Here is a 72089-nt window from a genome sequence, read left to right as displayed (position 1 = left end):
TTCTTTCACTCAATACTTCTTTTTCTTTTTGTTCTTCTTTTTATCCTCAAAAACTTCTAGGATTTGGCCGATAAGATCGTTATTCCTACCGATCAACCTCACCTCCAATGTCTTGGCCCGCTAGGAAACCCAGATCCCACCGATCTGATAAACGCAGAGACAAACAGAGTTCCTTTTAGAGCCGAAAACTTCTCCCTAGATCTATGGAAAGATGCCTTCCGTTCCTAGCCCAGTTCTACCAAGGGATGGAAGGATTGGTTCTTGAGAGTCAGCCACTCAAATGAGGTTCAATGGGGCGAGCGAAAATTAGACCAGTGCATTAGGCTGTCCCTTACCGATATGGAGAGGAATGAGTCACTGCTAATCGCTGCCTCGTACTTTTGGTCAGACACGCTCAATGCTTTTGTGTTCGGCCATGGGCCTGCTTCTCCTACACTTGCCGATGTACTTATGCTTACCGGCTTAGATATATCCACTGCCGATAACAGCCACCTGTTTGACACCAGACCCAGTGCTAAGGTAGAAACTCGTGCTATCGGCGGTTGGTTCGGGTATATTCAGAAGTACCGAAGAACAGGACCTGTTAATGCAAAGGTGAAAGGACCAAGGATGCGCCTAGAGGGGGGTGAATAGGCGTTTCTGAAAATTTACAACTTAAAATGCGGAAATGATTAGAACTGGAGTTTTTCACGCAAAAGAAAAACTCCACACAAAGATAATCAGAGAAACAGTTGTAAACACTATTAAATAAGTCTAACACCTGCACCACAGAGATTAGATCACAGAAAGAAATATTATTGACAACTCGCAAATACCGGACGCGTCCGATATCAACTCGGACACGTCCGAGATACACGAGCACACAACACCTAGCTGTTTCTGTTCTCCAGCTTCTCCAAAACCTACACACAGCTTATATGATGATGTATAGAAATACAACACCCTACAAGAAGGTATCCAACACAGATAATACAATTTATATAAGAAGTGTTGTGCTGTCCAACTCGGACACGTCCGGCTTGATCTCAGACGCGTCCGGAATTCATGAGCAGAGGATATTCAATCCTTGTGCTGTGAAACTTCTTCCTCTCCCTGCAAGAGTCTCAATCACAGTATGTATGACACTAGAACCCTGCAGAGAAGCTCACACAAGAGATAAGACACAAATTTCAAATGTAATGCGAAGGGAGACACAAAATTTGTTTTACCGAAGTTCGGTCTCCGTAGAGACCTAATCTCCGTTGAGGGGGCTACGGGTAAGGCACTCGATGACCTAGAGGATACCACTAAGGTCACTCTAGCTCAAAGGTCCTCCCTAGAGAATACCGCGAAGGTAACTCTAGCCGGAGTCTCTTCCAACTCCAACTCCTCCTTCCACTAGATGATTTCTTCCCTTGCGGAGGTGAAATCCGACCTGCACAAACAATCCGAGGCAACCACAAACACTTGGGTGCTCTCCGGCGACGCCTAACCATCTAGGACCGAAGAGTCCAAGAGTAACAAATGCAAATCACGAGATAGACAATATGCTCAAGTGCTCAAGTGGTGGCTTGCTCTCAAAACCGAAGATCTTTCAACCCACAAGATGGATTTGTCAATCTAGACCAAACACTCACAAAGAGAGGGTTGTGGAGAGTTAGCAAAGCTCAGCAATGTATCTTCAAGCCAGTAGAAACAGCAGCCCTCAAAGAGGAGGGCTGAGGGGTATTGAAAGGATCAAGATGCCCAAGAGGGGGGGTGAATTGGGCTTCTCTTAAAAATTTAAGCAACCTATAAGCTCCAATTCAACCCCTTGTGCCTAGTGAGACTTAGAGAGCTACCGAATAAAAAGTTTTGCAACCTAGTTCCAATCCTATTCTAGCATGGCAGTTCTAAGAATGTAAAAACACAAAGTAAATGCTAGAAAGTAAAGGAGTAGTGGAAGAAAATGCTCGGCGATGTTTTGCCGAGGTATCGGAGAGTCGCCACTCTCCACTAGTCCTCGTTGGAGCACCCGCGCAAGGGTCTTGCTCCCCCTTGGTCCGCGCAAGGACCAAGTGCTCTCTACGGGCTGATTCTTCGACACTCCGTCGCGGTGAATCGCCCAAAACCGCTCACAAGCTTGACACGAGCCACCCACACGAACTTCGGGTGATCTTCGTGTCTCCAATCACCACGGAACCGTCTAGGTGATGGCGATCACCAAGAGTAACAAGCAAAGAACTCTCACTTGACCCAAACAAGGCACTAGAGAGTGGTGGATGCACACTTGACTCTTGGAACTCACTAGAGAAGGATTCTCACAAGAAATCACTCCAATCTCAATCCTCTCTAGGCTCTTGCAACTCTCTTGCTCCACAACAAGTTTCTCTGATGTTCAAATGGGCAAGAGAGCTCTCATGGACGAGGTGGAGAAGTATAAATACTATCCACGAAGTCCAAAGGTCGGCCAACCGTTTTCTACTGAAAACGGGGTCACCGGACGCACATTATGTTGCACCGGACGCACTGCACCGAGCGTCCGGTGCTGCATAACGGCTAACTGTACTTCGCTCTGACAGGTCACCGGACGCTAACTCTCAGCGTCCGGTGCAGCGTCCGGTGCTAAGGGAAAACTTACATGCTCCCTGCGCATGGGACCGGACGCTACCCTGTGCGTCCGGTGCTAGCGTCCGGTGCTCTGGGGAACTTTGCAAGCTCCCTGGGTAAGGGACCGGACGCTGCCCGGTGCGTCCGGTGCCAGCGTCCGGTGCCTAACCCTAAGCACCAACCTGTTCCAACGGCTAAGGACCTCACCGGACGCACTCACAGAGCGTCCGGTGCAGCGTCCGGTGCCCCTTTGGGCACCCAAACTTCGTCGAAACGTGAACGCTCCAACACGAAATTTGTTCCTCTCGATCTAAGGACTATCTCTGAGCTGCCTAGTGCTAGGTTTACCAAGTGTGCACCACACCTAAACCTAAAGCCTTGCCTAAGTCAAGCTACTAGATCAAAGCCCCTCTTAATAGTACGGTCAAAAGAGAACAAAGTCCTAAACTACTCTAAGTGCCCTTCTTCACCATATGGCACTTAGACCTAGTCTAGTCTCGACGATGTCCATCCATCCTTTGAAAACCGAAACGATTTCCACTATTAAGTTGGCATGTACGTCCCTGTCCATCGAGTACTTATTTACCATGACCTTACCTATGACTTTGCCTCTGCAAAACACACGTTAGTCATAGTAACCAACAATGTCATTAATCACCGAAATCTCTTAAGGGCCTAGATGCTCTTTCAGGTATTTAAAGACAGTTTTCAAAACTAGCCGTTAACTAGCCGTTGGCCATACCGGACGCGTCCGGTATCATACCGGACACGTCCGATATGAACGAGGCCAACAAACTTACCCCTGTTAGCTTGCTACTCCCAACCACGGAGAAGCCTACGTCGGAACTTCCGACAAGTCAGCACTACTGACGCGCACCGGAAGTGCTGACGCGCTCCAGAACAACTCCCTGGTCACCGCATCTCAAAAGGTTAGTATGCGCAACAGTACTCATACCGGACGCGTCCGGTATCATACCAGACACGTCCGGTATGCACGACCTGTGCACATTGAGTTCAGCTCTCAGGTTAGTTTCTCTAAGACCTCACAAGGGTTGACTTGAGCACTAGAGAGTATTAATCCATGATCATGATGCATCCCTCTTAATAGTACGACTTTCCTATCAACTCAAGAACAAAAGATAAATCAAATTTAAACCACTTGAGAAGCTTCCATCAAACCAAAGCCTTTCTTTCAATTCTTGATAAGCTGAGGATGTCATCATGTCAACCTTGTTTTCATCTTGAGCATAGCCATCTTGAGCACATGACTTGGTTCCATTCCATAGAAAGATTTGACTCCAAATGTACCAAGTCATATTCATTAACTACTTCAATAGTAGATTTGATCCTCCACATCAACATGACCCTTAGAGCTTGATTAGTACCTCAACTAAATGCAAGTAATTCCTTCTTCACCCGAGCTAGGTTTTTCGGTCGTCAAGCCGTCGCTTGCCCTTCACCCTTGCTTAGTACCTCAAAGCCTTTCCTTGCTATCTTCACCATCTCAAGTCTTCAAGTCATATGTTGCTTTGAATCATCCAATCGATTTTATACTTTTCATTTTTGCTTTCATATGAGTGATAGCTATCTTCACAATAAATAAGCATCTTTCAATAATTCCATTTGCATTGTTGTTTTGTGCTTGAACTAGATTGCTTCATACAACAATACATAATTTTGGCTTTTGTAAACAAGAATCAAATACCTGTGAGATAGCTTTTCCCTGTTTCACACTTAGCAAGATCATTAGTTCCTTTAATCATTGTTGTCATTCAATCATCCAAAACACATTAAGTGGCTTAATGCACTTACAAAAGGAACAGACCACTTTTCTGAATATGTGGCTGGATAAGTTTGTATTCTGTGGTCGATTGGCAGGACCAACTTCTGTTTATTTATCGGCAGCAGAAAGATTAGCCGATGGCGGCCGATTTCCTCTTGGCCGATACCTGCTCGTCTCGGTTTATCACCTCCTCCACCAGGTAGCCAGGAAACTTACGCTCGGCCAACCTATCGGCAACTTAGGGGGTCCTTGGTGGTTTATCAACATGTGGCTTAATCTCCATATGCACAAGCGCCTTGAATTTGACCTCTTTGCACAGCGCTTCCCTAGGGACATAGCCGAGGATTATGAACTGGATGAAGAAGAATCGGCAACTCGTTCCCCTCTGAACTTTGGCGAAGCTGCCATAGTTTTGCCTGGCACTGGTGGTAACGAAGACCAGGTTAGCCGATTCTTTCAAACTCTGTATGAGGGTCTGACCAGAGAACAGCGGGCATGGATGCCTTATGAAGATCCAGACACCAGATTCCCCCTGACTTTCCACCCCTTCAATGATGCTCTCAACAAGGACCGTGACGTGATGATGGCAATTATCACCCCAAGAGCCATACCAGTGAACTTCTTTGGCAGTGGGAAAGCTTCCAATCTGACCTATGAATTTTATAACCCATCGGCACTAGCTCGCCAACTGGCTTTCGGCCAACTGCCGATTGCACTTTGCTACGCCGATGTGATAAAGCCGAGGGAGACCATCACCAGCAATCTTGAATGGATCACGATAGCTCAACTTCCGCCAAACGCTGATACAGATGTCGATCTATCGGCTTGGATCCCAGCTCTCTTCATTACTCAGGCATACAAACAGTGGTGGGAAGAGTGGAAAGAGCACCTGTTCTACAGATCGGCTCTCACATACCGTGGCATGATCGACCCCAAATACAAGGTCCCCGATAATACTGTAAGTATTCTAACCGATTTTTTCAATCCTTTCACTTTTATTTTCTGTCGGTAACTCGTTTTCTTTGTTTTATTCAGGTCGATGACACGCCACCATCAGTTAGCAGAAGTGGCAGGCCGATCGAACTCCTTCCATCGGGCCCGATCTCTTTGATCGGCAACAATGCTCCAACCTTGGCTGCCTTAATGCATCGGGGAGTGCGTCTCAAGAAAGTCACCACCAAACGAACGAAAACATCCCCGTCGGTAGCTGCCACTGCTTTGGCACAAGCCTTCAAGGTAAATTCTTGAATCCTTCAACTTATACCGATTCCATTCCTATACTTACACAATTTTTCAGGACACATCGGCCAGTATGGGAACTTCATCGGTAACTTTTATTATTTTAATCAGAACCCATCAATACCCTGTTACACTTGTGCTCATAAAACTTTCATTGTTGTATCAGCATACTAGCACATCGGCAAAAACCAGAAGTACGACTGCCGATGCCCCCCAGTCTAGCCAACCAAAGAGAAAAGGTTCCAAGAGTACCAGATCACAAGCGAAGCGCCTGAGAACAGCAACGCCTCCTCCTCCTCCAAGGTCACCGATTCCGGTGGAATCATCCCCTTCTTCTCCAGAAGCTCAGATACAACAAGCATCATCTCCTCCTCAGTTGCAAGAAGAACCCCAAACTGGAGAATTCCAGCCAGAAGAACCTCAGCCAGAAGAAACATCGGCTGACGTACACGAGCAGACCGCCGATCCAGCAAGCTCAATCATAGCATCGGTGGTCTCCTCGATCCAGACAAGTACTGCACCCCCTCACGGTAACATACTCTCTATGAAATCATTGCCGATGAACCTACTTTTCCATTTATAATTACCTCTGTTAATTTTCAGCTGATATTGTTCCATCGGCAACTCCAGCCGACCAGCCTATAGTGCCATTGGCCTCAACCAGCCAAAGGCGAGAAATCGCTCTGAAGCAAGTAAGTTATTTGATTATCGTTCTGTATTTTACTAATATTTCTTCATCAAATAACCCATCTCCTGTCCTCTTTCAGGAACAAGATTCTGTCTATTCTCCTTCGCTATTGAAATTTCCGATGACGAAGGCGAAGAAGCAAGTTCTTCCCAAGCGATTGAGATTTCATCGGCGGAGATCAGAGCGAAGCTAGAGGATCTGTCAGCCCTGCTTCATCAAGATACAGCGCAATTGGTCGATGACTCTGATCCAGCCAAGGCTCTGTTTAAAGCCCTCAGAGGTCAAATCTCTGTCGATGCTGAGGAGATTCTTTTTCAGGCTGCACACCTAGAGAGTCGTCAGCTACAGTACCAAAAGGTCGTTCAGCGCCTTGCCGATAGAGCCACTTATGCCCAGCTCTCAGAGGAGGTGATGAAAGTGAAGCATCTTGCCGATGAAAAGTATAAGAGCATCGGTACTCTAAAATCCTCTGGAGACATGTTGAAACAGAAGATCTCTGACTTATCGGCAAAGAGGGAAGTTCTGCTAGTGGAACTTAAGCATGTAGAAGAAGCGCTGTCCCAAGCTCAACAGGAAGAAAGCCAATTGCCCGAGACGATCAAGACACTTGAACAAGAGCGAAACGTCCAAGCCCGCAAGGCACTGCAGATGAAAAGGAAACTGAAGCCAGTGGAGGGCTCTGCCGATGAAGACAGGAAGGAGATAGATGAGGCCGATTAGATTCGTCTGCGCACCATATCGACGATCCAGGCGCTGCTAAATGTATGAACTCCTCATCGGCGGCGTTCTTCAAAACACTTTTGATCATTTTGGTCTAGCCGATAGGACTGTTATCGGCACCCTTTTAAAACATTGAGTCAGCCCCAGATACACTTTGATCCAGCCGATAGGAATGTTATCGGCACTTAAACCTTTTATGCATCGACCCATATGCTTCGGTAATATTTCTTTAGATATTTGCCATTTAATGCTCTGGGAAATTCAACTCCTTCGAGAGTTTCTAAAATATATGCATTGCCAGGAACAGATAGATTTATCCGATAAGGACCTTCCCAATTAGGAGACCACTTCCCAAATTTTGAAATTTTAGTCCTGATTGGTAAGATTAACTTCCACACCAAGTCTCCATCGGCAAACTCCTTAGCCTTTACCTTCTTATCATCTGGCAACTCTCTTTTTATTTTCTTCTATAGTCATCAAAGCTTTCAGCCGATGCCCTGCTAAATCATCCAACTCGTCTTTCACCAAAGTAGCATAGTCATCGGCAGTCAGCTGATCTTAAAAAGATAGTTGCCTAGACCCGGTTTTAATCTCCCACGGTAACACAACATCATGTCCGTACACCAACTGATACGGCGAAACTTTGGTCGACCCATGACAAGCCATCCGATACGACCATAAAGCATCATTCAACAATGTATGCCACCTCCTAGGATTTTCCTCAATCTTTCGTTTGATAAGCTTAATAATTCCTTTGTTAGACGCATCGGCCTGTCCATTAGCTTGAGCATAATAAGGAGAAGAATTCAACACTTTAATCCCCATACCCGATTGCAAATTCATCAAACTCTCCCGATGTAAACATAGTACCCTGATCGGTAGTAATCGTTTGAGGAATACCAAATCGGTAAATAATATGCTCTTTCACAAAATCAATCATATTGGCCGATGTGACCTTCTTAAAGGAATAGCCTCAACCCACTTGGTGAAATAATCAGTGGCAACCAAGATAAACTTATGCCCCTTGCTTGATGGTGGGTAAATCTGGCCGATTAGATCAATAGCCCATCCACGGAACGGCCAAGGTTTAATAATGGGATTCATGGCCGATGCGGGAGCTCTTTGAACATTACTAAATTTCTGACATCCTTGACATCCCTTGAAATATTTAAAACAATCTTCAAGTATGGTTGGCCAGTAATACCCATTTCTCCTAATCATCCACTTCATCTTAAAGGCCGACTGCGCGCTCCACACACTCCTTCATGGATTTCTCCCATCAAGCTTTTAGCTTCATCACCACTTAAACACTTGAGAAGAACTCCATCGACTGTTCGATAATATAATTCATCCTCAAGGAGCACATACTTGGTAGCTTGAAACCGAACACGCCTCTCAACCTTCTTAGATGGATCCTTTAAATAATCAATGATTTCTTTCCTCCAATCATCGGCATTCATTGCCGATAATGTATTCAATATGGGTTGATATCCTGAGGCATGCTGGGCCAACCGATTAGCCTCTTCATTATGTAACCGAGGAACATGCTCTAATCGGAAATCTTTCAATTCCCTTAACAGTTGCATACTCTGTTTGTAATAAGTTATAAGGACTTCGCTTTGGCATTCGTAGCTTCCAGCCAATTGATTTATAACCAGCATAGAATCCCCGAAGATTTCAACAGCGTCAGCATGAACTTCTTTTAACAACTCCAATCCTTTGATTAAAGCTTGATACTCGGCTTGATTATTTGTTGACGTGGCAATAATCGGCAAAGAGAACCCATACTTCCTTCCCTGAGGGGAAATCAACACTATGCCGATTCCTGCCCCCCGGTCGCACGTGGATCCATCAAAGAAGAGCGTCCAAGGCACAATCTCCAAAGTCTCCACTGCACCGCGATGTTGAGTCACAAAATCGGCCATAATCTGCCCTTTAACCGCTTTAGCCTATTCGTAACGCAGATCGAATTCCGACAGTGCCAAAATCCACTTACCAATCCTGCCACTCATGATCGGCATAGATAGCATATACCGGACCACATCATCTTTGCATACAACAGTGCATTCGGTCGATAGTAAATAGTGCCTCAACTTAATGCAGGAGAAATATAAGCATAAACATAATTTCTCAATAGCCGAATACCTGGTCTCAGCATCAATCAATCTTCTGCTTAAATAGTAAATCACACGCTCCTTCCCTTCAAATTCTTGAATCAAAGCCGAACCGATGACCATCCCATCGGTAGATAAATATAACTTGAAGGGCTTTCCTTGCTGAGGCGGAATTAGAATTGGAGGATTTATCAAGTAGTTCTTGATTTCATCTAAAGCCAACTGTTGCTCTTTCCCCCATATGAACTCTTGATCGGCTTTCAATTTAAGCAAATGACTAAAAGCACGAATTTTACCAGACAAATTAGATATAAACCGCCTGATAAAATTTACCTTGCCGATCAAGGATTGGAGCTCAGTTTTGTTAGTAGGGGCAACAATTTTGTTGATAGCATCAATAGATCGTCTACTAGTTTCAATTTCTCTCTGATGCACCATGAAACCAAGAAACTGCCCTGCCGATACACCAAATGCACACTTATTAGGATTCATCTTTAAACCATGTTTTCTTGTGCATTCCAACACCTTTCGCAAATCGACAAGATGCTTTGTGAAATCTCCAGACTTAACCACCACATCATCAATATAAATTTCCACCAGCTTGCCGATGAACTCATGAAAGATAAAATTCATAGCCCTCTGATAAGTAGCACCAGCATTTTTCAAACCAAAGGTCATGACTATCCATTCAAACAACCCAACATGACCAGGACATCTAAATGCAGTCTTTGGAATATCTTCTTCAGCCATGAATATTTGATTATATCCTGCATTGCCATCCATAAAGCTTATGATCCGATGCCCAGCCGCAGCATCAACTAGTAAATCGGCAACTGGCATTGGGTAACCATCCATCGGCGTTGCTTTATTAAGATTCCTGAAATCAATGCAAACTCAAAGCTTCCCATTTTTCTTATAAACTGGAACAATATTGGAAATCCACTCGGCATACCGACACTGCCGAATAAATTTAGCTTCGATAAGTTTGGTTATTTCAACCTTAATATTAGGAAGAATATTAGGATTACATCGGCGAGCCGGCTGTTGATGTGGCCGAAATCCAGACTTGATGGGTAACTGATGTTCAACAATCGATCGGTCTAAACTAGGTATCTCAGTATAATCCCAAGCAAAACAATCTTTATATTCCTTTAACAAATCGGTTAACTGCTGCTTACACTCAGAATTTCACTTAGCACTAATAAAAGTAGGTCTAGGTTTATCACCACTACCTATATCTACCTCTACTAAATCATCGGCCGATGTAAACCCCTGGCCTAATTTTTCATCATTGGCGAACCTATCCATTAAAGCTCCTCATCAGAACCGACTGCTTGGATCGGTGGAATTTCATAATCGGCAACTTTGAGAAAATCCTTCTGCCAAATTTCTTTCGAGATACACCTGGTCCTTTCATAAGTGTCCGCCTTTACCGATGCAATGACATAAGAAGAATCTCCCGGGACAATCTCAATATTGTCACCTACCCACTGAACCAAGCATTGGTGCATTGTAGACGGGATGCAACAATTGGCATGAATCCAATCTCTCCCTAGCAGCAAATTATAAGCACCTTTTCCACTGATCACGAAGAAAGTCGTCGGCAAGGTTTTGCTACTGATGGTCAACTCGATGCATATTGCCCCCTTAACTGGAGACACATTTCCTTCGAAGTCTTTTAGCATCATATCGGTCTTGGTCAAATCCTGATCTCCTTTCCCAAGTTTCCGATAGACTGCATACGGCATGATGTTAATAGCAGCCCCACCATCAATTAATATCTTTGTCATTGGCTGCTCATCAACTCTTCCTTTGACAAACAAAGCTTTAAGATGCTGCCTTTCATTGTCGGCCGGCTTTTCAAAGATAGCCGTCATCGGATCTAGAGCCAACTGAGCTATTTGGTTGGAAAAATCTAGTTCCTCATCATCACTGGATGGCGCAAGGAACTCCATCGGCAACATAAATACCATGTTAACATCTACCGATGGCCCTTTCCCCTCAGGATCCGGTTGTTGCAGATCCCCAGATTGGCCAGAGTTCTCGCCCTTGCTTAGCTCTTCTCGTCTTTCGCACTGCAACCTCCTTTTCTGTGTCCTAGTCAACCCCTCTGGACACCATGGAGGAAGTTGTGGCTGCCTTGCCGATGGGCGACGATTTTCCCTTGACTCCATCCGATAAGTATTAGCGTCCCTACAATATATGAACTCATCGAGAACTCGTGCATTAGCCATCTCCTCAAGTTCTTCTTGGTTCCTAGGAAAATATTCAACACGATCACCAAGTCTATCATGCACACTGAGCCTGCCCCCCCCAGCCGATCATGAACTGAAGTCCTACCCCTAATCGGCCCATCAAATCGCCGATTATCATCTTGATAGCGTCGATCGGGTCTGTCATACCGATCATAACCACTGCATTCAGGGCAGTCTCTGACAGTGGGCAATTTAATGTTCTGCTCCCAACAATGGATAAAGAACGGGCAGTTCCAATGATCCTTGTGCTGATTCCACTCCCGTCGGCATCTTTCTTCTTCCCGACGATAATCTTCCTGCTGGCGCCGATACCGATCCTCGCGTTGCTGCCAAGTCTCCCGATGCCTTCTATGAGTTATCACAATACCGGATCGGGGAGGCCTTCCTGAGCTATTTCCTTCCTGGATCAAACCCATTCCTTTGGCATCAGCAGCAGTGATCTGATGCTGAGGATCCACCGATGTACTTCTTTCAGCTGCTTCTGACGTCAAGACCTTGGTCTTTCCCTTAGCATCCAACATATTTGTTGGGAAAGGATGTTGATCGATCTTCATCGGCTTCTGAGCTTTGGAATTATCAAACTTGATTCTCCCAGATTCTATAGCCGATTGCAGCTGTTGCCTAAAAACCTTGCAATCATTGGTGCTGTGAGAGGTTGCATTGTGCCACTTGCAGTATTTCATCTTCTTTAATTCTTCAGCCGATGGAATCACATGATTAGGCGACAATTTGATTTGCCCTTCCTGAAGTAGAAAGTCAAATATCCTATCGGCCTTAGTAATGTCAAATGCAAACTTTTCTGGCTCTTTATGCCCAAAAGGGCAAGCCATCGGCTTTTTGTTCTTCACCCACTCTGCTAAACCGATGACTGGCTCCTCATCAGAATCTGAGCTTGCTGCTTCATCGACAAATGATACCTTTTTGTTCCATGCTCTCTTGGGTTCAAAAGGCTTAATATCTTGGTCAGAAATCCTTTGCACCAAGTGACTCAGACTTTCGAACTCTTGAGAAGCGTACTTGTCTCTGATATGTGGCAACAACCCCTGAAAAGCCAAATCGGCAAGCTGCCGATCATCCAGAACCAGGCTATAACATTTATTCTTGACTTCTCGTAACCTCTGCACAAAGCTTTCAACCGATTCATCATTGCGCTGCTTCAACCTGACTAAATCGGTAATTTTCTTCTCATGAACTCCAGAGAAGAAGTACTTGTGGAACTGCTTCTCTAGATCGGCCTAAGTGATCATTGAGTTGGGAGGTAACGAAATAAACCAGGTAAAAGCCGATCAAGACAAAGATGATGAAAACAGACAAACCCTCAATTCATCTCTGTTAGCAGCTTCCCCACATTGAATGATGAACCTGTTGACATGCTCCATAGTTGATGTATCATCCTGCCCAGAAAACTTAGTGAAGTCTAGTACCTTGTACCGATTTGGAAGTGGAATTAAATCATATGCAGGAAGATACGGTGTCCGATAAGAGTAAGTGTTGACTTTGGGTTTTATCCCAAATTGGTCTCTCATCACTTCAGCTATCTTATCGGCCCAATACGCATCGGCATCATGCCGATGAGGTGGTTGCGGATCTGGCACCTGCTGATATGCTTCCACGTGTCGCTGAGGTGCACGATCTGCATGGAACATTGGGTTAACCATCTGACCACCAATCTGCTGTCCAAGATTCATCGGCTGGTTGACCAATCCTTGATTCTGAAACCCAGGTTGGATTTGTCCTTGTTGAAACCCTACAGCCTGATGATTCTGCTGAGGCATCTGTGGAAAGACTAACTGCCCTATCCATCCACTATTAGCATTCATCGGCATAGGCCCTGCCAATGACTGGTAATTGGGCATCATCATTGAATTGACATACCCTGGCTGTGTCATAAACCTCTGTTGCGTCGGCATTGAATCTGCCGATGCGTTAGGCATCTGGAACGTTGGAACTTGAGAATTCCCAGTGTGAGGTCTTGCAGTAGTAGTTGTAGTATACCGGGGACTCTGATTCATCGGCAGATTTGGAGGTGCCGATGCCATAGGAGCCTTGCCCGTCAAGTCAGCACTTGAGATGTTCCAGGAGTCTTCAACATTATCTCAGGGGGCATCCCGTAACCCCACCAATTAGGAGGAACCGATCCCGACATTGTCGATGCCAATAGATCTGTGGCAAGCTTGATTTGCTCATTCGACGTTGATGGATTGGTCGTCATCGGCGTAGATTGCACATTAGTGAGTCCTAACGTGCTTGGAGAGGCAGTAGTTTCTGTGCCCGCAGCGGCCGTAGCAGCCGATGGAGCTATGACCACTGGTGATCCTGGCTGATGATAGGCAGGGCCCACATAATTTGGTGGCAATTGTCCTTCCTTAAAAGTTCTAGCCACAGCATTGAAAACCGTGTTGGACAGCACACCAGCTTGATTGATCAAGGCACGATTAATAGCATTGTCGACCATGTCTTGAAGTTTACCAGGATTGGCTTCAAAAGTAATCTGCCGAGGTGCCGACAATGCTTCCTTCTGGATCACCTCGCCACTCCTGTTGATGCTGAAGGATTTCAAACATTGCTGCTTGTAGTCCTCCGTAGCTTTTGCAATAGCTTGCTTTTGCTCATCTCTGAGATTGGCTTCCGTCACAGGGATGACGTTCTCCAAGTCGAACTCGGTATTCGCCATGTTGATCTTGGTCTTGAATCTGTCCCACCGAGCGTGCCAAAAGATGTGTTGGTGCAAAAGCTGATCTGCAAACACAAAGGGCTAATACCCGATCTAAATGTTAAGGCGTGCCAGCCGATTTGACCTTTCAATCGACAAATGTGGTAACTCGACCACTTTGGTCCCGAGAACAGCGATGCGCCCGGATGTCACGGCCAAGAGGTGATCACGCGGAACTTGAGAACACGCCGAGCTTAAGTCGACGAATTCCTAAGAACTCGTAAATAAAAAGAAAATATGACGAAGTCGTCGAAAAAGTAGATGCTGGAATATGAGTATAAACTTGTGTTTGATTGATTGATAGATTCTCATTACATTGCCCTAGGGTCTATATTTATACCCTGTCCGAAGAGCTACAACCAGACACGACTAGGACACGAATTCCAAATAAACAGAACCCGTACACAAAATAAATTCTAATAACTAAGGAAAACATAAAACTACCCCCTTGTAACCGACCGGGGCACCGCCACAGATCAATCGGTAATCTCCACGCTTTCCTTCAGAGTCATCGGCAGACCCCTTGTTGTGGCCATTGGCAAACACCAATACTGATCATCGGCACGAACACGTCACCACCTCTGGACTTAGTCACATTTAATTGTCTCTTCATCGGCAACCATCCTCATCAGCAACTTCCCTGCAGACTAGTTACTGTTGCTCCGTCTGCCGATCTATACTTTACCAACTCCACGTACGCGTCAATAGATACGTGTCCAAAAACGGTGTCAACAGGAATTTTGACAAAAGGCGGTAAAAGATACTTTCTCACTTTTATAGATGACTCCACGCGCTTTTGCTATGTGTATCTCTTGAAAACAAAAGATGAAGTGCTTAATTATTTTAAGACCTATAAAGCTGAAGTTGAGAACCAACTTGAGAGGAAAATAAAACGGTTAAGGTCTGATCGAGGTGTAGAATATTTCTCTAATGTTTTTGATGAGTTCTGTGTGGAACATGGAATTGTTCATGAGAGGACACCTCCATTCTCACCACAATCCAATGGGATTGCTGAAAGGAAAAACCGCACTCTAACTGATTTGGTGAATGCCATGTTGAGTACAGTGGGATTATCCAAAGAATGGTGGGGTGAGGCTATTTTGACAGCGTGTCATGTCCTGAATAGAGTTCCAGCAAAGAACAAAGAGATTACACCATTTGAGGAATGGGAAAAGAGAAGATTAAACCTCTCATATTTGCGCACATGGGGTTGTTTGGCTAAGGTGAATGTGCCAATCAACAAAAGCGTAAACTTGGGCCTAAAACTGTTGATTATGTTTTCCTAGGCTATTCCTTCCACAGTGTTGGATATAGGTTCTTAATTATAAAATCTGATGTGCCTGATATGTATGTTGATACTATCATGGAATCAAGAGACGCTACATTCTTTGAGAATGAGTTTCCCATGAAGAATACATCTAGTGAAACAAGTCATGAGACTATAATTCCCCATGAGCATGAATTGTCTATTCCTATAGATCATGCTGATAATTCTCATGTGCACATTCCTGAGGAGGATGACACTATAGTCACATGCAAGAGTAAGAGGCAAAGAGTTGCCAAAACTTTTGGTGATGACTTTATAGTGTACCTTGTGGAAGACACACCATCCACCATTAAAGAGGCATATTCCTCTCCTGATGCTGACTTGTGGAAGGAAGCAGTAAGGAGTGAGATGGATTCTATTATGTCTAATGGAACTTGGGAGGTCGTTGACCGTCCTTATGGGTGTCAACCTATAGGTTGCAAATGGATCTTCAAGAAAAAGCTTAGGCTTGATGGTACAATTGAGAGGTACAAGGCAAGGCTTGTGGCCAAAGGATATACCCAGAAAGAAGGTGAAGATTTCTTTGACACCTACTCACCAGTTGCTCGATTGACTACAATTCGCACAATGATTGCAGTGGCAGCCTCTTACGGTCTTATCATTCATCAGATGGATGTAAAGACAGCTTTCCTAAATGGAGAGTTGGAAGAGGAGATCTATATGGATCAGCCAGAAGGTTTCATTGCAAATGGTCAAGAGAACAAGGTGTGTAGGCTGTTAAAATCATTATATGGCCTGAAACAAGCACCTAAGCAATGGCATGAAAAGTTTGACAATACTTTGACATCTGTCGGTTTCTCTGTAAATGAGGCTGATACTTGTGTGTATTATCGGTATGGTGGGGGTGAGGCTGTAATGTTGTGCCTTTATGTTGATGACATTTTGATATTCGGATCAAACCTCAATGTGATTGAGGAAGTAAAGAAATTGTTTACGGACAACTTTGAAATGAAGGATATGGGAGAAGCTGATGTAATTCTCAACATCAAGCTTATAAAGGAAGGTGATGGTGGGGTAACTTTGTTACAGTCCCACTATGTGGATAAAGTTCTAAGTCGCTTTGGGTTTAGTGACTGTGATCCTGCACCTACTCCTTATGACCCTAGTGTGCTATTAAGGAAAAATAAGAGAATAGCAAGGGATCAATTGGCATACTCCTAGATCATTGGTTCACTGGTGTACCTTGCGAGTGCAACAAGGCCTGACATCTCTTATGCTGTGAGCAAGCTAAGCCGGTTTGTATCAAACCTAGGAGATGATCATTGGCGTGCTCTTGAGAGAGTATTGCGTTATCTCAAAGGTACTATGACCTAAAGTATTCGTTATACCGGACAACCCAGAGTGCTAGAAGGCTATTGTGATGCCAACTGGATCTCTGATGCTGATGAGCTTTATGCCACGAGCGGATATGTGTTCCTGCTTGGAGGTGGCGCTGTTTCTTGGAAGTCTTGCAAGCAAACTATCTTAACAAAGTCTACAATGGAAGCAGAACTCACTACATTGGACACTGCTAGGTCTGAGGCTGAGTGGCTACGTGATTTCCTATTGGATTTACCGGTAGTTGAAAAATCGATACCGGCTATCTCCATGAACTGTGATAACCAGACTGTGATTACAAAGGTCAACAGTTCCAGGAATAACATGAAGTCTACAAGGCATGTGAAAAGAAGATTAAAATCTATCAGAAAGGTGAAAACCTCCAGAGTTATAACGGTGGATTATGTCCACACGTCGAATAATCTGGCAGATCAATTCACTAAGGGTCTGTCACGCAATGTGATAGAAAGTGCATTGAGAGAAATGAGTATGAGACCCACGTAAAATCTACTGTAGTGGTAACCTGCTCTATGTGATCGGAGATCCCGTGAAGTAGAGTGGTGAAACAAACTAGTAGTAGATTGAGAGGAAAGATCCCTTTCTTGACTCATTTCTGATGCACATCTTTCCTATCTGTAAGGTAGGATGGTATTTACCTTAATGTATTCCAAGAGTCTTTTAAAGGTGAGATGTTGCCCTACAGAACATCTTTTGAGGAGTACACCTATATGAGTCAGACTGCTGGTCACAGTCTATGGGACTTGGGTAATCCCTAAATACTCATGAAAGGCACTGAAGTGTGACTTATATGCTTCAAAACAGCGGGGATGCCTTGTGCAACCTAGTATCAGCTAAGGACTAGAGCAAATCTCATCTCGCACAAAACTGTCAATTCAAGGCTTAGTCCATTGTTCAGTTGTGAGTGAGTGAAACTCTTGTTCTAGATGGATGTTCAACTTAACAGTCTCCATCGAAACACTGATATATCAAAAAATTGTGGTTCTGATACTTCATTATTACAAACCCTAGAGTTTGGTGGGGATTGTTGGATTTATTTTGGGCTAGGCTCAATTAGATTTAATAAATCAAATAAACTCTATGGTATGTAATTATGAATAATACGAGTTGTACCAGACATGGCGAGGCGAGGGGAGCCAAGTAGACAGGCATGCGGTGTAGTGATGTGGTGTGTTAAGCACTTAATTACAGGAGTTTCAACTCCGTGTTTAACTCACCATTTGCTGTACTGATGTGGTGTGTTAAGCACTCACTAATTACAAGAGCTTCAACTTCGTGTTTAACTCACCAATTGATGTCTCTTCGGCTGCCATCCCTTCCTCTCTTCCCTCTCCTGCCGCAAGGCTATAAAGAGGACATGAGCCTTTGGTCTTGGACATACACAACACACAACTCAGAACACAATCCTGTTGCAAAGAATGAATCCTCATCTCGTAACTCCACGCGCACGGAGGAGCGAGAGGGCAGGTGCCTCCGAAGCCCTTGCCGTTCGAGACCTTGCACGAGGGATCGACAATTAGGTTTTTGGGGAGCGACTACGCGACTGTCCAATCCACCGTCGCTGTTCGTCTTCCTCAAGCTGGTTCGGGCGGATTTCTTCTTCCTGGTGGAAAGATCGTCTTCATCCTCTACATCATGAAAATTGGTCAAGGATCGGGATCATCAGAGCGCACGGGAGGGTATTGAAAGGTCCAAATGGCTAGAGGGGGGGTGAATAGCCTATTTAAAATTTCTACAAACTTCACTAAGCAAGTGAGTTAGTAAAACAAATGGCGAAGCAATTCTAGCACTAGCTCAACTAAGCTATGCAAGCCACCTATACAAACTAGTACAAGGCTAAACACTAAAGCACAACAACAAGAGAACTAAGCTAAACAAGCTACACAACTAGCAAGGTAAGCAAGTATGTAAAGAGAGGAGAGTGATTGTTATACCGACGTTGTAGAGATGAGATATATCCAATCAATTACGTACACAATCACAAGAGAGACCTCGGCAAGAGATGACACAAGATTTTTTACCGAGGTTCACTTGCTTCCCGGCAAGCTACTCCTCGTTGTGGCGATACACCCACTTGATGGATCACGAGCTAATTGGCAATCCAAAGCCAAACCTTCAGCGGGTGCCGCACATCCACTCACAAGATGGGGATCCTCCAAGCCACGAGCAATCCACTAGAGTAGCCAATTGCGATCTCCCGCGGGGAAGGCTCAAGAACCCCTCACAAGTCACTTGGTGAGGCTCGGAACAATCTCCAATCACGAGCTCAACACCACCGCTGCTCCAAGCCGTCTAGGGCGTCGGGAAACATCCAAGAGTAATAAGAAATCCGCAGCAAACTCAAGAATCAAGTGCCACTAAATGCAACTCTCAAAGCAATGCACTTGAATCTCACTCAATCTCACTAGGATTGGCAATCAAGCAAGGAGATGAGTGGAGGGAGTGTTCTCTAGCTCAATGTATGTCTCAAGTATTCAAGAGTGCTAAAGCTGACCCCCCAAAGCCGGCCACCAACTATTTATAAGCCCCTCAAAGAAACTAGCCGTTGGCCACTTTCACTGGGCTGAAAACGGGGGCACCGGACGCTACTAAGTGAGCACCGGACGCTCGACTCCCTGCGTCCGGTGCACTGGAGTTGGCCACGTGTCCGTCCTGAATCTCGCGCGTCAGTTTCTAACGGCTACCTGCAACACACCGGACGCTCTGCAAATCCACACCGGACTGTCCGGTGCTCACCGGACTCGTGCGCAGAGAGGGTGTCAAACTCGCGACCTCACCGGACGCTGGGCACCGGACGGTCCGGTGCTCACCGGACTCGTGCGCAGAGAGGGTTACAAAAACCCCTCACACCGGACGCTAACCACCGGACGCTACCAGAGTGCGTCCGGTGCTTAACTCTAGCAAGGTCAAGCACACCGGACGCTGAGGCCAGCGTCCGGTGCCTCCGCACTCAGCGTCCGGTGAGTGTTTCTCCGTGAGAAAACACTCCCGCGACTTCACCAAATTTCCCATCGGCGCAATAGAAAAAATACTCTTATTTTTCTCAAAAGCGCCGAATCCCGCCTCGCAAGCTCGGCGGGAGGGAGAGAGGAACCCACACCCCTCTCAACCCTAGGAACTCCACCTCCTTTGCAAATGTGCTAACACCAACAAGTGTCCACCACCAAAGTGCATGTGTGTTAGCTTTTCACAAACATTTTCACCAAGGGAGTTAAGTTAGCACTTTACTAGATCCTAATGCATATGCTCAAGAAGTGGACCTAGTAGCACTTGATTCGAGAGATGACCGTGATTTCTCCTCTTGATAGTCGGCTATCTATCCTAAACCCGGTCAATCACTTCTCTACTCATCTTAGACCGGCAAAAGTAAAACCCTATGTTTATACCTTTGCCTTGATAGCTTTGCTCCTCGTTTATCACCATGATCTTCACTTTATGCTTCATCCCTTTGTGATCATGTGGCCACCTTTCCATGCCACCATGCACCTTCATCACATGTGTTGCTATGCCTAACTCACATCACTCAAACACAAGGCATTAGCAACTTGGTGTCATTAATTACCAAAACCAAACTTGGGCTTTCAATCTCCCCCTTTTTGGTAATTGATGACAACCATCACAAAGATATGAAATGAAATCATAATGAACTTGAATTGCTTGTCCAAAGCATTTTAGTCATGAGACAAGATTGGACAAACATTTCAATTTCGATTTTGGTAGTACTAGCTCCCCCTACATAAGTGCTTCCATGAGTTTGGTTCAAGTTTGCACATATGCATGAATTAGAATTTTGGGAGATTTATTACTACCAAAATGATGCTAAGGTATATAGAATGGACCTTTGAAGCGTGATACCAATCGGAGTTGCCAATATACCATCCTTAGCACCAATGTAGCTAGACATACATCAAAAACTCAAGATACCTCGTGAGATCACATTATATGTCTAGATACCACATGAAAATAAGACTCTATGCTAGAATTCAAAGCATCATTCAAGTTCTATTTCTAGCAAACACCAATCAAACAAGAGTAGTGAATTTAAACTTGCAATGCAACACCTCATTATGTTAGTGCACATTCAAGTGCAACAAATGGTTCATGATCTTGCTCCCCCTATTTGTGTGCTCAAGTTTTAATTTAATTTTGCAAAAGTTATCTCTCCCCCTTAAGCACTTTTCTCCCCCTTTATGACTTTTTCTTTGTTTCTCTCCCCCTTTGGCATCAATGACCACAAAGGTTCAAATTTTAGTGAGAATTAAGTCAATCAATATGAGGGTCAAATTATGGTTCAATCTAGATCACTTGCCTAGATCATGTAATTCGGTTTGATCCAAGGACAAGCTTTTTCACACCTCATGAAGTATAAGGGTTATCTTGACCATGTTGAATTACACATCATAAGCTCATATTCTAGATTCAACGCTAGGCTTGCAAGCTCACAAACATGTCATATGCTACCACTAGATCAATCAAACATAGAAGCAATAGTGGTACCATACTTACATCAAAATCTTTTGATTTTCATGAATGAGCCTATTTGTCATGCAAACATGTCTATATGTTCTAATCATGTCCTTAGCAAAGTATGAATGCTATGTCAACCAACTTTACCTTGATTTGTTGGAGGAGAGGCATGTCATATAGAAATGTGGGGGTGCACTCATTTCAAGTTGGAGAAGTCAAGTATGTTCAATTCATTTCTCAACTTGCAAAATCTCTTCTCATCAAGTGGCTTTGTGAAGATGTCAGCTAGTTGATCTTCGGTGCCAATGCTTTCAATGCTAATATCACCCTTTTGTTGATGGTCTCTTATGAAATGGTGCCTTATGTCAATGTGCTTGGTTCTTGAATGTTGAACCGGATTTTGTGTCATCTTGATTGCACTCTCATTGTCACATAATAAAGGCACATTCTTGAATTTGATTCCAAAGTCATTCAAGGTAGCTTTCATCCAAAGCAATTGTGCACAACAACTACCAGCACTAATGTATTCGGCCTCGGCGGTTGATAGTGCAACACTATTTTGTTTCTTTGATGACCATGAAACTAGAGGCCTTCCTAGCAATTGACAAGTGCCACTTGTGCTCATTCTATCAATCTTGCATCCACCATAGTCAGAGTCCGAATATCCAATTAACTCAAAGTTAGACCCCTTGGGATACCATAATCCAACATCATGAGTGCCCTTAAGGTACCTCAATATCCTCTTGGTTGCCTTCAAGTGACTTTCTCTTGGTGAAGCTTGGTATCTTGCACACTTGCACACACTAAACACTACATCCGGCCTTGATGCGGTGACATAGAGCAAACTTCCAATCATGGACCGGTATAGCTTTTGATCTACCATGTTGCCACTTGCATTACTGCCTAATTGATCATTTGTGCCCATAGGTGTGCTCATTGGTTTAGCTTCTTGCAACCCAAACTTCTTGATCATGTCCTTGATGTACTTTCCTTGACTCACAAAAGTGCCATTCTTCATTTGCTTGATTTGAAGACCAAGGAAGTAACTAAGCTCTCCAATCATGGACATCTCAAATTCATTTGCCATCATTCTTCCAAATTCTTCACAAAAGTCTTGATTGGTTGATCCAAAGATGATATCATCAACATAGATTTGCAACACAAACAAGTCATTGCCTAGCTTCTTGGTGAAGAGGGTAGTGTCAACCTTTCCCATCTTGAACCCTTTAGAGAGAAGGAAATCTCTCAATCTCTCATACCATGCTCTAGGTGCTTGCTTCAAACCATACAATGCCTTCTTGAGCTTGTATACATGGTTGGGTTTCTTGTCATCTTCAAAACCGGGAGGTTGTTCAACATAAACCAACTCATTGATGTATCCATTGAGAAATGCACTCTTCACATCCATTTGATAGAGCTTGATGTTGTGGGCACAAGCATAGGCTAATAATATTCTAATTGCCTCCAATCTTGCAACCGGTGCATATGTCTCTCCAAAGTCAAGACCTTCAACTTGAGTGTAGCCTTGTGCTACTAGTCTTGCTTTATTTCTCACAACTACACCATCTTGATCTTGCTTGTTTCTAAAGACCCACTTGGTACCAATCACATTGTGGTTCTTTGGCCTCTCAACAAGCTCCCACACTTGATTTCTTGTGAAATTATTCAATTCTTCATGCATGGCATTTATCCAATCGGAATCTCTCAATGCATCTTCTATTCTCTTTGGTTCTTAAAATGAGACAAATGAATAGTGCTCACAAAAGGATGCTAGCCTTGATCTTGTTTGAACACCACTTTGAATACCTCCAATGACTTGATCCAATGATCTCTTGCTATGCTTGTAGGTTGGAGTATTGGGAGTTGATTGCTTCCTCTTGCTTGATTTTGATTTTGATCATCACCATGAGAGCCACTAGTACTAGCTTGATTTGTATCAATTTGCACTTCTTGATTGATCATGTGAATGTTACCATTATCATCATCAACTTGTCTTGGCCTTATGTCACCTACATCCATGTTCTTCATAGCATTTGCCAATTGATCTCCTCTCACATCATCAAGATTTTGAGCTTCACTTTGAGATCCCTCGGTTTCATCAAACTCAACATCATGAACTTCTTCTAATGTGCCATTTGTCAAGTTCCAAACTCTATATGCTTTGCTTGTGGTGGAATAACCAAGTAAGAACCCTTCATCACATTTCTTCTCAAACTTGCTCAATCTAGTGCCTTTCTTGAGAATGTAGCATTTGCAACCAAACACTCTAAAGTATGCAATGTTGGGCTTTCTTCTATTCAATAGCTCATATGGTGTCTTCCCAAGCTTCCCATGGCAATAGAGACGGTTGCTACAATAGCAAGCCGTGTTGATGGCTTCACTCCAAAATGAATGGCTAACATTGTATTCACTAAGCATTGATCTAGCCATATCAATCAATGTTCTATTCTTTCTTTCAACTACACCATTGGATTGAGGAGTGTATGTTGGAGAGAATTGATGTCCAATGCCAAGATCATCACACAATTCCTCAATTCTTGTGTTCTTGAATTCACTACCATTGTCACTTCTAATCTTCTTGATAGTAGTTTCAAACTCATTTTGCACCCTCTTGACAAAAGACTTGAATAGATCACAAACATCACTCTTGTCATAGAGGAAGAACACCCAAGTGTATCTAGTGTAGTCATCTACTATCACAAATCCATACTTGTTGCCACCAATGCTAGTGTATGTTGTTGGCCCAAATAAATCTATGTGCAATAGCTCAAATGCCTTTGATGTGCTCATTTCACTTTTCTTAGGATGTGCATTTCCAACTTGCTTTCCGGCTTGACAAGCACTACATGGTTTATCCTTCTCAAAGGTGACATCCTTCAAGCCTCTAACTAAGTCATGCCTCAATAGTTTGTTCAATTGTTTCATTCCAACATGACCAAGCCTTCTATGCCACAACCAACCCAAACTTGATTTGCTAATTAGGCAAGATGTCAATTGAGTGTCACTATCATTGAAATCAACCAAGTATAAGCTACCATGCCTAAATCCTTTGAATATCAAGTTTGATCCATCAACACTAACCACCTCAACATCATCACTTCCAAAGATGCACTTGAAACCAAGGTCACAAAGTTGTGCAATTGACAAGAGATTGAAATCAAGGCTCTCAACTAGCAACACATTTGATATGCTCATGTCATTTGAGATAGCAATTTTACCAAGCCCCTTGACCTTGCCTTTCTTGTTGTTGCCGAAGGTGATAGAATCAAAGCCACCATTTTGACTAATATCAATTGATTTGAACATACAAGACTCCCCGGTCATATGTTGAGTGCACCCACTATCAAGCACCCAATGCCTTCCTCCGGCTTTGTAATTGACCTACAAGACAAGATCAATTCTTTTTAGGTACCCAAACTTGATTGGGTCCTCCAAGGTTAGCAACTAAGCTCTTTGGTACCCAAATGGCTTTCTTCTTTGAGCCCATCCATGGTGCACCAATGAACTTAGCATGAACACCTTTTGTATCCTTGGTAAGCACATAGAAAGAATTTAGCTTAATTGAGGATACATGAGCTTTGGGTTTCTTGTTCATGCATTGTTGCTCTAGGTGACCAACTTGCTTGCAAGCTTTGCAATACCGGCCATTGTTCTTCACAAAACTAGTCTTGTGAGGAGCAAAGGCGGCTTTGCCTTTCTTGGGGTTATAGCCCAATCCCTCTTTGTAGAGAGAAGCTCTTTGGCTACCCAAGCACATAAGCAAGCGGTCCTCACCACCATAAGCCTTGGCTAAGGTGTGATTGAGCTCCTTCACCTCCTTCTTGAGAATTTCATTCTCAACTTTTAGTGTGGTGTCACATGTGAAACCATCACTACTAGATGAGGATGATGTAGATGTGCTACATGAAGGGTTAGTAGAAGCAACAACAATAGGCTTACTTAAGATATCACATGTTAGGCCTATGTTACAAGTTTTAGCTTTCACCATTTTAGTAGGCTCATTTTCACACTTGTTAACTAGAGAGGAATGAGCTTCTTCAAGCTTAGTGTGAGCCTTTTGAAGCTTCTTATGGTCTTCCTTTAGACTCTCATAAGATGCCCTAAGCTCATCAAGTTCTTGCTCAAGGGTTTTCTTATCCTTAAGCAAGGCCTTGCACTCCTTTCTAGTTTCTTTATAGTGATGAGTGCAATCTTCTAGCATAGTGATTAGTTCATCTTTAGTAGGTTCATCATCATCACTATCACTATCACTATCATGGTCACTCTCATCATCGGATGATACCTTAGTGGCCTTAGCCATGAAGCACGATGGAGTGTCAAAGATGGAGCTCTTTCCTTGAATTGCAATGCTAGCATGCCCCTTCTTCTTGTTGCTCTCATCATCACTTGAGGAGTCATCACTATCCCAAGTTGCAACATGGGCATCACCCTTCTTCTTGTTTGAGCCTTCCTTCTTTTCTTGCTTCTTCTTTTGCTTCTTTCTTTCCTTCTTGATAGCATCTTCATCATCACTATCATAAGGACACTTGGCGATGAGATGATCCTTGCTATGGCATCTAAAGCACCTCATGGAATGGTCATTCTTCTTGGAGGAGCTCTTCTTCCTTCTTGCGCGATAGCCCTTCTTCTTCATAAACTTGCCAAATCTTTTGACAAGAAGAGCCATCTCCTCATCTTCATCACTATCACAAGAGCTTGCTTCTTCTTCACTTGATGATTCTTGCTTGGCTTTGCCCTTGGATGTGGAGGCCTTGAATGCCACACTTTTCTTCTTTTCATCATCTTTCTTCTCACCATCCTTCTTCTTCTTCTTGATCAACTCATCCTTTTCATCATCTTCTCTATAGGCATCATCGGTCATCACCTCTTGAAAGACTTGTTGGGGAGTTGATTCACTAAGAGTTGTCTTGACTAGCACGGTGATCAATGTGTCAAATCTCTTGGGCAAGCTTCTCAAGAACTTCATAGAGAATTGACTATCCTTTACTTCTTCCCCAAGTGCCTTGAGTTCATTCACAATGACTTGCAACCGGTGAAACATCTCCGGCACACTTTCATCTTCTTGCATCTTGAAGCTTGAGAACTTTTCTTGGAGGATGTATGCCTTGGCGGTCTTGGTTCCCTTTGTTCCCTCAAATGTTTCTTCTAATTTTGCCCATGCATCATGAGCAACCACAATGTTCTTGATTTGCTCAAAAGTCTTGTCATCAAGAGCTTCATGAAGAGCACTAATTGCAATATCATTGCATTGTAGCTTCTTCTCTTCAACCGGTGTTGGTGCATTCTCATTTGCAACCTCAAACTTTGTTTCGGTCACCTTCCAAACCTCTCTATTGATTGACTTAAGATGAGCGGTCATCTTGACCTTTCAATATGCATAATTGGTGCCATCAAAGAAAGGTGCCTTCTTGGTGTTGTTGATATGCAAACTAAGAGCCATTTCTTCACCGAAGGTTGTTAAGCCTCAAATAAACGGTGCCTCGGCTCCGATACCACTTGAAAGGTCCAAATGGCTAGAGGGGGGGTGAATAGCCTATTTAAAATTTCTACAAACTTCACTAAGCAAGTGAGTTAGTAAAACAAATGGCGAAGCAATTCTAGCACTAGCTCAACTAAGCTATGCAAGCCACCTATACAAACTAGTACAAGGCTAAACACTAAAGCACAACAACAAGAGAACTAAGCTAAACAAGCTACACAACTAGCAAGGTAAGCAAGTATGTAAAGAGAGGAGAGTGATTGTTATACCGACGTTGTAGAGATGAGATATATCCAATCAATTACGTACACAATCACAAGAGAGACCTCGGCAAGAGATGACACAAGATTTTTTACCGAGGTTCACTTGCTTCCCGGCAAGCTACTCCTCGTTGTGGCGATACACCCACTTGATGGATCACGAGCTAATTGGCAATCCAAAGCCAAACCTTCAGCGGGTGCCGCACATCCACTCACAAGATGGGGATCCTCCAAGCCACGAGCAATCCACTAGAGTAGCCAATTGCGATCTCCCGCGGGGAAGGCTCAAGAACCCCTCACAAGTCACTTGGTGAGGCTCGGAACAATCTCCAATCACGAGCTCAACACCACCGCTGCTCCAAGCCGTCTAGGGCGTCGGGAAACATCCAAGAGTAATAAGAAATCCGCAGCAAACTCAAGAATCAAGTGCCACTAAATGCAACTCTCAAAGCAATGCACTTGAATCTCACTCAATCTCACTAGGATTGGCAATCAAGCAAGGAGATGAGTGGAGGGAGTGTTCTCTAGCTCAATGTATGTCTCAAGTATTCAAGAGTGCTAAAGCTGACCCCCCAAAGCCGGCCACCAACTATTTATAAGCCCCTCAAAGAAACTAGCCGTTGGCCACTTTCACTGGGCTGAAAACGGGGGCACCGGACGCTACTAAGTGAGCACCGGACGCTCGACTCCCTGCGTCCGGTGCACTGGAGTTGGCCACGTGTCCGTCCTGAATCTCGCGCGTCAGTTTCTAACGGCTACCTGCAACACACCGGACGCTCTGCAAATCCACACCGGACTGTCCGGTGCTCACCGGACTCGTGCGCAGAGAGGGTGTCAAACTCGCGACCTCACCGGACGCTGGGCACCGGACGGTCCGGTGCTCACCGGACTCGTGCGCAGAGAGGGTTACAAAAACCCCTCACACCGGACGCTAACCACCGGACGCTACCAGAGTGCGTCCGGTGCTTAACTCTAGCAAGGTCAAGCACACCGGACGCTGAGGCCAGCGTCCGGTGCCTCCGCACTCAGCGTCCGGTGAGTGTTTCTCCGTGAGAAAACACTCCCGCGACTTCACCAAATTTCCCATCGGCGCAATAGAAAAAATACTCTTATTTTTCTCAAAAGCGCCGAATCCCGCCTCGCAAGCTCGGCGGGAGGGAGAGAGGAACCCACACCCCTCTCAACCCTAGGAACTCCACCTCCTTTGCAAATGTGCTAACACCAACAAGTGTCCACCACCAAAGTGCATGTGTGTTAGCTTTTCACAAACATTTTCACCAAGGGAGTTAAGTTAGCACTTTACTAGATCCTAATGCATATGCTCAAGAAGTGGACCTAGTAGCACTTGATTCGAGAGATGACCGTGATTTCTCCTCTTGATAGTCGGCTATCTATCCTAAACCCGGTCAATCACTTCTCTACTCATCTTAGACCGGCAAAAGTAAAACCCTATGTTTATACCTTTGCCTTGATAGCTTTGCTCCTCGTTTATCACCATGATCTTCACTTTATGCTTCATCCCTTTGTGATCATGTGGCCACCTTTCCATGCCACCATGCACCTTCATCACATGTGTTGCTATGCCTAACTCACATCACTCAAACACAAGGCATTAGCAACTTGGTGTCATTAATTACCAAAACCAAACTTGGGCTTTCAGGTATGATCTGTTCATCTTCCTGTTGTGTTTCGTTTTCCTATTCGTACATGTTGCAGTATTGTGTTTGTTTTGTTGCGCATACTATCCTGGTTATGTTTCATATGTTCTACCATGTCTTTTCTATTTTTTCTTATATATATTTCTGGTATAAGATCTATGTCATGTCTGCTTTCTGGTTAAGTTAAAATGTTTCATATGCTGCTATCTCTATGTTTCACTAGTGGTTCAGTCACGTCGTTTGATATACTATTTCTCATATGTTTCAGTAGTTCTATTTCGTCGTTTAACATGCAGTCTCTTATTTATTGTTATTTTAAGATATATGTCTTGTCTTGTTATTATATTTCATATATTATGCTTTTATATTTTTAATAATCACATGTTCTACATGTTCATGGATCACATGTTCTATATTCCTATGAACATATTTAATATCATGATTTCTATGATTAATTATATTATATATGTCATCATCATAATGTTGATTTATGGAATTAAAATGATATAGAAATTGCCTATAATTCTAACAAATCAACTGCTCTTCCATGCCTAGGTGCTTTGATTTCGGAAAAAAGACCCAAGGATTAGAATAGGGTCGAAGAGACGGGGCTATGCACAAACTAGAGACTCAAGTAAATACTACTCCTTTAAGTTATTTCAAAAATTTTGGAGAGTCAAAGCATCTCAAGTTTGATCAAAATTATTATAAGTTTTGTGGCATCAAATAGATATACTATAAAATATAATTAATGAAAAATATAATGATACTTAGTTAATATCATAAATGTTATTATCCTATTATATAAATTTAGTCAAACTTGAGATGCTTTAACTCTCTAAGATTCCTGAAATGACTTATAATTTAGGATGGAGGGAGTACTGAGGACCACACGGCTCTACTTCATTAGTAAAGTCGTACTAAGGACCACACAGCTCTACTTCATTAGTAAAGTCTTTTTTAAGGCTTCACTTTATGAATAACTTCTATGGAAAAAATAGCCGCTATTTTTGCCGCTATAGCCCGAAATAGCTTGAAAAAAATTGTGACGCTATTTGCGTTCATGCACAATTTTGACGCTAAAGTACGCTAATTACGGTTTATAAAACGCTAAACACCTTGGCCTTAGCTCGCTATTTAAAGCATGGATAACTTCACCCGTAGAGCTGGAGCTGTGTTTGGTAAATTGTTTGGCAAAACAGTTTCACATATAGAGTTATTTAAAACATGCTCTCACATAACACCATGCAGGATGAGGTAAAACCAGTGAAACCACTATTGTCTCTTATGGGTTTTCCTTTTTATGTTTTATTTGAGCTGAGACTTGTAAAAATCAGAGAAAAATTGTAAAATATCAAAACAAAAATTTGTTAGTATATATATATATATATATATATATATATATATATATATATATATAGACAGACACACACACACACACGAAAATTATAAAACATGTTTTTACCAGTGTTTGTCTAAATGATGGCAAACTGTTTTGTTAAGGGTTATTCATAAATTAAACGGTTGAACATTTAAATGATAAAAAACAGAGGTAAACGGTCTAAATGCCCTAGATGGAACGCAGGTAAACGATTTTAAACAACCTAAATGACTGCTTACGTGAACATAAATTTTACATGCATAAATTTATATACTTAAATTGATTATATTTATATTTGATTTTTTACATGTATAAATATGTATATTTGATTATTTTTACATGTATAGAGATATATATATATACATACTAAAATAAGTGATTTCTAATTGCATACATGTATAAATACTAGAATAATTGATTTTACATAAATAAATAAATATGCCTATTTTGATAATATTGTAAAATCATTTAGATCATTTAACTCTATTTAAACACTGTGTAAACGGGGTTAAATGCTAAACAAAGGACGAACGACTGTTTAACATTTAATGTTTAGAATAACATTGGTTTTAACACAATTTGTTTATGTAAAGATTGATCTATGTTAGTCTTAAATCTTAATTTTACGGTAGCCTAACATACTGCAAAGATTTAAGATTTATGGCTAATAGAAACTTACTACAAAGATTTATGAAGCAATCACACATATTTAATTGTACAGAAAACACAGAGTATTATGCATGTGATTATTCATTTCTAATATATATAGACCTACTAATGTAAAGACTAATAAAACTTGATTTTCTATTTCAAGAATTTTCTATGCTTTTATAAGATTTTTAGCAAGTTTCAGCCGGTTAAACAATTTTTTTTAAAAAAAAACATATATACTCTAGGACCGACAAAGATCCACGGAGTCGTTGCTGCCACGGTAGAACGGGGCGGGGGTAAATCCGACTTTTCGCCTGCCTTTGCATACCGTGACTCCGTGAGTGGAGCGGGTCGGGGGTAAAATCGACTTTTCGCCTGCTTTTCCGTTCCGTGAGCGGAGCGGGTCGAGGAAGGCACTCCACGCTGTAATCTGGGTGTCTGGGTACCATATAAATATCAGGTGTGCAAGTGTATAGTACACCCGTGTCCCTTTCCTAGATCCCAATCCACGCCCACGCTGAACCCTCTGGCCGTCGGAGAAGCAAATCCCTTCCCATCCATGGCGGCGGCGGCAGCTGAGCAGATCCCAACCCCACCCACCTACAGGTTCCGGCCTAAGAAGCTCGAGCTCGTCAAATTCTACCTCCTCCCGCTCGCCCGTGGCCAGGACCCATTCCCCGGCGTCATCTTCGAGGACGACGCGGCGGGGAGCGCGCTGCCCTGGGACCTCTTCGAGCGCCACGGCGTGGGGAGCGAGCGCGAGGCCTACTTCATCGTGCGCGCCAGCGAAGACAAGAAACCCGGCGCTCGCCAGGACCGCGGCTGCGACGGCGGCGTCGGGGTTTGGAAGGCGCAGAGCAGCGTCGACAAGTGCCTGCGCGTCCGCGGCGAGGAGATCACGGTCCACGTCAGCAACCTCAACCTGCACATGGGCAAAGGCAAGGACAGCGGCAGCGTCGGGTGGGTGATGCACGAGTACACCATCGCCGAGCCGCCCTGCCCGTCGCCCGTCAAGATCTGCCACATTTCCTTCAGCGGCCACGGCCGGAAGCGCATGCGCGTGCCGGATGGGCGACAAGTCTGCCAGAGTAGCGCTCACGCGCGCGTCGCCTCCTCCAACGCCGCATCAGCGCTTCCTTGTTCTTGGGCAATGCTCGATCACGGCTCAGGCGTGCCATATGATTCTGGAGACAAAGAATTCTCACACCTCGTTCTGACCGACGACGACACCTTCCGGCAGAGCCCTCTTGTTCTTGATTGCAGCGACTTGCAGTGCTTCCCGTCCGCAGAGTCAGAGCAGTACCCAGAGTTGGAGGCGCACGTGCCGCACGGCCGGAAGCGCATGCGCGTGCCGGATGGGCAAGAAGTCTGCCACAGTAGCGGTCACGCTCGCGTCGTCGGCGCCATCGCATCAGCGCTTCCTTGTTTTTGGGCAATGTTCGATCACGGCTCAGGCGTGGCATATGCTTCTGGAGATGAAGAATCCTCACACCTCGTTCTGACGGACGATGACACCTTCCCGCAGAGCCCTCTTCTTGATAGCAGCGACTTGCAGTGCTTCCCGTCCGCAGCGTCAGAGCAGTACCCAGAGTTGGAGGCGCAGGTGACGACGACAGAGCAGCAGGAGTTGATGGTCCAACAATCTACCATGCCGGTGGCGCCGCGGTTGTCTGCAGGGGAACTGGAGTTCTGGAGCTCGATAGGGGTTGATGTGCAGAGCAATACCAGTTTTGAGCAGGAGCAGTCCACAGGGGTTCAGAGCAGCTGGGTGGTGCCCAACAACGGCGCCATGGCAACAGGGGTCCAAAGCAGCTGGGTTGTGCCCAACAATGGCGCCATGGCACCAGGGGTCCAGAGCAGCTATGTGGTGCCCAGCATCGGCGCCATGGCAACAGAGGTCCAGAACAGCTGGGTGGTGCCCAACAATGGCACCATGGCAACAGGGGTCCAGAGCAGCTATGTGGTGCCCAACAACGGCGCCATGGCAACAGGGGTCCAGAGCAGCTATGTGGTGCCCAACATCGGCACCATGCCAACAGGGGTCCAAAACAGCTGGGTGGTGCCCAACAATGACGCCATGGCAACAGGGGTCCAGAGCAGCTATGTGGTGCCCAGCAACGGCGCCATGGCAGATCAAGACCTTGATGACTTCTGCAGGTCTTTACTGGCTAAAGTGCCGACCAACTGCGCCGTGCCGGACTTTGGCAACATGGCCACCAGAACGCTGGGCGCTGGCTGCTCATTGGTCTGCAAGTAGAAGATTACTTTCTGGTCAAGAACTAACTCAGGAATCATTCGGAACCAAAGAGCATGGAACAACCGTTTCTAGTCTCAGGTCAAGAAGCTGTTCGGAGATATGCTGGGGGGCTCAGCTTGTAGCAAGGAGAAGCTGTGCCAGGGGACTGCACCACCAATTTTTTGTAGCTAGAGGACTAGGATGTAAGCAGCTTACACTCTGCAGTGACTTAGGAAGTTTATTATTCAGTGGTGGAAAGCCACCCACTAATGTAAGGTCCATATATATGTAATGTTATGTTATTCCCTATAATCTGATTCAAAAATATTTCTTCTCTAAAATATTCAATTCATAATTGCCCAGGAATTTGTTGAATCATGTACAGTACCTATATATGACCTACAAATATATCAGTAACAGCTGAGATTGCTGTGGAAACAGTGCACGCCTTATCGGCTGCCCAAAATACTACAACAGACTAATCTGCTGATTTAATCATCACAAAACTGCCGTATAAGCCTATATCTCAATCTGGCAACCTTTAATTTTTTGTCTGTATACCACAAAAAATAGCTTGATTACCAACTTGTGTGGGATGCCATGCAGCCGTCATACCACCTGGCACTGGAGCATGCAGCTCCTATCTAAAGCTGACGCCTTGAGAAAATCGATGCAATAATTTTACTTTTTCTTTGAAATTTTTGGGTTCTTGCACATGCGGATGCTTGCAGGAGTAACCTCCACTAGCTCATCTTCTTGGATAAACTCTATGCAGTCATCCAAACTGTAGCTTAAAGCTTCATCAAGAACCACTGCAAATATGAAACACGCAGAATTCAACACTTGGATAAAAACCTAAGAGTCAATAGATACAAATATATTTTTTCCTCTCAATAGATACAAATATTGATATTTTTTCCTCCCAATAGATACAAATATTGGTAAAGCATTAAAGCATTTCCATGTATATATTGCTCATTTCAGCACTTCCTGCTTCTCAGGAGGAACAAGCTACATTGCCTGCAATACATGACTATATTCCAAAATCTCTACTCTTTCTTGTTCCAAAATTTTAACATTTATTTTGCAGTAGCTAAATTGAAAAGCTTTTCAGAAGAGAACTCACGGTCACAGTACACAAATTCGTCATATATAAGAATTAAAAGGTTGCAGGTCTGGTAGCAACAAAAATGGAAACCACCAAACTGTCAAGTGCTGAGAGAAAATAAATTATTACCTGTAGTTTCCTTGTTGGAACGAACATTTGTAGCAGCCTTTTTCTTGCACACATTAATTGCTAAATCACCAGGTCTCTGATGGATACCAACAATTTGACCTTTGTAAACATCCTGCCCTGGTTGGACAAACAACACACCTCTTTCTTGTGCATTAAGAAGTGCGTAAGAAGTAGTGCTTCCATCTTCAAAAGCAACCTATATCATTTTATTGGAAGTTAGATGCTGGGGAAAATTTAAGAGAAAACCTCACTGCTTTTATTTTGAACTTATTCATACCAAGGATCCCTGATCACGTGAGCTAAGATCCCCAGCCCATGGGCCATAGCTGTCAAAGATTGTGTTCAGTATAGCTCTGCCACGAGAAGCTGTAAGAACTGCATTCCGAAGTCCAATGAGGCCTCTGGTAGGAATCTTGTATTTTAGCAATGTTGTTCCCTCCGGCCTACCATTCAAAATGATACTCATCAAGGCAATGACTCAATAACACAAAGCAGAACGCAAAAGACTGGAGTATAATACGATTAATACAAGCCAAGTCCATAATTAAGCTTATCTTAATTCCCTTATAATTCAAAACTGACTTTTTCATAAACTAGAGCAATTTCACCTGTTGCACGATTTCTACACCTGTCAGCAGATAAGATGAATGCTTCATAATTAAGGACATCGCAGCTCCCAGCTAAATTGTGCAAACTGCCATTGTTTAACTCACAGAAAATTAACCAGTCTGTTGGGTTTTGTTAGTTTGGATAGATTCACATTAAAGTAGTTTTTTCCTCAAATAAAATTGTTCCAAATATACATGGCGCTAAGAGTATTTAATTAAGTTACTCTCTAGTCCCCTGTGTTGAAAATAAATATATGTCATTCAAGGATGGAAATACTGGACTAAAGAACAGAACTCTAAGGTTGTTCTATGAAACCAGTTGAAGCGTGATAAGTCGGAAGAATATTGGCACTAGCTCTTATAGTCATTCCTATATCAAAATAGTATACAGATTGTAACCAAGCATTTCGAGATAATGAAAGTATGGTACAAACCCATCAGCTTCCATGTCAACCATTTGTCCACGCCTTTTTCCCAAAAGTTCAACAACTGATCCCATGGACTCTTCTGGGACCTCAACAGCAGCTATCTGTAGCATAACAGCACATATTAGTTAAATGGGAAGTTGGGAACTGAGGACAAAGGAGTTCCAGGAATAATGAAGTAATAAAAGAAGAGGTTTATTGCTAATAAACCAGTAAATAAATGTATTCCAACTCTATATATACAATAAAGTATAGACTTACCTCATAAGGCTCTAGTAGTTTTCCATCCACTGTCTTGTTTATGACCTTTGGAGGTCCAATCATAAATTCATATCCTTCTCTCCGCCTGCAAAGTTCACATTGTTCTTAAGACAACCAAAAGTCACTGAATTAATGAAACTACCAAATTTAAGTTCTTACATATTCTCTATCAATATTGTGAGATGCAGTGTGCCTCTGCCACTAACAAGAAATGTATCAGCAGTTTCCCCATCTTCTACTTTCATAGCCAAATTCCTTTCGAGCTCACGATATAACCTGTCACGGAGATTTCGGCTAGTAACGTATTTCCCCTATAATAAAGAAAATGAGAAGAAGTAAATTTGTCAGAAAGAGAATAAACCAAACTATTGCATTATATTTAACATGGTATAGTATTTCACAAATGATGTAATGACACTATCATGAAGGGCAATCATTTACACAATTCATTAAGATACATAAGAAATTTAGCTTAACAATACCGACTTTCGATTATTAGTTTCCTTATTATTGTAGTTAACAAAAATTATTGAAGCATAACAATGCCAAAGTACTTTTATGGAAAATGTACAAAATACCATTTTAACGTGAAAACTGAGAAAACCTTCTATCTATAATTATGGCTTCTAGAAGGTTGACTGCACGAATTTAGAACAACGAATACAGAATACAAGAGATCATATGGAGTAATCAGGGTATATTTTATGGATTTCCCAACTCTTTAACACAGAAGAGCATGTTAGGAAGTACATATAACATATTTTTTGTTAGCATGGAGGATAGATACCTCCCGTCCAACAAAAGGAGATGTATTGATGGAGAAAGACATTCTGACTGTTGGCTCCTCCACTTTGATAGTGGGCAATGGTGTTCCTGTAACTTTATCAGCTATAGTTTCCCCAATCTGGATAGTTCAAAGCATATAGAATCATGTTATAAGTATAAATATGAACTGGAAGATTGAATAATGAATATGAATGCACAGACACCTACCATGATATCATCCATTCCACATACAGCACAAATGTCACCAGCACTAACAGATTCAACGGGGACGCGGCTGAAGTTCTGATAAACGAAAAGCTCACTTACTTTACTAACCCTGCAAGCATCGTCTGGTGTACAAACCTGAAAAATATCTTAATCAATAGACACTCTACTGCAATAATATGATAACAGGTAAAGAAAATTTTCTAATTTTATTCAAAAGAAGACTTAATAGACTTTGGAACCAATAGATGAAATAAAAACTTGACCAACAAGGAGGAACAATGTGGCATTGTATATAATAAGAAATATGTGACCGAATTTGAGTCGAAGAGGACCTTGGTGGTGCAGGGTTTACCCACACCTTCCACGGATTGAGCTAGACTCAGATCCTTCAACAAATGAAATACATATAACGAGAAACTGAATCTGAAGACCCGATATATCACAATAGTTTCATTTATAAAACACAAAAATAAAAAAAACTTAACCCCAACGGCATTGTTTGAGAGGTAGAAACCATAATCACTCTGGGCCAGCAAAGGGACCCGAAGGCTGCATACAGCGAGGGGCATTTTTTAGTGCAGCATCCGGGCACAAACTCGACCGAGGAGCACCACTATTGGGCACATCTAACCACCGCCTGTTGGAATAAGTGAATTGCCCACCTCTCCCCATCAGCTTAAGCTTTTGGGTTGAATTGGTCGGTGCATGCAACTCAATATGGTATCAAAGCCAGAGGTCTCGAGTTCAAATCCTGGTTAGCGCAATTATATAAAATAATTGTTGCTCGCTCCTATTCCACGTCTGAGGCCTGAGGGAGCCTCCACGTGAGGGGGAGTGTTGGAATATAAGTGAATTGCCAGCTTAAGCTTTTGGGTTGAATTGGTCGGTGCATGCAACTCAATACCGCCCACCACACATATTTGTGCACCACATGCAAGGCTGGGAGCCAAACTCACAACCAGTTCGTTGACAACAGTGAACCACCAAGCTATCAGTTCGTTCACATGAAACACAATAATTTCTGACTATGTCATAACATTTGCTCACATGCATGTTCGGATCACAAGGATAAAATTCGAAATAGAATGCACCAAGTAAGCTTCTAAAATGTAAGATAAAGAGACGTGGAGGCTGCTCAGGCCTCAATTAATCCCAGCAGTTCCTTTTATCTTATATGATTTGCTTTACTCACAGACTTCCTCAAGAAATTTGAGATGAATTATAAGGCGCCAATCTCAAATAGAGAAGGAAAAACTCAGGTACTCATTAAAAATGCTATACATTTTATTATATTGCAAATGAAATTTACCAGCATTTTGGCATCAACTCAGTAATACTTTATCCAACATATATGTAGTAAAGAACCATATAACACCTCACTGTAAATGGATATTTTCACTCAGTAGAAATTTCAATCTCTCCTTTGGTTGAGCCTGTCTGTGATACTACCACGTTTTATACAACTTTCTAACTGGAATGTTCATGTTCGCATTATTAGGCCAAAACATGCATAAGCAGAGCAGATTTATACCTTGACCTCCATGCCACGCTGAAGTTCTCCTGCATGCAGCCGTCCAATTGCTATTCTTCCTTTGTGCTCATCATATTCAGTATTAGATACCTTCATAGAAGCCAGCAATTAAGCATTGATATGGTGGCAATGAAAGATAAGTGCAGATATAGGCTGTGAACACCAAAACATGTTGAGAAGCCAGAAAGCTGTCTCAACAGAAAATTTTTCATGATAAAACAATTGGAGCTCTATAAGCATGAAGCCTGGAAGAAGCAACAAAATAGATAAGGTATTCATATTATGTGTTCAAATTAGCAATGGCACCCTTTTAGTAGAAATGAGTGAGTGTCCATGTGACACTAGTTTGGGAGAGATCAGCTGTGAACATGAATCGAGATTGGAGACTTAGCAATCCAAGAGTAATAAAAATAACAATAATACAACTATTTCTTCATTGTGACTGTCGGAAGTAATTAATTTTCAATAAAGTTTTCTCTTTCAGTGAATGCCAGATATCAGTCATCAACAAGAAACACCTATAAATTAATTTTCCATGACATGGCTTTCAGCATTTTAGGATAACGCTGTTACTCATATTTGATTCGTATAATTGGTTAAGCATGAAATTTAAAGTTTCACCACAGATGATGGTGCGTTAACAAACAAAACAGAAAAGAAACTATTGTTCTACAGTTTAGGAGGCACAATTCATGAAACAAAATCGATAGTTGCTAGTAACGGAAGCATTTTTAGAGAAGCTGCTAAAACCACGACTCATACACATACACTGCATCGACTGTGAACAATATTCAAGCACCAACCATGCAAATCAGAAACAGAACATGATGCGCCAGAAAAAAAGAATGAAAAGAATAAATTTGTAACTCACAAGCATTTGCAGGGCACCATCTTTCTCAATGCGTGGCTCTGGTATGCATCTAAGAATCGCCTCAAAAAGGGGTCCTAGGTCATCAGCTAAATTTTCTGGAGATAGACCAGCCTTTCCTTTAATTCCACTTGCATAGACTGTTTGGAAATCACACTAGAATGTTCAAACAAAACATGAACATGTGGATTAGGACAAGACACATGTTGATAAACTGAAAACAAATTATATGAACAATAGGATAGCCATAATTATTTACCTGTTCATCAGTTGCATTTAGTTCAATAAATAGTTCAAATGTTGAATTCACCACAAACTCAGGACGAGCAGTAGGTCTGTCGATCTTGTTTACAACTACAACAACAGCATGTCCAAATTCTAGAGCTTTCTTCAGAACAAACCTTGTCTGTGGCATAGGCCCCTCTACAGAATCAACCTATATGACAGATAAGATTCAATTAAGTAGAGGTTATATATAATATATACCACATTAGTGGTCTACCTACTGTTTTTTCTTAAAGAAAAGGAGGATGTACACGTGTTTCCTCAATGTAGATTAATACACTATTCAGAAAACCAATTTGATAGGGGCTTGATACCATGCAGCGAAAAAGGGAATATGTACACATAATGCGAGTACAACATTTGATTGAATATATACAAAAGGCACGTCAAAAATTGGTAGCATCCCATGACTATGTATGGGACAGCTAACTGCAGTAAAGCACATTAGAATCCTAAAAATGTGTCAAGTCCAAAAATAACCAAACATGAAAGGAGAAAAGAGCCACTGTTTGAAAACTAAAACAAAGTCAAGTAGCTAGTACCACTAGCAGAACTCCTTCCACCATGTTGAGAACACGCTCAACCTCCCCGCCAAAATCTGAATGCCCAGGAGTATCAATTATATTGATTTTAGTGCCCTTATAGGTTATTGATGTATTCTTGCTCAGAATCGTGATTCCTCTTTCCCGTTCTAGGTCATTTGAGTCCATTATTCTTTCCTGCACAACTTGATTATCTCGGAAAACCTGCATAAGTTAAGCAATTAGCTTAATCCAACAAGGAGATCATTTCACAGTAAATGCAATACTGATTTTTGCTACAACATGGTGAGAGAACGGTGATCTGATTAAAGCAAGTTCCACAAATGGTTTATAATTTATCCCGGCTCCATTGTTACAAACTCCTTTAATATGTTTTAATTTAACACTGATTTGTACTTTTGTAGTCTACTAGTCTTGTAGAGGTAAGGCCCCAGATTGAATAAAGAGACACTATTTTACTTAAAAAACAATCCAGATAGTTCAATGAAACCAACCAAACTGAGTGAATAAAACTAAGCAATAGGCTTCTTGTGGGATGGATGGAAGTAGTTTCTACTTTCTAGACCATTTACAGGTCTCAACAAGTAGAGCACACCCACCACAATCATCTAGATTTTACAGGGTTGTTTAAGCCAGTATTCAGTAAGAGATGAAGTTCTGGTACCATGCATCCACAAGTAAAAACCGTCTTACTTCCCAAAAATTGTAATCAGGGAAGTAAAATTGAATTCCATCAATTAGTTTTTATGTACTTATATGACTGCCAATTATGGGACTGCTTCTAGAAGTGTGTATACATATTAAATGTCAAAAATACTGTTTGAAGAAAGATCAACTTAGGTTTCCAACACAATCTTTTTCTCGGACTCAATTCTCGTAAAAGTCAAATGATATGACAAAGCAACGAGATGATGAGAAAACAATACATACCATCCAATGCGAAACTAACATGTTTGTATTAGACCATTTAAAGCTGTTCTGTTAAACTAACTAACTGAACAACATAAACACATAATAGTTGACTATCCATGCAAACCAAGTAAAAACAATCCAGCCAATACAAATTCAGATGTTCAGTCAGTATAGGAGCACCATCACTCTCTATAAGTGGCAATTAACATGCTACAACAAAGATATGGAGCAACAGTTAAAGGTGGTAATAGTCTTGAACAAGATATATCTGTGAGATATAGATTGAATGGTGGAGAGATTCACTTTGCAATAAATCTCTGATAAACATAATCACAAAGGTAAGAAATGCATACTAGAATGTACCTTGGCTTGCCTTAACATTGAATCCACCAAAGTTGTCTTCCCATGATCAACATGAGCAACAATTGCTATATTCCTCACATCTCTTCTAGTTGCTTGACTACTCTTCCCTGCTGAATAATCCAGTGAAGAATGTACATTAAATTGGCATTGTTTCGACAGAAAAGAAAGGGAGCCGACAGATGCAGATAGAAAACAAAATGGCTTGAAGGAAATTTTGGGACAATAAGTGGTCACTCAATGCTTCAAGAAAATTTGATGAATTTGAAATTTTGAATTTGCACAAAGTGAAGGGCATTATATAAAAATGCAGATGTCATCAATATGGACCACTATGGCACTACTTTGATAAAACCGATGGTGTAGCCGATGATCTATCGTCAAGCTTCATTAAGCTCCAAGGACTAACTGCTCAATCATGCATTAATTAAGGCTTTTGTAGCTATCAGCTTTTCTTGAACCCATGATTGCTGCAATGGAGAGAAATGCATCCTTGTGTGACTTGTTCATCTAATTACAGAAACAGGCAAACATAGTTGTAGGCTTGTAGCAATAGGTTGCTCAAACGTTCCATGAACAGCGAGCAAACCGTGGAGCCTGACAGATAGAGCTATCACGTTCCGCAAAAAGAACACATTAGAAGCCCACTGAAATGGACTCAGGAGCTCACTATGATAAATTACTAATCCGAAAGTAAAACATTGATCAACTCATGACGGCGCTAATCTAACATCGATGCCGTTCACTGATCAAGCAAAAAAAAAAACGTACAACACCGTTCGTGGAATTGAGAAATTAGGGAGAGTCGAGAGGAAGCAGGAGTTGGTTTACCGGAGGGAACCGGGGAGCCGGCGACTTCCTTGACCTGCTCGAGAGAGGCAGAGGCCCTGAGAGAGCGGGTTCTCCGGCGTCGGAGCGAGCTGGGGGCACGCAGCAGGCACCTTCCGGAGGCGGCGAGGTGCGCGGAGCTGGCCGGCGGCGGCGTGGGGCGGCGGGCGGCGGGGCCGGCGCGCAAGGTGATTGTCTGCATCTGCATGGTGGCCGGAGGTGGAGGGGGGTGCTGCGGCGGGTGGCTGCGGATGGGGTTAGGGGGGTTTTGTAAGGCGGGCGGGGAGCGCGAGTCGGGAGTCGGGAGTGGCGGTGGAACCCCGGCGGATAGCGGCCACCAAAGCTACCTAGCTCGGGTGAGTGTGCCGCTGCAAGGGAAGCCACGTCGGCCGCCGGCGCGCAATCTTGGTCCTTGGAAAAGCGGGAGAAAATTCATCTTTTTTTCGCCTTTTCCATTTTATTTACCACCAGTATATGTTTGGCGTTCCTTCCATCATTTATAAATTTTCTCTCAAAGAAAAAAAGATGTTATTCATAGTAAAAGCGAATGAGTACGGAGTAGTAGTAGCAAAATGTATAAATCCTTTAGCAAAACACGGTTAAAGTTCAAGGACTTAGGCCTTTTAGTTCCACCCAAAATTCAAAAACTTTTCAAAATTTTTTGTCACATCGAATCTTATAACACATGTATAGCAGCATTGAACATATATAAAAGTAACTAATTGCACAATTTTGTCTATAATTTATGAGATGAATCTTTTGAGTCTAATTAGTCTGTGGTTGAACAATAGTTATCACATACAAACAAAAGTGCTACAGTACATATAAACTTTTCATATCAAGAACTAAACAAGGCCTTATGTGTCATAGCCCTAATGACTTCTTAGGCCTTCCGTAGTGTTAGCTCAAGCCTAGAAATGTGAGAGAATACATAAATACCGCTCTCTACACTACAGCTTAGTGATACTTGTGTCAAAATTTTGGGAGCGACGCAAGAAGATGCATCGGTGCTCTAAGATTGAAAAAAAGAGTAGCCCATATAAAGTAAAGTGAGTAGGAAGTGTGTGAGAGAGCTCCTAAGAGCTTCCCCAGTGCAGACTAATACAAATATATGCCTCAGTTGTGTAGACTAGGTTGCCAAAATTTACGGTGCAGGCTACAAGACTATAGGTGCCTAGGCTTGGACAATAAAGTTGCCACTTTTATTTCTCTGTTGTCCGTTTTTTCTCTAGACTAGGTTGTTTGCCCATGGAGATGTTCGCTTCAGCTTCAATAGCTGCTTTTGTCAGCTCAAGTCGTCGACTCCCCAGCTGACCACTCTAACACCCCAAAGTCGGTGACCCGGAGGCCAGCTGTTTACCTAGACAATGAGGTTGTATGCCACCATGGAGCGATGGGGAACCCTTAATGAGGCATTGTGCCTGCCTCAGTTTTTTATTGACTGATGGGGCCCAGCAAAAGATGAATGAGTGATGCTCTATATTGTAGCCTAGCAAGAGCAATGCCAATTTCTTGTCTGTGAAGCTTAGATCTTTTTCAAGCGTCCTTGCACATTGTGAAAGACATTAGAAGAATTTAGGTATCAAAGTGCTAAGAGGCTTTAGAATTCCTACAAATGGATGGATCTACCTCGACTTGAGGTATACTAGAACCACCATCATTTCCATTTTTTCCATCAAAAGATATGTTGATCACGTCATAGTGTTGTGACGTACGTCTCTTGAAAACCACATGCACCGACCACCACGGTTTCTTGTTAAGCTATATTGGAAATTTGGGATTACTATTTTGGTGCTCACTACACATATTTTTTTGTCTTATATTTTGACAATATATGGATGAAAAGACTCTATCACAGAGTCCAAGATACTTAACTACATATTATTTATGATATTTTGCTGATGTGGCAGCATATTTATTGAAGAAAGAGGTAGAAAAAATAAGACTCCAAGTCTTATTTAGACTCCAAGTCCACATCGTGTTTGTGGCACTCTCCATAGATCATCTCTTTATGATAAATGAGCTATGTCCTTCTTGTGCAAATTGTTAAACTTTATGTGTCTCCTTTATCTCCAATGTGAGTTTGTATCTCAGGACTTCCCAGGTTGATATTGAAAGTTTTCCTGCAGGGGTTAGTCCAACAAAATATACCAATATCTACTCAAGCAGTTTTTAGTTCAGTAACCAAACTAGACTCCATGTCTAATCAGATTAAGGAAGGCTATTTAAGCTAAGCACCACGCTTAATTTAAATACCAATGGAAGTATGTCCAGTACTTCCAAACCAACACTTACTTAAGATAAACATAGGTAGCATGATGGCATTTATAGAGATCTACTCAAATGGAGATGAAGTAGTGTGATTAGTATTTAACAAATCAAGCATCTCTCAAAGGTAGGGACAACCAACATAGCAACATGGCAAAGGATGTTTTTATGTAAAGTACTCCCCCAAGCTTGAATTTTGCAAAATTCAAGATTGGATGAATTTAATTCAATGTTGCATGATGATTGGTTGGTCATACCTTGCGCTTGTCATTCCTCCGATCTTCTTGCTCCAATCCTGGAAAGGTTAGTGGCAAGAATACCCGAAGGAATATTTCTACAATTATCTCAATATGCTCAATACACGAGGCAATATTGCAAATAATTAGAAGTTCATGTTATGATCTGATAAGTGGTTGTTTTAGGACACTAAGCTTGTCCTTGGGAAACCATCAATCAACTCAACGAGATCTGCAATATTTATTATAGACATATGCATCGACAACCGTCCTTTTAAAGTTTTTATAAATAGAAAAGAAGGGGTTGGAGATCTCAAATGTGGTAATGTTGGAGAGACCAATTGATTGGGAAGATGTTTTATATGAGCAAGGACTTGGTGAGGTATTTATGAAATAACTTCCATGCTCAATGTTGTTTCTCTCATTCTCAAACTCCAAGGATGATTCTTCATGAATGCTTAAAATTCCTCTAGGATTGTCTCTCAAGTTTGTTTTATCTATCCATTCAATGGTGATAGCACATGGATTTTTAATGCCCTCTAGCCATTGATGTTGCTCTTCTCGATCCTCCTTCTTATGCATGGGATGTCTAGAGAGATTCATAGGATTATCGGGAGGTTCAAGAGAAAGAGCATAGTAGAAACTATTAAGCTCAAGGATGGGATGGATAGCCGAATCATGGGATTGAAATGTTTGGAAATTGGCTATTGAAACTTCCTTTCCTCGTCTGGGAGATGATTCCTTCTCTATCTCTAAGATTTTTCTATGAAGACTAGTACAAGAAGGATGTCCACGAATGAAGACATACCTTCCTTTACTAATAGATAAAGAAAGAGAGACTCTACCAATGGTTATATAATTAAGACCAATGTGAAAATATCGAGAAAAACATGGTCTTGTAGGGCTAGGTCTGAACCAGAATTTATAGAAAGATTAACAGATTCCCTAGGTGTAGCTAAAAGTGCATTATCTTCTTGATTAAAAGATAGGACCTCGGCTATAGAAAAGGGTTGGTTTTGACCTATTGTAATTAACTCCGGACACATATCATAATTAGGGGCAGGACTTGTTGACTCCCATGGTCTATGGCTGGTCTCCGAAGGTGCAAAGAATTCAATAATAGGTATGGAATTTAAGTTATCCATAAAGATAAAAGTAAAAAGATAAAAGAATAAAAGTATAAAAGTATAATACAAGATAATAGCAAGACTCAAAGTTATCTCAGCAAACCGTCTTTCTCCCCGGCAACGGCGCCAGAAATGCTTGTTGATATTTGGTAACGCAATAAGGAATTGATCCGCAAGCGCACGGATATCGGTGAGCATTTCACCCGGGAGGTTTTCCAGAGTATCGTATTTATATTTTTACCACTAAGAGAAAGGGTGCATCTGACTAACCAAATCTATTGCTACTATCCCTTTAGGCTACAAAGAATGTTTCTCGATGTGAGTGATGTATAGAGAAGACTGCAACCGTAGTCTCGTTCTAACCTTAGTAAGGATGATCTACTGTTCTATTGGGGAAGCTTACGGAATCTAGACACCACAAAGGATGTTCGACCCACACCTATAAACCCTACCCGTCCTGCTAACAAGATATGGGATACAAAGGTAACTCGGAAATGTCACGTTCCTCGCTACTACCACGGTCCAGCTAGTCAGGGGATATCTATGAGTACCCTAGCCTAAACACCACGTTTACGCTAGCAATGATTACTCTAATACTCAACCGGAAGAGGATTAAAGTAAACTCATAAACCAAAGAACAATAAAACAAGAACTTACTAGAATTAGAAGTCGAATTACTGAAGAATCTTAGAAGCAAGCCTCGGGTTAGGAGACTTGATCCCGCAAGTACAACTCGGAGTAGACACCGATAGGCCGGCCTTCCTCCGATCTACACCTCCACTCTATCTCTCTCAATCTAGTAGAAACTAGAAGATCTATTTCTACTTACATTGGTTGCTAAGCCTAAAAAGAAATATTATTTAGAGAAGAGGTTTTCCTTAGAGGGCACCCCTCAACTCTATGATAACTTCTTGTCTTCTCTAGGGGCCAGGGGGGTCTCCTTATATAGTCCTCCTCCTCTATGCGTTTTTGGGTCGGTAGGCGATGTGGTACTATGTTACCCTTGATCCTTTAGGTCGGTGAAACATCGTGTGCGAAGAGAGTCCCGAACGGAGTCCAGGATAGGGCGGGCGCCCTAGGCCTGGCCCCTTTCGGCCTCTGCTTTCTCCCCGTGGCTTCTGGAGTCTTCTAGATGGTAGAAAATTACGCGGTGTGTTGATATCTCTATGTAATCCCGACATGTGGGCCTTTCTTCCTTATTTCCTGATAACCCCCTACAGAAATAGACAAACACCAAAACTCGTGGAATTCTGTCAGATAAACCTGAGTCTAGGTGTTGGTTGCATTTGGATCATTTTCTTTATTTATTTGATGATTATATTTGGTACTTAAGGATCATCAACAGTCGCAAAAAAAATGTATAAATCCTTTAGCAAAACACGGTTAAAGTTCAAGGACTTAGGCCTTTTAGTTCCACCCAAAATTCAAAAACTTTTCAAAATTCTTTGTCACATCGAATCTTATAACACATGTATAGCAGCATTGAACATATATAAAAGTAACTAATTGCACAATTTTGTCTGTAATTTATGAGATGAATCTTTTGAGTCTAATTAGTCTGTGGTTGAACAATAGTTATCACATACAAACGAAAGTGCTACAGTACATATAAACTTTTCATATCAAGAACTAAACAAGGCCTTATGTGTCATAGCCCTAATGACTTCTTAGGCCTTCCGTAGTGTTGGCTCAAGCCTAGAAATGTGAGAGAATACATAAATACCGCTCTCTACACTACAGCTCAGTGATACTTGTGTCAAAATTTTGGGAGCGACGCAAGAAGATGCATCGGTGCTCTAAGATTGAAAAAAAGAGTAGCCCATATAAAGTAAAGTGAGTAGGAAGTGTGTGAGAGAGCTCCTAAGAGATTCCCCAGTGCAGACTAATACAAATATATGCCTCAGTTGTGTAGACTAGGTTGCCAAAATTTACGGTGCAGGCTACAAGACTATAGGTGCCTAGGCTTGGACAATAAAGTTGCCACTTTTATTTCTCTGTTGTCCGTTTTTTCTCTAGACTAGGTTGTTTGCCCATGGAGATGTTCGCTTCAGCTTCAATAGCTGCTTTTGTCATCTCAAGTCGTCGACTCCCCAGCTGACCACTCTAACACCCCAAAGTCGGTGACCCGGAGGCCAGCTGTTTACCTATACAACGAGGCTGTATGCCACCATGGAGCGATGGGGAACCCTTAATGAGGCATTGTGCCTGCCTCAGTTTTTTATTGACTGATGGGACCCAGCAAAAGATGAATGAGTGATGCTCTATATTGTAGCCTAGCAAGAGCAATGCCAATTTCTTGTCTGTGAAGCTTAGATCTTTTTCAAGCATCCTTGCACATTGTGAAAGACATTAGAAGAATTTAGGTATCAAAGTGCTAAGAGGCTTTAGAATTCCTACAGATGGATGGATCTACCTCGACTTGAGGTATACTAGAACCACCATCATTTCCATTTTTTCCATCAAAAGATATGTTGATCACGTCATAGTGTTGTGACGTACGTCTCTTGAAAACCACATGCACCGACCACCACGGTTTCTTGTTAAGCTATATTGGAAATTTGGGATTACTATTTTGGTGCTCACTACACATATTTTTTTGTCTTATATTCTGACAATATATGGATGAATTATATAAGGACACTCACAATGCAAGACTCTATCATAGAGTCCAAGACACTTAACTACATATTATTTATGATATTTTGCTGATGTGGCAGCATATTTATTGAAGAAAGAGGTAGAAAAAATAAGACTCCAAGTCTTATTTAGACTCCAAGTCCACATTGTTCGAGGTAATAAATAACTTTAGACTCTATGATAGAGTCTGCATTGTGAGTGCCCTAACAACAACAACAAGAAGAAACGGAAAGGTATACAAAACATTTTTATGCAAATAACTCTAAATAATGATTTAGAGAGTAAGTTTTTTTTAAAAAAACTTTCGGAGATACTCTTAGATGATGATTAGTGTGTTAGTGAAGTAAGCCTTCAGTGATTTAGATTATTAGTGTGGGTACTGTGCGTTCAGCAATGAAGCCGGCATGGGGCAATCCGCTCGGACTAAAATTTCGAGCAATTGGAGAGAAAGGGGACAATCTGTTTGTAGTGGAATTTGGCTGTAAGCCTGATATGGATAGGGTGCTGGCAGGCACCCCATGGATGGTGGGGAGGTATGCTATGATCTTGCAGGACTACAATCAGAAGTTGAGTGCCTCAGAGATCAGCTTTGATCGCATGGAGTTATGGGTGAGAATCCTGGATTCACTAGTAGGGAAGTTCTCATCGATGACCTTCACCATTGGTCACTGAAGATGCCAGAATGGTCATAGAGGATAATTTGTGACGATTTGGTGACGAAAATGACTTGGTCACTGATGGCGCGTCACACATGTTCTGTTGTGACCAATTGGACATTTTCGTCACGGATGGGACTTCATTCCGTGACGAAATAAACATCGTCATGTTATTGAATTCAATCGATGACGATTGGTTTTGGTCACGGATGAAGGCTGGTTTTGGTCATAATTCGTTGTCCGTCGGTCGTCCTAACGCCATCGCTAACGGCGTTAGTGTTGTGTGACGTCTCCATTTCGTCACAGATAGACCCGCTTTATCGTCATTATTGGCTGTTTGGAATCGCCCGACGACGTATGCCACGTGGCAGATGACGTCATCGCTGACGTGGCAGATGGCGTCATCGCTGACGTGGCAGATGACGTCATCGCTGACGTGGCAGCCTTCGAAATCGTCACAGATACATTTTGAAATCGACACAATACATTTTCAAATCGACATAGATACATCTTGAAATCGACACAATACATTTTGAAATCGACACAGAATGCACTTTGAAATCGACACAACACATTTTCAAGTCGACACAGAACACGCTTTGATCATCACAGATACACGAACACTTTGGTCACAAAAGTGCATATAGTATTTGAATTGGAATTTGCAAATGATACTAGAATGACCACATAATTCCATAGATGAATAAAACAAGTATTCCAGTTCTGATTTAACTAAGCGATCAATTCCAAATATGAATAAAACAAGTTCACACCATCACCACTTGGCATCACTACAGTTTTGTTTGCACAAACATAACATATAATAAGAAGTTGCCACCCACGAGCAACTTTTGTTACTGACAGCAGCACCGACCAACAGCCCTCATGTCGAAGAAGAAGCGTTACCATGGAAGGACAATAGCTTCTTTAGGAGCATATTGGTCTCCTCCATCTCCTTGGTGTTCTTTTCTGTTAGCTTCTTGTACTCCTCCAGCTCTGTTGTTGTCTTCGTCAACTTTTCCTCAGCTTCTTCACTCTTCTTCTTCAGCTTGTTGAGTTCACCTTGAACAGCGGCAGCCGCTTCAGCTGCAAGTTGTTCCCGAAGCTCGCTTTCATTTGCTGAAGATGACTTCGAGGATGTTGGTGGTTTCATGCCAACACTCTTCAGAAACTGGTTGGAGCTGGTCTGCGTGAGCACCTTGGACACGAGCTGCACACTGGATGGTGGCGTCTCGCCTTCAGGAACTGGTTCAGCCCTCAGAGCCTCCATATTAAGCTGAAATTTCATGGATAGAACAATTATATGTTAATGGTGATGACCAACAACAAGCTGACAATTGTTAGTTATTGCAATAATTTGAGAAAACATGTGGCACAAGATGTTTATAATGAAATAATAACCAATGATAGAAAACTTCAAGTTGTAATCATGGTTGTCTAAAATATTTATCAATCCACACAAGTTCTATTTTAAGACAACTAGCCAATATGTACAGAAGTAGCTACATTAGAAAATTCTTTAGAACTACATAGTCAACCCCACATATAACTAATTTCTCATAGATAGACAAAAATATTAACTAACCATCACTCTCTCCATTGACATAACAATTAGATAATAAACAAGAGCAAAAATCAGCAAGCAGATACAAAGTGTTATCAAATGAACGTGAGAATCTAAGATTTTTACAGCTTGTGTAAATAATAATCTGCTGCATTTACAGAAATATATAGCAGTTCACATTTGCTTTTCATAGTTAATAATGGATAGATTTACCAACAAATGAATCTCTGAAAGCATGTTTGGATTAGCAGCTAACAATGACAAGAATTAAACAATGTGATATAAATAGATTGAAGATAGCAAACTGAACTTACAAGTGCTACCATTGCTGGTTCACTGATGCCTTTTTTGGAGCTTGTATGGCAGGTCTGGAAGGCCTCCACGGCATCTAATTCTTCAGTCTGATCTGTGTTGGGTTTGTTTTTGTTTTTTTTCTCTTGCTGTTTCATTGATAAACAATAACAGCAAAGTTGTCTCAGATCAAATGCAAGAGAAGTGGTGTGTAATTGTGGAGGTATTTCTACAAGTTACTTTTGACTTACATATGCCTGTAAGTGTGCCACATAGCAGCGAGAACCCGTAGTCTGTTGATACTTGACTTTACTGCGGTTCTGCTTGTTCTTTTCACATGTTTCCTATGCAAGAATTAACATGTAACTAAGATGAGATGATAAGGTCAAAATGAGAAGATCATTTGGAAAGGAAGAATATATGAGAAGAAGCCCATACCATGTTCTTTGGATCAGTCCACTTTGCAACTAGTGTCTTTCACTGTGCATCAGTCATGTAAGGAACAGGAGAAGTTGTAGGAACCTCATTTGCAGGTACACCATTAAAGTATTTCTGCTTGAGACGATAGCGCTGGTTTTTTACTACAGAGCGCAGCATATTAGTGCAAGCTTGCTCTGTTGGCTTGTCGGTTTTGTTTATGGCCAAGCGCCCCTAGGCATATGATAATTCCATAGTTAGTTAGCCAATTCAGGTTAAGCAATACACAAGTTAAGTATATAGAGAATAGTGCACTTACACCAAGCTGTCCCACAAAGCTGTCATAGTGGTCTTTCTTGTAATGTTTCCAATGAGTTAGGATAGGCATGCTTTCGCGAATGATGATGCCAGCCTCTGATGCAAATTTGGCAGCCTGAACAGGTTCATGTGGCCTTGTTTTGCCTGCTTCAACAACTATGGGCAATCTCCTTCCCATAGCTTTAGTCATCTTGTCCAGTTGTTTTCCCACAGTTGGGACCCTAGGTTTCTTTGGTGCTCGCTGTGCAGGACCTACATAAAAGATTGAGCACTTAATGGAATGGTATAGTTTAATGCAAATTAGCTAAATATATGTCATATTTGTCTGAAACAGAAGCTGTTACTTGCCTTCAGTGTCTTCACCTGCATCTACATTTCCTTGATCAGCACTTGTACTGCCAATACCACCAGCTACACTATCTTCCTCTGCAGGTGTCATGTCATGATCATCAAGTCTAGGTGTCCTGTCATGATCAGCAAGTCCAGGTGTAGGAGAGCTGTCTGGTATGCCATCATTAGCATCTGTAGCATCCTGTACATTGCCCCCATCTCTCTCTGAAGTTTGTAGCCTTTTTGATGATCTGGTTTGGGTTACAGAAGTTGGCACCTGTGATTGGTCAAATGCCCTCACTCTCTTGTTCCTACCTCCTGGAGCCATGTTCACAGTTCTCTTCTTTGAAGACAGGGTTTTGGTTCTACCACTTGTAGGATACTGTAAACAAAAAAATGAAGTAAGCCATGTGCAATAATAAGCTAGAACATATATTAATAAGAGGTATGAAATAACAAATATGAATATGAAAGCAGGATCATATATTAAAGATCAGATTGAAAACATTCAAACACAATTATTCACCGTTCACTACATGGAAGGTTGAAGAAGCACCTTAATTGCCTGGGGATGTGGCTGCTCATCAGTTTCACTATCTCCTTGATCATCATCGTCAAGGAGATACTCTGATGAATCTGAATCTGAACTATCGGTTTGCTTGTTTGCTGATTTTCCCCCCTTTGTTGATTCAGGTTGTGGTAAAGAATTATTTAAATCAGCAGATAGTTTGAATAGACCCAGTTCTTGCATCCTCTCTTTATTCTCCGCCACACGTCTATCTCGGCTTCTCTCATAATCAGTTATTGGAGGTTGTATTACTAGCAAGATAGATAGGAACAAGCAAAATGTGTCTATTAGTTAATAATAAAAAAGGACTTTACTAACAACTAAGAGGTAAGAGCAAGTATTGGCTGCTGTAGAGCAAATATACTTGAGGTGATAGGTTATAGATTAGAGAAAAGATATATAAGAGGTTGTAAGTTCTGTAACAGTTAGGTTCTAATTAAATTTTGAACTACCATATTATATAATTTAACTTTACAAATGTAACACTTAAAAATTATACAACTTCATACCACATTATAAAATTTAAGCTATGGCATTACAAGATTTGTCCTGCTACGTAGGAAACTTTTAAATAGGACATGATAATCATTGTACTCCTCGCTAGGAAACTGTAGATTCTAAATTTGTAAAAGGAACTATGCACTTGCACATCAGAAAGTTTGTAAATGCTAGGTTAAAGCCCTTGAATGTAATCAACTGAACATGGTCCCCTAGTGCATCCATGCTGGTCATTAATAAGAATTAGCTTAATTAAAAGAATGTCCAAGTTTGTTACAGAACATGAGAATTACAACTAACAAAAATTAGAGATAGCCCGATCCCCCCCCACCTCTCTTGTAATGAAAGCTTTTAAACAGTACATTCTCTGGACATACCAAATAATGAAATTGGACACTCACTTTCTGCACAAGTGCAATAGACAAACAGTTCCCAAATATCTCTGACAGGTTTGTACTTCTAATTACAATTTTCTAACCCAACTGATTTATAACCTGACAAATTTTACAAATGAGTGTTCTCATCTCAGCTAACCTTTTCTCTTAAATGGTTCAAAACACTATGTCTCAAAAAAAAACTTGCTGTCTAGATGCATTACCTTCTTCTTGCTGTGCAGGTTGGTTCTTGCGTTGCTCCCTAGTTGCCACCATCGAGGTCGTCAAAGGGGAAGCAGAGCTGAGCGGTGAATCCTTGTCCCCGACGAAGAAGATGCAGTACTTCGATGACCCAAATCCTGCGATGGTTAGGGATAGGTTGTGGCGAGTTAATCTGGATGCAATGGCGGAGCTCAAACGAAAATTTAGATGGGGCACATCGCAAATACATCAATATCTAATCTTTGGAAAATTGCTTCTTAATGTATTTCTTCAGAGCTGCATCAATTTAATTTTCATGGGTACTTGGGCAGGATCCAGAACCGGCACTCATACTTTAAAAAAAATAAATCTATCCATAGTACTATACAGCCCTCGGCACGGCGCTGAATCCATCACCTAGCGACTCATGCCTATTTCAGTACCAATCCATCACGAAAAGTGTACGGCATTGTGGCTTGAATTTTATCCCCTAACTAGCGAAGCAAATAGGTGGCAGTTACTCATGCCTATTTCAGTACTAATCCATCACACCATTTGCACAGCCCTGCCTGCGTTACTTTTGCGAGCTCTGGGCGAGCGTGCGCCGCGTAGCTCGGGGCTGGCTGGGGCAGCTGTACCGTGAGGTGCAGTGTCCGGCGAGGGCTACGGTTGGGGACGCGAACGGCGGGCGAGGGACGCGAACGGGGCTAGGGTCATGTACGGGGCGCCGCTACAGCGCTGCTCCTTCGCTGGCCGGAATCAAGGAATACAGATGGGTACTAGTATCGAGAAATCAGATCGAGGAAGCAGGACATAGTGGGATGAGGTACCTGGATCATGGAGATAGACGGGGTGAGGTACCTGGACGTAGTGGTTGAGGAAGCAGATCGTCGACGGCGGTTGTGTCCAGCGGCGGCGGCTGTGTCCAGGCGGCGGCGGCTAGGGTTCAATAAATGGCGATGGGGAAATGAGAGGACTGGAGGAGATGTGGGACGAGGGGAAGGGGAGTTACGGGGATAAATTGATGTTTAGTGGCGGGATTAATTTCGGGATGACGCCTGTTTTTGGCGCTTTTTTTTGGCGCTGTTTTGCCACATCACGGAGTGTCTAATAATTAAATTGAAGTACATACGAGACCTACTCAAGTCACTTTAATAGCGCAGTGGTGAGGCCTGTTGGTTTGGGTCCACAGCTCCCTAGTTCGAACCGTACATGAGCCAATTTTTTTGTTTTTCAAATTTTTTTGATATTTACTACTTTTGTTTTCCTTTGTCTATTTCAATTTTTTTTTGTATTGGACACCTTGTTATGGTGTATGATCATCACAAAATGACTTGAAATTGATTTGGAGAAAATTGTACTACATGTCCCCCAAACGAATTAAAATCTCACACTTAGGGACAAGGATAAGTGTGAGCGATAGATGACTCTGTGAGGATGTGCATCACCACTTTGTTAGAATGCTTTGATTTTTTTTTCACAACATCATACTCCATAATGAAGTGTCCATGCAAGTTTTTAGATTTTTCTAGGTACCTTAGGGTATTTTACCATTTATTCTTTAGTAAATCAAACAAAAATTACAACAATAGGTAAACTTGTTCTAAAAATTACATAGATGCACACAACATCATGGTACACCTCCATGAACAGACCAAAAAAGTTTCAAATGATTTGGACAAAGTTGTAATACACATCCTAGAACAGATTAACATCTCACACTTAGGGACAAGGATAAGTGTGAGCGATAGATGACGATTTGTGAGGTTGTGCATCACCACTTTGTCAGAATGCTTTGAATTTTTTTTCACAACATCATACACCAAAATGAAGTGTCCATGCAATTTTTCAGATTTTTCTAGTTACGTTAGGGTTTTTTTTACCATTTATTCTTCACCAAATCATCAAGTAATCTATATCTCTTATAAAGCTAAACCCCACTAGATGAATTCTCTCTTCATGCAAGGTGTCCACATCATTCCCCACTAAGTGATCCACTAAATATTCTATCTCTTCATGCAAGGTGTCCACATCATTTCTCACTAAGTCCATGTCATCCCATATTAATGAAAAAAATGACCATATCATTTATATCATGTGAAATACTTTAAATCTTTAATCTATTAATATACAAGTCATGTACATACACTTGTTAACTGACAAGGTAAATTTATAGTAACAACAATATTCGAGTGGGTCTCACTTATAGTAACGACAATCTAAATAAATAAAAGAAGAGGCAAAAAAAAGAATTGAAAAAATATCAGAAAACATAAAAAAAATTCTGCTTCTGGCGTGGATCGAACACAAGAGACTTGACTCTGGTTCCGAGTGGGTGGGCGTCACCACTTCGCAAATCCTTGTTCGACCAATCGATCCACATCATTTGGACGTGCACGTTGCTTTACCTCCTCCCTGAACAGTCTGCAGGGCGAACTCGATTCATAAGAATAATTTCAAAGTTAATAAATAGAACAAAAAATAAATCTCACACATAAAACGATACTTACTCCAAATATTCCTCTGCTTCATCAGCATTATTTAGCACATACCAAACTAACTTATTCATGACAGCATCATCAATGTAGTGGGTCATAGTAGCTCCAACAAGAGTAGCATCATGCTTAAAAACAGATATGTCATTAGGCAATGGCTTTTCTGTAGCACTATCATCGTCCTGGTTAAATCTAGTGTCGACGTCCTCCATGTACCTAGAACAAAAGGTCAAGGTGTCACTTGCCATATATGCCTCAGCAATTGATCCTTCCGGCCTAGCCCTGTTCCTTACAAAATTCTTCAAAGTGCCTAGTCGTCTTTCTATTGGGTACATCCATCCATACTGAACAGGTCCTCTAAGCAGTGCCTCATCAGGAAGATGGACACACAAATGCACCATGACATCAAAGAAGGCAGGTGGAAATATTTTCTCAAGCTTGCATAGGATCAATGGAATTTCTCCTTTCAGCCGTTTCACAACATCTATCCTTAGATTTCTACTGCATAGTTCCCTGAAGAAGGTTCCCAGCTCTGCAATTGCTTCATATACATCCTTTCTTATCGGTCCTCTAAGGCCAGCGGGTATGATTCTCTGTAGGAGTATGTGGCAAGAATGTGTTTTCAGCTTTCCAACCACCCTCGAACCATCTTCACTTATGTATCTTGCTAGGTTAGCCGCATATCCATCAGGAAACTTGATACCTTTGAGAAACTTGCAAAACTCGTCTTTCTGACCCTTCCCCAACACATATGGAGCAGGTGGAGCCCTGCTGACTGAGTTGCCATCCTCCTGCAAGTGCAATTCAGGTCTTATGCCCATATCAAACAAATCTAGCCTTGCATTATGTGTGTCCTTCGACTTGCCTGGTATATTGAGTAATGTGCCAAGAATATTTTCACATACATTCTTCTCTATGTGCATCACATCGAGATTATGTGGAAGCTTCAAATGTTTCCAATATGGCAATCTCCACAACCCAGCTTTACGGGTATAAATCTGAGGACCGTCACTGCGCTTCCTTTTTTTTCCTGTAATGTCAGGCTGCTTCCCTGGCCTGACATCTTTCACCTTCTCTAGCTCCTGTTCGACCTCATCCTGAGTAAACTTGCCTGGCTCACCTCTCTTCTCACGCTTACCATCGAAAGCCAAGCTGTTCCGCCATTCATGTGTCACTGGAAGGTAACGACGATGTCCAATGTAGCATATCTTATTCCTTATAGCCCGAGACAACGGATCCTTATCGCAATGAATACATGCATAGTACCCTTTTGTTGTTCGCCCAGATAACGTGCCCAACGCTGGATAATCATGTATACACCACAACACCGCAGCACGAAGGTCGAACTTCTTACCAGTACATGCATCGTACGTACTGACACCCTTCCATAGGTCGAGCAGGTCTTTGATTAGGGGCTCAAGAAACACATCAAAATCCTTTCCTGGAGATCTTGGACCTGGAATGAGTAAAGCCATAAAGCAGTTTGCTGGACTCACGCATTCCCATGGTGGGAGATTGAGCGGTGTTAGAAGCACTGGCCACATACTGTACTGGGTACTCATATTGCCAAATGGATTGAATCCATCAGTAGCTAAGGCAAGCCTTAGGTTCCTCGGATCATCTGCAAAATCTGGTTCCCTCGTGTCGAAGTCCTTCCATGCTTCCCCATCAGCTGGATGGCTCATCACATTGTCGACCGGCTTCCTCACTTTCTTGTGCCACTGTGTTTCCTTAGAAGTTCGTTTTGAGGCATAAATTCTTTTCAACCTTGGCAAGAGTGGAAAATACCTCAAAACCTTATGTGGAACCCGCTTCGTCCCAGTATCATCTTTCCATCTAGACTCCTTGCATACTGGGCACACGTTCTTATCAGCATTCTTATCCCAAAACAACACACAATTGTTCTTGCACACATCGATGTTCTCGTATCCAAGGCCCAATTCTTTAAGATATTTTTTGGCCTCATCATATGATTTTGGCAAATCACCCTTAGGGTATCCATCTGACATCAGCTTCATCATTGCGGAAAATCCTGTATTGCTGATCCGATAACGAGACTTGATATACAACATCCTCACCATAAAAGAAAATTTTGAATGTTTAGACCCCGGACTAAGCGCCTTCTTCGCATCTTCAAGAACTGTTGCAAACGTTGGCTTTTGTCCATCAGCGTTTGCCGCTGTATATAATTCACCTATCATCTCTGGCACTCCATGATCATCATCGTAAACATCATCGTCCGCATCCACATGTATCCCATCATCATGTCCTTGGACCTCCAGATCTATACCCTCATCAACTACAACATCTGCCGGCTCCCCATGATGGATCCACCTCGTGTATGTAGCTGACATTCCATGAATGTGTATATGAATTTCTACTTCAGGCTGAGGTCGCATGACATGATTAAGACATTTGAGGCATGGACAACGAATGTGTGCGTCTTCAGGGTATCTTTCACTAACAAATTTCATGAACTCTTCAACTCCTTTCACATATGCAGTTGAGAACCGTTTCCCAAAAACCCAACTTCTATCCATCTGTTTGGACAATGAAATAAAATTAATAAATTCATAACCAAATCGAACACATGCATGTATCTACAAAATTTGTAGTAGAAATTAAACCAAACCTTTGTAGTCTACCCGCACCGCCGCAAGGGCACGGTCGCACGGTTTAGCCGCTCCGCTGGCACCCCCTAGGGCCGGGCCTGCACGCACGGCGGTGCTGCTCTGCACACGGATGGGGAACACCTCTCCCGCTGTGTCGTCGTCGTGGCACGGACCTAGCTTTTTATCTCTGGGTTTGCGCAGTAAAAAAATTTGTTAGGCAATTCGGTAAACCATTAAAATACACGCAAAGGCGTGGTCTCGAAAAAATTCGGTAAACATATACAATTCGGTAAAATCATGTTCTTATTCGATAAAACCATACTCTAAAACTGAAGCTGAAGGACCGAAGGAGACAAGCGGATCCTTGTTGCCCGTCGCAGCCTTGCTGGGATCGTCACGGCTTCTTTTTCCCGTCGTGGCAAGGGGGGCAAGGGCTGATCGCGCACTCCGGCACTCGCGGATCGCCGTCGCCGTCTGCCGTCGTGCACTCGTATATCGCCGTGGTCGTCTGCCGTCTTCTCGGCTTCTTCAGAGTCCACACTCCGGTTCTCCTCGATCGCAGATGAGCCGCGGCGCAACCCAGGCAGCGCTCGCGAGATCACGGAACTGGGAGTCCGGGATGGAAGCCAAAGCAGCGATCCTACTAACTCGCGATCATGTGTTTAGTTGGGCCACGATCATGTGTTGTAGGTGGGCCACGAGAAAAGATGCATAAAAGTAATTGGTGTCTGTACGGGTGGCTCTAGTAAACGTACAAATACATATACATACGAGACTTAAACAACAAAGGTGACTTGGCCTAGTGGTAGCGCTCCTACTTGTGTTGCGTCTGGTCGCAGGTTCGAAGGCTCGTGGGATCAGATTTTTTGCCGCAGGATAAAAAGCCTGCGCGATTAAAACAAAGGCGTGCTGCGAGCCGATTGGGCTAGCCTGGGCTGGCCCAGCTCGCGCGCTTGTTGCAGCCAACGGCATGAAGTGTTACTAAGGCCTTGTTTAGTTCCCAAAAACTACCAAAAATTTTCAAGATTCCCCGTCACATCGAATCTTACAACACATGTATGAAACATTAAATATAGATAAAAATAAAAACTAATTACACAGTTTATCTGTAAATCGCGAGAAAAATCTTTTGACTCTACTTAGTCTATGATTGGACAATATTTGCCACAAACAAACGAAAGTGCTACAGTACCCGAAGCCAAAAATTTTTGCAAACTGAACAAGGCCTAAATAAAATAAGACCAACGTCGTCAGTGCGAGCTGGATCACACCAAAACTATTATGTGACGATTATGTTTCGTCATGAGGTGCGTGAAGACGAATCTGTTTCATCATTGGAGTGTAACTCACGTTTAGCACGATCTATGACGATTTCCTTGTGTTGTTCTATGTCGTTCCTTTCATTTTCGTCACTACTTTTCAAGGCAAATCTTCGTCCCTGGTTACTTATGACGATATTAAAATTTTCGTCATAGAAAGATACCATTGTGTGACGAAAGTAGCCAGCGTCACGAGCAAATCGTCACCGATGTTCACATTCCTAGTAGTGATTTACCGCTTGGCTGGATGAACCGAACTCGAGGCTCTCGTGCCATGGGTTTGATTGGCCAAGTGGTTGCAATGGATGTTGATAAGGATGGCAAGGCTAGTGGCGCCTTCCTGAGAGCCAGAGTAGCTATGGAGATTGACAAACCCCTACGGCGTGGAGTGCTTCTACGTATGAGCAAAAATGAGGAACCACGCTGGTTCCACATCCAATACGAGAAGCTCCCGTATTTTTGCTATGGGTGCGGAGTGATAGGACACTCGAAGGTAGAGTGCCAAAACCCGGTGGCACGCGATGAGCATGGTAAGCTTCCTTATGATACCCAGCTCAGGGCCCCGGAGGAGAAAAAGAAGCGTTGGCCTTCCTTTGCTGGAGCTGCAGCGGTGTCCATTGGCAGTGGGTCTTCTTCATCTATGAAGCCCTCCAAAACCCACAGTCGTTCGGATGATGGACGCTCTGCAGTATGGTTGGATAACCCACGCTATCCTATGAATGAGGGGGATGAGGCTGTTGAACAGGATGAGGTGTAGTCCCTTCTAAAGCAGCAGGCTAAGCATGTCCCCAACTTGAAAGGCAAGACCACAGGGACTAGTGTGAGCCGGGAACTGGTTATGGAGGTGGATGAATCCCAGCGGCCACCTCCACGAAAGAGAAAGTCTAAGGGAGAGGAGTCAGGCAAACATACTGCTGATCTAAACATTCCAGTGGAGACCTCTAATGCCTTAGTGTCGACTGGTCTGGTGAAGTCCAGATTGGTTTAGCTTGATGGGAGTGGGGAACATAGTGGTGATAGCTTGATTGAGACCCTAAAGAAACAAAAACGTGGTTACAATAAGAATGTGAGATCGGCGGCGGCTACGGAGAGTAGCCCCCGTCGAGCGCCATGAAAATCTTATGTCTGAACTGCCGGGGGCTGGGGCGCCCCGAGGCAGTTCAAGAGATCCGTAGCCTAATACAGCTACATTGCCCCTGGTTGGTCTTCCTTTCAGAGACACGTTTGTTTTACGATCATGTGGAAGGTTTGAAGAAGTCCCTAGGCTTGCCCTTTGGCCTAGGAGTTGGTAGTTTTGGGAGGGGAGGGGGCTTGGCCCTCCTCTAGACTCGAGACGTGCATGTGAGTTTTCAAAGCTGCGATAAGCTTCACATTGACGTGGTGGTGTTGGATCCGGTCACTCGTGAAGCTCAGTGGAGGTTCACTGGTTTCTACGGGGAATCAAGACGAGAACTGAGGTATAAAAGCTAGGATTGTCTGAGATTTTTGAATTCCCAGTGTGATCTTCCTTGGCTATGTGCGGGTGATTTCAACGAAGTGTTGGAGGCTCATGAACATGAACAGTTTGGGGGACAGGACAGGCCAGAACGACAAATGGATGGCTTTAGGGATGCGGTGCATACCTGTGGCCTGACTGATTTGGGCTATATTGGCCTACCCTACACCTGGGATAACAGACAACAGGGGAGTCATAATGTAAAGGTCCAACTTGATAGAGGTTTGGCATGTGCTGGCTTTCTAAATCTCTTTAGAACTGTGCGAGTTTGGCACGTACAAACCACTGAGTCGGATCATTGCAGTTTGGTGGTTGAATGCGTAAAAGGTTCCCAAAGAAGAAGGGGGAGACGCCGTTTTAGGTACGAAAATATGTGGCGTCGCCATCCGGCTTATACTCAGGCTGTCGAGACAGCTTGGCAACAGCAGGGTATGTCTGGCTCCCTGGATCAGCTTGCAAGTGACATGGTGAAAGCCCTAGTTTGGTTTTGGATAATTGATGAAACCATAGTACTAACCTCTATGCTAAGTTTGTGTAGACTTAATGAGGTTGGTACATGCCAAGTGATGGAGCAAATGATGATCATGATGATAATGGTGACGACCACAAGATGATCAAGTGCTCAACTTGGAAAAGAAGAAAGAGAAAAACAAAACCCTATGGAGATCAAGGCAAAGGTATTGCTTAGGGTTTTGGTTTTGGTGATCAAGACACCATAGAGGGTGTGATCACATTTAGGATAGATAGCCGTACTATAAAGAGGGGAATTCTTTGGCTAAGCAGTTATCAAGTGCCACTAGCGGTTATCTTGTTGAAAGGAAGAATAGAACCTTGATTGACATGGCAAGATCAATGTTGAGTGAATACAATGTGAGTCACTCTTTTTGGGCCGAAGCAATCAACACGGCTTGCTACTATAGCAACCGACTCTATTGTCACCCAATGATGGAAAAGACTCCATATGAGCTCTTGAATGGAAGAAAACCCAACATTGCATACTTTCGAGTTTTTGGTTGCAAATGCTACATATTGAAGAAAGGCACTAGATTGAGTAAATTTGAAAAGAAATGTAATGAAGGATTTTTGCTTGGTTACTCCACTACTAGCAAAGCTTATAGAGTTTGGAATTTGGCTAGTGGTACTCTTGAGGAGGTGCATGATGTTGAGTTTGATGAAACCAATGGCTCTCAAAAGGAAGATGAAAATCTAGATGATGTAAGAGGCACTCAATTGGCTGATGCAATGAAGAATATTGACATTGGTGATTTAAGGCCTAGAGAGGTGATTGATGTTGAAGATGACAAAGATCAAGTGCTTCCTACCTCTAATGTGCAAGCTAGTGGTTCTCATGATCAAAATCAAGCTAGTACAAGTGGTACACAAGTGCAAGATCATCAAGCTAGTACATCATCTCATGATCAACCAAGTGCAAGTAATCAAGTGCAAATACTCCAACCAACAAACATTGCAAGAGATCATCCATTGGATCATATCATAGGTGACATTCAAAGAGGAGTGCAAACTAGATCAAGATTAGCATCATTTTGTGAGCATTTCTCCTCTATGTCTCACATTGAGCCAAAGAATATTGATGAAGCATTGAGAGATGTTGATTGGGTTAATGCTATGCATGAAGAGCTTAACAATTTCAAGAGAAATCAAGTATGGGAATTAGTTGAGAGGCCTAGTGATCACAATGTTATTGGTACTAGATGGGTCTTTTGCAACAAGCAAGATCAAGATGGGATAGTTGTAAGAAACAAAGCAAGATTGGTAGCACAAGGCTATACTCAAGTTGAAGGTCTTGACTTTGGTGAAACATATGCCCCGGTTGCAAGATTGGAAGCAATTAGGATCTTGTTAGCCTATGCTTGTGCTCATAACATCAAGCTATACCAAATGGATGTGAAGAGTGCATTTCTCAATGGCTATATCAATGAAGAAGTTTATGTTGAGCAACCCCCTGGTTTTGAAGATGATAAGAAACCCAACCATGTTTACAAGCTAAGAAAGGCATTGTATGGTTTGAAGCAAGCACCAAGAGCATGGTATGAGAGATTGGGAGATTTCTTACTCTCTAAAGGTTTCAAGATGGGCAAGGTTGACACCACTCTCTTCACCAAGAAGATTGGTAAAGACTTGTTTGTGTTACAAATCTATGTTGATGATATCATATTTGGATCAACGAACCAAGAATTTTGTGAGGAGTTTGGAAACATGATGGCTAATGAGTTTGAGATGTCAATGATTGGAGAACTTAGTTACTTCCTTGGTCTTCAAATCAAGCAATTGAAGAATGGCACATTTGTGAGTCAAGGCAAATACATAACAGACATGCTCAAGAAGTTTGGAATGGATGATGCAAAGTCAATAAGCACTCCAATGGGAACAAATGGAAGCCTAGATAGTGACACAAGTGGAAACATGGTGGATCAAAAGTTGTATCGATCTATGATTGGAAGCCTACTCTATGTGACCGCATCAAGACCGGATGTCATGTTTAGTGTATGCATGTGTGCAAGATTCCAAGCCTCACCAAGAGAAAGTCATTTGAAAGCAACAAAGAGAATATTGAGGTACTTGAAGCATACACAAAATGTTGGTTTGTGGTATCCCAAAGGTGCAAAGTTTGAACTTGTTGGATATTCCGATTCAGACTATGCGGGATGCAAAGTTGAGAGAAGAAGCACATCGGGCACATGTCAACTATTAGGAAGATCACTTGTCTCATGGTCATCCAAGAAACAAAATAGTGTTGCACTATCAACCGCCGAAGCGGAGTACATTGCGGCCGGTAGTTGTTGTGCACAAATCCTATGGATGAATGCAACATTAAAGGACTTTGGAATCAACTTCAAGCAAGTGCCATTGCTATGTGACAATGAAAGTGCCGTGAAGCTCACCAACAATCCGGTTCAACACTCAAGAACAAAGCACATAGATGTCCGCCATCACTTTATAAGAGATCACCAACAAAAAGGGGACATTTGCATTGAGAGTATAGGAACCGATGATCAACTTACCGATATATTCACCAAGCCACTTGATGAGAAGAGGTTTTGCAAGCTAAGGAATGAATTGAACATACTTGACTTCTCAAATATGTGTTGATGCACCCCCATTATATGACATGCCTCTCCTTCGAGCAAAGCAAGGTAAAATTGTTTGACATGTCATTCATCCTATGCTAAGGATTTGCTTAGTGCATCTAGTCATTCTTTACATGTCTTAGTCTCATTCATGAAAATCAAATAAATTTTGATGCTTGTATGGTACCACTATTGCTTTTATGCTTGACTTGATCTAGTGGTAGCATATAACATGTTTGTGGGCTTAAAATCCTAGTGTTTGATCTAGAATATGAACTATAAGTATTTAACTCAACATGGTACAAGATAACCCTTATTTGGATGTGTGAAAAAGCTTGTCCTTAGATCAAACCGAGTTAAATATCTTAGGCAAGTAATCTAGATTGGACCAATTTAGAAAAATGATCTCACTTCATATGGTTTCACACTAACCTATCTAAAATTTGAGCTCACCTTTTGTGGTCATTGATGACAAAGGGGGAGAAAATTTCCCAAAGATTTAAGATAGGGGAGTAACATGATAAAAGAAGGGGATCATCAATTAAAATTTTGAAGCACACAAGTAGGGGGAGCAAGCTCATAAACTTGTATGTTGCATTTGAATGTGCATCACATATGGTTGCTTGCATTTGCATTAGCTTTAGAAGCTTTCTCTCCAATAACTTGCTTGTGTGGTGTATGCTAGTTGTAAGTTTGATTGATGAAATGAAGAACTAGCATGCATAGGTAGTGTAACTAGACCTTTATTTGCTTCACAAATGGTACTAGAACTTTGTTTATAATGTTGATCTCACGGGGTGTTCTAGCTTTGTGAATGTCTAGTTACTTATGGTGCTAAGGATGGTATACATTGGCAACTCCAATTGGTATCATGCTTCAAAGGTCCATTCTTTACACCTTAGCATCATTTGGTAGAAATTGACTCCTATATTTCCTATTCAAGCATATGTGCAAGCTTTCAAATCCAAACTCTTAGCACATATGTAGGGGGAGCAATTCCTACCAATTTGGGTTTATGAAACTTGTCCATAACCTTTGCACATGGTAAAATGCTTGGGCAAGCAACATGAATCCAAGAAAATTTTATTGAAAATCTTTGTAAAAAGGGTTGTCATCAATTACCAAAAAGGGGGAGATTGAAAGCCCTAGTTTGGTTTTGGATAATTGATGAAACCCTAGTACTAACCTCTATGCTAAGTGTGTGTAGACTTAATGAGGTTGGTACATGCCAAGTGATGGAGCAAATGATGATCATGATGATAATGGTGATGACCACAAGATGATCAAGTGCTCAACTTGGAAAAGAAGAAAGAGAAAAACAAAACCCTATGGAGATCAAGGCAATGGTATTGCTTAGGGTTTTAGTTTTGGTGATCAAGACACCATAGAGGGTGTGATCACATTTAGGATAGATAGCCGTACTATAAAGAGGGGAATTCTTTGGCTAAGCGGTTATCAAGTGCCACTAGGTGTTATTATTCATGTGTATGCATTTAGAACCTAGTGAGCTAACTTAACTCCTTCAAAGAAAATGATTGTGAAAATGCTAACACACGTGCACATGTTGGCTTACACTTTGTGGTGTTGGCACACTTTGAGAAGGAGGTGGAGTTTGAAGGGTAGAGAGAGGATGGGATTCGGCGCTTTTGAGAAAATGAAGTGTATATTTTCTATTGCGCCGTTGGGAAATTTGGAGTAGTCGCGGGAGTTTTTCTCACTAAGAAACACTCACCAGACGCTAGCTCAGAGGCACCGGACGCTGTGTCTGAGCGTCCGGTGTGCAGGCTGCCTGGCTCAGCTAGGGTTAGGCACCAGACGCCAGGCACCGGACGCTAGCTGGAGCGTTCGATGCTCTGAGTCTGGTGTCCGCGCGTTTTGCAAACCTCTCTGGGTGTGAGTCCGGTGAGCACCGGACGGTCCGGTGCTCAGCGTCCGGTGACCTGCATGTTTTTGCAGACCTCTGTGAGTTTAGGACCGGTGTGCACCGGACGCGTCCGGTGCCATCTTGCTCAGCGTCCGGTGCACTCCAGGTGACCATTAGACTCTGACATGAGATTTTCAAAAGGCAACACGTGGCTGACTTTGGAGCACCGGACGATGGTGTTGAGCGTCTGGAGCCCCTTTAAGAGCGTCCAGTGACCCCGTGTTCAGCCCAGTGAAAGAGCCAATGGCTCTATTTGCTTGAGGGGCTATAAATATGTGTTTGGCTAGCTTGGGGCTCACTCTCTTGGCATTCTTGACTACTAGACATCCTTGTAAGCCTATGAAAACTCCTCCCACTCATCTCCTTCATAGATTATTCATCTTTGTGAGATTGGGAGTGATTCCAAGTGCATTTGCTTGAGTGATTGCATCTAGTGGCACTTGGGGAGCGTTCTAGCTGAGGTTTTCTTGTTACTCTTGGTGGTTGCCGCCACCTAGACGGCTTGGAGCAGTGGAGGAGCATTGGCACGAGTTGGTGATTGTTTGTGGCCATCTCCCGGTGATTGTGAGAGGTTTGTGCCTACCTCGGCGGAGAGCCAAAGGCAACATTAGTGGATTGCTCGTGTCATTGAGCTACCTCACTTGTGGGTAGGTTCTTGTGGTGTCCTAGTGAGGACGAGGTTCGTGCTACACCTCTTAGCCACCGAACCACCAAGTGTTGGTCGCCACAACGGGGATGTAGCGTGCCGGCAAGAACGTGAACCTCGGGAGAAAAATTGCTTGTCTCCATTGTGTTTGTTGATTGGATTTCTCCCGGTGATTGGACTTCATATTATTGATTGGTTCATCCCCTCTACGCGGCGGTATAAAGATCAAACCATCTCTCTTACATTTCCGCAAACTAGAGTAGCTTACTTACTTGTATAGAAACTTTAGTTAGCTCTCTAGTGTGAGTAGTGACATAGCTCTTGTGTGCTTAGTGATCATATCAACTAGACTTGTTGGATAGGTGGCTTGCAAACTCCCCTTTACAGCTAGAGCAAAAAGCTTCGCTTTGTTATTTACTAACCACTTGCTTTAGTGAGTTTTGTAGAATTTTTTAATAGGCTATTCACCCCCCTCTAGCCATAGGACCTTTCAAGTGGTATCAGAGCTGTGGTCACCGTTTATGAAGGCTTAACAACCTCGGTGCTCAAATTATGGCTCAAATATTGTTCAACCATGTTGGGGGCAAACCACCGTTCTTTGATGGCACAAGCTCCTTTCACTATTGGAAGAGAAAAATGAAGATGTACCTTGGATCAATCAATGATAGAGTGTGGGAAGTCACGGAGAATGATTTTGTGATCCTTGACCCCGCTAACCCCACCGACAATGAGAGAGCAAACAAGCAATGTAATACAATGGCTCTCAACACAATCTATAATGGCATTGATTCAAAGGTATTTGAACAAGTCAAAGATCTTGAGAGAGCAAGTGAAGTGTGGACAAGGCTAGAAGAAACATATGAGGGCACTACAACGGTAAAAAGTGTCAAATTGTATATGCTCAAGGACAAGCTATCCAACTTCAAGATGAAGGATGATGAGTCTATACCCGAGATGTTCTATAGGCTCCAAGTCATCATCAATGATCTCAAGAGCCTTGGTGAGAAAGTGAAAGATGAGGACTTCATTCACAAGTTCTTGATGTGCTTGCCCAAGAGGTTCAAGACATTGAGAACAATCATCTTTAGAGGTGGATTGACGGGTGTATCTCCCAATGAGGTACTTGGAGATGTCATGACCGAAGACCAATACAATGACAATGATGATGATGAGGTCATGAAGAAGGATGATGATGATGATAAGAAGAAGAAGAGTGTAGCATTCAAAGCTAGCTCTTCATCCAAGAGCAAGAACAAGAGCAAGGCCAAGAAAGAAGAATCAAGTGATGAGTAGTGCTCCAATGATGATAGTGATGATGAAGCACTAGCACTCTTTGTCCGCAAGTTTGGCAAGATGATGAAGAAGAAGGGCTACCATACAAGAAAGAGAAGGGACAACTCCAAGAACAAGGAATATGTGAGGCTATGCTACAAGTGCAAGAGCCCCGATCATATTGTGGCGGATTGTCCATACAATAGTGATCATGATGAGCATGAGAAGAAGAACAAGATGGAGAAGAAAGAAAAGGACAAGAAGATGGTCTTCAAGAAGAACAAGAAGGGTGGATCCTATGTTGTGACATGGGATAGTGATGCTTCTTCAGATGATGATTCTAGTGATGATGACAAGGCATCCAAGAAGAAGGCACTTGCAACCATTGCTATCAACAAGCCATCACTCTTTGACACTCCTTCATGCTTCATGGCCAAGGGCCACAAGGTACAATATGATGAGAGTGAAAGTGAACATGAACATGATAGTGATAGTGATGATGAAAATGAATTCACTAATGGACAACTCATGGACATGTTAGAGCAAGCTGATTCACTTATTCAATCTAAAAACAAGAAGTGCAAAGAATTGGCCAAGAAGTTAAAAGCTCTTGAACAATCCTTTGATGAGCTCAATGCTACTCATGAGAGGCTAGTGGAAGCCCATGAGAAGCTTGGCAAGGCTCACACCAAGCTTGAGAAAGCTCACTCCTTGTTGTTAGAAGAGAACAAGGAAAAGGTTGTTGTATCATGTGATGTGGGCACAACATGTGACTTAATTAAAGAATCACCCAACCTACCTGTTGTTGTTGCCACTAACTCTTCTTGTAGGTCTTCATCCACCACCACCAACTCTACCTCCACCTCTAGTGTTAGTGTCACTTGTGATACCTTACTAAAGGTTGAGAATGAGACTCTCAAGAGAGAGGTGGATGAGCTCACTCACGCCCTAGGCAAGGCCTATGGTGGTGAGGCCCGCTTGCTAAAGTGCTTGGGTAGCCAAAGGTTTTCTCTCAACAAAGAGGGATTAGGCTATACCCCCAAGAAAGGCAAGAAAGCCTTTGCAACTCACAAGCTTAGCTTTGTGAAGAGCAATGGTCGGTATTGCAACAAATGCAAGCAAGTTGGGCACCTAGAGCTTAATTGCAACAAAATGAACAAGAACAAGAAAAATGCTAATGTACCTTACATTCCTTTTGATTCTTGTTATATGCTTACCAAGGGTGAGAAGGGTGTGCATGCTAAGTTTGTTGGTACACCAATTGTGGGTCCAAAGAAGAAGGCCATTTGGATACCAAAAAGCTTAGTCACTAACCTCCAAGGACCCAAACAAGTATGGGTACCTAAGAAACATTGATTTGTTTTGTAGGTAAACTATAAAGCTAGAGGAAGGCATTGGGTGCTTGATAGTGGGTGCACACAACACATGATCGGTGATTCAAGAATGTTCAATTCAATCAATCCAAATGATGACAATGGTGTTGATAGTATCACATTTGGTGATAATGGCAAAGGCAAGGTCAAAGGGCTTGGTAAAATTGCTATATCCAATGATTTGAGCATTTCCAATGTGCTACTAGTAGAGAGCTTGAACTTCAACTTACTATTCGTAGCTCAACTTTGTGATCTTGGTTTCAAATGCATATTTGGAGTTGATGATGTAGAGATCATAAGTGTAGATGGCTCTAACTTGATATTCAAAGGCTTTAGATATGAGAATCAATACTTGGTTGATTTCAATGCTAGTGAAAGTCAACTATCAACATGCTTGCTCACTAAATCTAGCATGGGTTGGTTATGGCATAGAAGGTTTGGTCATGTTGGAATGAAACAATTAAACAAGTTAGTCAAGCATGATCTTGTTAGAGGGTTGAAAGATGTCACATTTGAGAAAGACAAGCTTTGTAGTGCATGTCAAGCCGGAAAACAAGTTGGCAACACTCATCCAAAGAAGAGCATCATGAGTACATGCAAGGCATTTGAGTTGTTGCACATGGACTTATTTGGACCAACCACATACACAAGCATTGGTGGAAACAAATATGGATTTGTGATAGTGGATGATTTCATAAGATACACATGGGTATTCTTTCTTAGTGACAAGAGTGATGCTTTTGCAACCTTCAAATCATTTGTCAAGAGAATACACAATGAGTTTGAAACAACCATCAAGAAAGTGAGAAGTGACATTGGAAGTGAATTCAAGAATACAAGAGTTGATGAACTTTGTGATGAATTTGGCATTAGGCATCAATTCTCGGCCAAGTACACTCCACAATCAAATGGTCTTGTTGAAAGGAAGAATAGAACCTTGATTGACATGGCAAGATCAATGTTGAGTGAATACAATGTGAGTAACTCTTTTTGGGCTGAAGCAATCAACACGGCTTGCTACTATCGCAACCGACTCTATTGTCACCCAATGATGGAGAAGACTCCATATGAGCTCTTGAATGGAAGAAAACCCAACATTGCATACTTTCGAGTTTTTGGTTGCAAATGCTACATATTGAAGAAAGGCACTAGATTGAGTAAATTTGAAAAGAAATGTGATGAAGGATTTTTGCTTGGTTACTCCACTACTAGCAAAGCTTATAGAGTTTGGAATTTGGCTAGTGGTACTCTTGAGGAGGTGCATGATGTTGAGTTTGATGAAACCAATGGCTCCCAAAAGGAAGATGCAAATCTAGATGATGTAAGAGGCACTCAATTGGCCGATGCAATGAAGAATATTGACATTGGTGATTTAAGGCCTAGAGAGGTGATTGATGTTGAAGATGATAAAGATCAAGTGCTTCCTACCTCTAATGTGCAAGCTAGTGGTTCTCATGATCAAAATCAAGCTAGTATAAGTGGTACACAAGTGCAAGATCATCAAGCTAGTACATCATCTCATGATCAACCAAGTGCAAGTAATCAAGTGCAAATACTCCAACCAACAAACATTGCAAGAGATCATCCATTGGATCATATCATAGGTGACATTCAAAGAGGAGTGCAAACTAGATCAAGATTAGCATCATTTTGTGAGCATTTCTCCTCTGTGTCTCACATTGAGCCAAAGAATATTGATGAAGCATTGAGAGATGTTGATTGGGTTAATGCTATGCATGAAGAGCTTAACAATTTTAAGAGAAATCAAGTATGGGAATTAGTTGAGAGGCCTAGTGATCACAATGTTATTGATACTAGATGGGTCTTTCGCAACAAGCAAGATCAAGATGGGATAGTTGTAAGGTACAAAGCAAGATTGGTAGCACAAGGCTATACTCAAGTTGAAGGTCTTGACTTTGGTGAAACATATGCCCCGGTTGCAAGATTGGAAGCAATTAGGATCTTGTTAGCCTATGCTTGTGCTCATAACATCAAGCAATACCAAATGGATGTGAAGAGTGCATTTCTCAATGGCTATATCAATGAAGAAATTTATGTTGAGCAACCCCCTAGTTTTGAAGATGATAAGAAACCCAACCATGTTTACAAGCTAAGAAAGGCATTGTATGGTTTGAAGCAAGCACCAAGAGCATGGTATGAGAGATTGAGAGATTTCTTACTCTCTAAAGGTTTCAAGATGGGCAAGGTTGACACCACTCTCTTCACCAAGAAGATTGGTAAAGACTTGTTTGTGTTACAAATCTATGTTGATGATATCATATTTGGATCAACGAACCAAGAATTTTGTGAGGAGTTTGGAAACATGATGGCTAATGAGTTTGAGATGTCAACGATTAGAGAACTTAGTTACTTTCTTGGTCTTCAAATCAAGCAATTGAAGAATGGCACATTTGTCAGTCAAGGCAAGTACATAAAAGACATGCTCAAGAAGTTTGGAATGGATGATGCAAAGTCAATAAGCACTCCAATGGGAACAAATGGAAGCCTAGATAGTGACACAAGTGGAAACAAGGTGGATCAAAAGTTGTATCGATCTATGATTGGAAGCCTACTCTATGTGACCGCATCAAGACCGGATGTCATGTTTAGTGTATGCATGTGTGCAAGATTCCAAGCCTCACCAAGAGAAAGTCA

General features: G+C 42.3%; 1 protein-coding gene across 2 annotated transcripts; it reads right to left on the bottom strand.

Moving 5' to 3' along the window:
- Window positions 33202–41979, bottom strand: LOC8081627 (putative elongation factor TypA-like SVR3, chloroplastic). Of its 2 annotated transcripts, none has more exons than XM_021459359.1 (14): window positions 41728–41979; window positions 40900–41009; window positions 39625–39828; window positions 39057–39233; window positions 38801–38953; window positions 37930–38019; window positions 36399–36533; window positions 36193–36309; window positions 35565–35716; window positions 35406–35490; window positions 35154–35248; window positions 34389–34554; window positions 34112–34307; window positions 33202–33686 (listed from the first exon to the last, which is right to left on the bottom strand). In XM_021459359.1, the coding sequence occupies exons 1-14, from the start codon at window positions 41930–41932 to the stop codon at window positions 33556–33558; spliced, it is 2016 nt and encodes a 671-aa protein (XP_021315034.1). In that variant the 5' UTR covers window positions 41933–41979; the 3' UTR covers window positions 33202–33555. The 2 variants fall into 2 exon arrangements, with proteins under 2 accessions (XP_021315034.1, XP_021315035.1); XM_021459360.1 differs by having other exon boundaries at window positions 40900–41006.

The sequence above is a fragment of the Sorghum bicolor genome, chromosome 4 (genome assembly GCF_000003195.3).
Source record: "Sorghum bicolor cultivar BTx623 chromosome 4, Sorghum_bicolor_NCBIv3, whole genome shotgun sequence".
In the NCBI taxonomy this organism is placed as follows: domain Eukaryota; kingdom Viridiplantae; phylum Streptophyta; class Magnoliopsida; order Poales; family Poaceae; genus Sorghum; species Sorghum bicolor.
Note: the sequence above shows the minus strand (reverse complement) of the source record. Positions and strands in the feature narration are given on the sequence as shown.

Bases quoted from the DNA above. Each gene is read 5' to 3' on its own strand.
- LOC8081627 (XM_021459359.1), bottom strand. From the start codon at position 41,932: ATGCAGATGCAGACAATCACCTTGCGCGCCGGCCCCGCCGCCCGCCGC. The intron at 39,829-40,899 runs GTACATTCTAGT...TAACTTATGCAG, and splicing joins CAATGTTAAGGCAAGCCAAG to GTTTTCCGAGATAATCAAGT. The intron at 34,555-35,153 runs GTTTGTACCATA...TTTGAATGGTAG, and splicing joins GTTGACATGGAAGCTGATGG to GCCGGAGGGAACAACATTGC.